Source organism: Oncorhynchus masou, chromosome 15 (assembly GCF_036934945.1).
Source record: "Oncorhynchus masou masou isolate Uvic2021 chromosome 15, UVic_Omas_1.1, whole genome shotgun sequence".
Lineage (NCBI taxonomy): Eukaryota > Metazoa > Chordata > Actinopteri > Salmoniformes > Salmonidae > Oncorhynchus > Oncorhynchus masou.
In genome coordinates, this window is record NC_088226.1 from 12,633,317 (window position 1) to 12,705,405 (window position 72,089).

Genomic DNA, 72,089 nt, shown 5'->3' on the forward strand with positions numbered 1-72,089 from the left:
GAGCTTCAGAGGCATTGGTGATGGACAGTATGTTTGAGATCGTTTGAATACCCACTATTAGTTAACTGTATTTAATATCCTTTCAAATCAACTCAGTGATGCTGAATTTCCTCTGAATATAAAAGTATTTAACCATATTTTCTCTTTTAATAGAAAATAGCATAAGGCAACACAATTAACAATTTGACATTCTGTATGCTAACTTTAAGACAGCATAATTGAGCCATTTCTATTCCCTAAAAAAAGCAACAATGCATTTCCCTTTAAATGCCTGACTACATGATAATGATGATAATGATGGTAATCATGCAATATATCCACAAAACCACAAAGTACATGATGCACTGGTCTATCAGTGAAGTGTGGTGGCAGACAGATAGGGAGAATCTACATTGTGATGTGAGCCCTGGCTGGCTGCTTTCATTACCTGTCACACGACAGACCAGATGTTGAACCCAAGCGTGAAAATAATTCCAGTCCTGACCCTGCGGGCCCCAGGACTCACATGCTTGGTAAGTGTCTCCCCGCTAGAGATGCCATGCAAAATAGGATGGAGGGCTGAGGGTGGAGAGGCTAGAGCTCTGCTACTCGACCCGAGCCAGATGGGCCCCAACATTATACATCGGGTTAGGGCTGGGTAGGGCCTGTTTTTGATTAATAACTAGGGTACGGGTAGGGATTAGGTATCACTAAATTGAGTTTTGTCGTGGTGAAGTTTCTAATGATGAAAAGTTGTTTATAAGCTAACTGTTCTCTGTCTCGTCATGGAGCAGAACAGCAGAGCAGAGGCATTTATATCTATACTCACACAAGCAGAAGCATGCACAGAGCGCATGCAGAGTGAGCAGCGCAGGGAGCCAGGGACAGACAGGCGAGCTGCTAATGAATTTACTAACGGAAGAAGTTATTTCTGATTTCCGACAGGGCCGAGCTTTAAATTTGGCAGAAGCAATCGGGCCTGGTTAGGGTAGGGCCTGAATGTCACGAGCATGGGTAGGGCTTAAAATGTATGCCTGTGTAGGGCTCTTGGAGGGGCTGGTGGCAGGGGTTGTAGGTCAGTGTCACTGGTGGTCTGTGGGTACTGTGACCAAATGGGACACTGCTGCATGAGGAAAGGTCCCTGAGGTGTCTTCAAAGCATCCTTGGAATGGTCCACCGAAGACACCTCATCCTTGGAATGGTCCACCGAAGACACCTCATCCTTGGAATGGTCCACCGAAGACACCTCATCCTTGGGATGGTCCACCGAAGACACCTCATCCTTGGAATGGTCCACCGAAGACACCTCATCCTTGGGATGGTCCACCGAAGACACCTCATCCTTGGAATGGTCCACCGAAGACACCTCATCCTTGGAATGGTCCACCGAAGACACCTCATCCTTGGAATGGTCCACCGAAGACACCTCATCCTTGGAATGGTCCACCGAAGACACCTCATCCTTGGAATGGTCCACCGAAGACACCTCATCCTTGGGATGGTCCACCGAAGACACCTCATCTTTGGAATCTCCATCTTCCCAGACTGCACACCTACTGTATGTAGGTGGTTACTTACAATCCCCACTCACTGAAAGGGAAAACAAGTGGAATACGAAACAGTTGGAAAGACAAGGAACCGTATTCACCACACTGAACTCAATTGTGTGAAGTTACAAAATAATTACTACACTATTATTTAACAGCGTATAAGTATGATCTTGTCTCTATAGTAATTAGTGTTACAGTTATTTGTACAAGGGGAAAGTGCTACCAAACAGGGATATAATGAAGCAAACCCTGGTACAAATAAAATGTGAATATCTATCAGACCTGTTGCAATTCACATCACTTGTCCAATCAGATGAGTGAAGTGAGTGCTAATGGAAGGGTTGGTGTACAGGCAGATTCTGCTTTCAGAGGGTAACAATGCCATTATCTAATCCCAAATGCAATTCCCTCTGATTGTTTTTAGAGGTCTTTCTACTATTCTGTGTCAGACATGCATATTCAATTACCTCAGATGAGCAGTGTTCTTCATTACTTGATTCAGTCCGGAATTTAGAAACAGACCAGGTTTCAGGTATCAATCTTTTCTCAGGTGTAAGTATGTGTTTGTGAGTGTGTGTGTGTGTGAGTGTGAGTGTGTGTGTGTGTGAGCGTGTGTGTGTGTGTGTGTGTGTGTGTGTGTGTGTGTGTGTGTGTGTGTGTGTGTGTGTGTGTGTGTGTGTGTGTGTGTGTGTGTGTGTGTGTGTGTGTGTGTTTGTGAGTGTGTGTGTGTGTGATTGTGAGTGTGTATGTGTATGTGGTGGGGGATGGTAAAATACTAATTCCTCTGATGCCAAGCAGAAGTCATTTATTGTGAGGATGCAAACATTGTAAGCGGGGAAGGTTACTACAGACTTGGATTTCACTTTGACATGTGGAAACCTTTTTAATCAAAGCTTTTGAAAGTTGTCTGTGGTTCAGTTCATCAGTCAGATGTATAGGTATAGGTAAGGACTGGGGATAACACAAGGGGAGATAAAATATCATGTCGGGCAGGTGGCAGAAAATGTATTTGAGAGTCAAGGCCTAAGACTTCTTAAAAGTATCCTGCTTTCCAAGAATGGGTTGAACTCATTCTTTGCCTCCATTCATAATGTTTAGTTATGTTATTATTGATTTAAAGTACTAATGCATTATGGGCAGGTGCTATTATTAAAGAGGTAGTAGTATTAAATGTATTGGTGGTGTAGTGGTTAGAGTGTTGGACTATTAACTGAAAGGTTGCAAGTTCAAATCCCCGAGCTGACAAGGTACAAATCTGCCCCTGACCAGGCAGTTAACCCACTGTTCCTAGGCCATCATTGACAATAAGAATTTGTTTTTAACTGACATGCCTAGTTAAATAAAGATAAAACGTTTATGGAAAATTGATATTTGAATGCACTGAGGCCCAAGAGCAAATTTGGTCAAACATTCAAATTAGATTCACATGAATTCCAACTGCATTTTATCCTGTTCATTGGATTTGAAGTCAAGTTCAGTCAAAAGATAATCAAGATTTCATGAGGGTGTTGTTTATCAGATCATGCGGACAAAATGAACTACAAATGACTCGGCCTTTGACAGCGGCGAGCACCATAATAATCACCTCAATTCAAAAAGTTATCACATCACCTTTCCTCTACGTAATTAAATTAATAATATATTTTTCAGATTCTCAGAACCGCTTATCACTTTTATGGAGGCATTGCTGGAGGCAGTCCAGTGCTTGAATACACATAGGTCTGCCTTTGGAAAATCTATGTATTCAGTAAGGATGCTTAACACATATTTCAGTGTCACGGAGCTCTAACGTTTTAAATACAAAATCAGTTGTTGTTGCATAGACTTTCAATAATTAATTTAGCTACTGGCTTGCAGTGCCTATAGTAATAACATTAGTGTCCATTATCCTCTGCTACTCTGATCTGTAGTAAACTTTATTTGTTATCAGTAGAGCTGTATCCTGAGCTTCATTGCTCAGCAAATATCCTAGTAGGATTTTGTAGCTCGTGATAAATCCTAACACAAATCTCATTAGAGGTTGTAAAGTTAATCGCTCCTATCCAGCATGACATTGATAACACAATCACACACTCCATGGCAGGCACGCTGTGTGGAATGTTCCACAGGAAAGCCTGGAGCAAGAGATGGAGAAAAAAAGAATAGTAAAGTATAAATATTATTTGAAGACAAAAGATCAATTGTCTCCAGTGATCAAAACTAAAGCGCTGGACTGATTCACTTTGAAGCTGAGGACACTTCTGCTGAAGCCTCCTGAATTCAAGCATGGCAGATTCAGTGACACGTTTGACCCTTTAAACTGCAATCCATTTTATACTTAGTAGATGACACATAGAAAACTTTTTGGGGTGTGGCTTGAGACCCCCTTTTTCTACTGCAGAACTTCAAGTACATCGGGACGTCAGTTGATATTGAATGGCTAAACTGCCCATGGCAAATACTGTTTAGTATTCTCACAAATGCGAGTAGACAAATGCACATACTAGAGAGAGAATCTCCATGCCTCCTTGACACATTGTATCTGTGTCTGTGTAGATATGGAATGCTTGGAGCTGGAGGGTTTTAAATTACACTGTTCGTCCCAACTGATGCTGTTTGAGGGTAACCGTTTTTATATTCTGTCTGCTTGCAAACTGAGGAATGACAATGTCAGCATTCCAGTATGTGACACCATGCTAAATAACAGCGCTTTGCTTTCAGGTCCTATTTGAGGCCGTGTTGGCAGGCCGGATCAAGCTTACCAAACAGAGATTACATTACTAATACAACATCTTCTACGAAAGAAGGCAAGACGCTTCACTGAATAAATCCGACCTCTGCATAGCTGGAAAAGGAAGATATATTTCTAAACAGTATTCTAGGAACAATCGTCTAGATGACCAGGTGCCCTTCATTCTTAATGATAAGGTGATGGTGTATTTTAATTAGGAAATGTTGATGTTGATTACGGCTTTTAGACCAATGATGATGTAATACATGCTAACGTGGGACTCCACGTGCACTGTAGCACTTTTGTACTTTGCATGGCGTATTTCATGATCTCAAGGGTGTATATGTGTCCGATGGTGGTTAATGTCTGTTTCTATGTTGCGAAGCCAAAGACACATTTCCATTTCCACATTGCGTGGACAATACAGTTTTTCTAATTCAAATTCTAATTCAGAATGATCTGAAAACCACATTTCGAACCCGTATGTATTAAGCTTCTCTCTCCTCACCACTGTCTCCAGATTCTTGTCAATGCTTCCTTACAGTATGTGTGACCTTTCTATGATGAAATGTTGGGGACATGAGTTCTGACATGTCGCTTTGTCTTGGGAATCTCTGGCAGTGGAGAAGGTTCAGCCCTCCTTGGTGCAAGGATGCATGACAGAAACCTGGGGTATCCCAAAGGCCACAATCTGTCTTTAGCAAATTTGCCAAGCATAGCATCTAAAGGGAAATATATTCATCTTCAGCACTACCCGAACATCAGCATATTGATAATGGCGCATTTCTATGTTTTGTAGAAACAACACACACGTATGTTAGAATTTCAATAACAAACATAATTTGGGTTATAAACAGTTTTAAGAGGACACAAAAAAGTGACTTTTTCAAATCCTCCTACAGAGTCACATGCAGGTAAGACATTTTGATTCATATGTAGTATCAGAAAGAGCAGATTCTGAGGTTTCCAAAACACTTACCATTGGCAAATGTCTCTCAAAAATAGAACTTTTCCCAAGAATAACCACTGTGCCGTGCACTACACATGTCAACACATGTCAACAGATAGCCTACAGTAACATAAACAAATTAAAATGCTATTGTGTACTAATGGAATGCTACTCAAGACCTTCATAAACAGAACCAAAATTTTTAAAAATCCCAACAGTGTTTGGTATATGAAATGGATTTATTAGATTGTTAGACTGTTGGAGTCAAAATTACTCGTTTTGGCTCGAAGGGGGGTCCCTCAAGGCCAGACTTTTCTAGTGTTAAAGGTACATCTCAAATAGAGAACAAAGGGAAGAACTTTTTTACAGAACTGTTTTGTACCATCTAACCCACAGCCTCTGGCATCAGGATCAGTGGTGTTCCCTCCTGGTCTCATATAGTCACAGTGTCTGATGGTGCACTTTGTTATGCACAACATACTGGACGTACTGTTGGTGAGAGAGAGAGAAACACAGCCTGAAACCACTTCAGATCTACCGAGCAGTAAGGGAGACTCATGCTGAGTCGGAAAAACAAAGTAAGACTCACTTCAAAGCCTTACAGGAGAGCTTCGTCTATGTCAAAGCTCTGCTAACAACACACACTTTCTGAGAATAAAAATACCTACAGGGAATAGAAAAAACACACAACTGCCCTTGACATTCTGAATGTCGTAGTGAAAGTGATAGGACTCAGATTGCCACGGTTCGAGCGCTAGAATTTTGTTTTAAAGTCCCACTCCAAACTTTGTGAAGATTCTAAAACTGTCACAGAGATCAGAGGAGAACTTCAAACAGGCTGTGAGAATATCAATCATTAACATCCTATAATATTTAGTGGAGTGCAAATTCTTGTAACTTCCTCATCACCCTTTCATTTTTTAAGTGTCTGGTGTGGGAATGTCTCTGCCGTTGCTGACTGTGGTTTGAAACCCTATACAGTAAAGCTGAAGACATTAACAACGGAGCCTGGGCTTCCCTTGGCACAAAATGTAGCAAATCAATGGGTATACACTATAGTAATCATGCTGTGACACATTCTGATCTACATATGTTGTATTCAAATTGTTGACAGCCCTTTTTAATTACTCACTACACACACCGTGACGTTGAAAGGACAAACACAAATCGCCGGCTGTTCCACTGGAGCCCGAAGTCCCAATTATGTCAACAAATATTCATGTTTAATTTCTTGACAATATCTGCTTCTCTTTGGAACTTGTTTGGTACTACCTGTCACATTCTGGATTGATGTATTTTTGCATTTACAGAGCCTCTTTGTAATTACAAACTATTGTGCTTTGCTCACAGTTGAGCTAAAGCCCCCTCGATGAGGAAATGATACAGCATTGTCCTCCACTGTATATGTGTTCCCGACCTGTGACTGATGAGGTATTACTTACAGGAACTTGTGATGTGGGTCTATAAATAAAGGCCTGGTCCTGACCTTCTGTTGTGCTCAGCGGTGCTGCCTGCACTGCTCAGGCCGTTTTTAGGGCTGGTCGCCATGTCTCTCCAGTTATCGACCATATGCTAGGCTCTTCAGCGCCTGAAAAACAACACAGGCAGGCCGCCTTCCCTCGACAGAAGGTTTGTTTTCAAAAACTATGGACCTGTTATTCAATAAAGTAGTTCCAATGATCTGAATAGCGATTACATTACTATACTACATTTTCTGTTATAAAATGCATTTTTTTAATTCATTCTAACAGCAATTTTGAAAAGCCTGTATTATAATGAATTTTAGAATACAGCTCAATCAATGGTAATTAAATGGACCGGTTCTCTGGTTGTGTTTCTTTCCTTTCAGAGCATGAGGAAACAAACGGATACTCTCAGAGCTCAATCAGAGTGGGATGGACTGCGATTTATCACGAGGTGAGCAGTTTCCCTCTGTCTTTTTACTGAAGTTGATAATTACTTCAAAATTAAATGGTTGTCAATATCAGTGGGGAAAAACTGACACAGAAACGTTGAGTCCTGTCAACAAAGTGAAATGGCTTCTTTGCCTTAAAGGTTATTAATAGCAGACAGAACCACAGAGAAGATTGTTAATAATATATCCTGGGAGGTCTATTAATCCCTAGTTGATAGGAATACATCTGTTTAACACCCATGCTAATCCATGGGCTTTTATGAATGTATGACTTACACTATTAACTGATATGAGCTTCTCAACAGAATGAGAATAATGTATTTTTTGATGCAGGGAATTAAATGTCATAATGGGAAGTGCTTAGATACGGAATACTAAACCACCGGCAGTGTGAGAACAAAATAGCTTGCGAAAGTCTACAATAATTCCACTTCCTGCTGAGTATAATCTACCAGAATGCCTTTGTATTTGGTCTGATTGCAACAAATGCTTTCTCCTGCTTTCTAGAGTAAAACCATTAGACCCACAATTACTGACAGTTATGCCCCAGAATGATCCATGTGTTTTCCCTAACTGTATCCACATTACGGGTCAATGAGACATTACATCAGCAGACCACGTCTCTCCACCCTGTTTATGGAATTGATTAGGCTTTATTCACACCCTCCAAACAGCCAAGACAGGTTTATGCCTCAGTATTATGAGAAATGCCTTTATGAATCTGAGCTTCACACTACTAATTGCAACGAGGTGTCACGTTCTGACCTTTATTTCCTTTGTTTTGTCTTTATTTAGTATGGTTGGGGTGGGCAGTCTATGTTTTGTGTTTCTATGTTTGGTTTCTGCTTCGGCCTGGTATGGTTCGCAATCAGAGGCAGGTGTCGTTAGTTGTCTCTGATTGAGAATCATACATAGGTAGCCTGGGTTTCACTATTGGTTTGTGGGTGTTTGTTTCCTGTGTCAGTGTTTGTGCCACACGGGACTGTTTCGTTTATAATTCACTTTGCTATTTTGTATTGTGTCATGCTCAGTTTATACTATTAAAACATGAACACTTACCATGCTGCGTTTTGGTCCGATCCTTGCTACACCCCTTCAGACGAAGAAGAGGAAATCTGCCGTTACACTGGGCAAGCAGCAAAACAGCAGTACAGTATTTATCTCTTGCGAATAACCAAACAGTTGTCAATAGCATTAGCCTTTATTCTTACCGCTTTCAACAACGTTATTTAAGAACGTTACAACTGGCTTTGTTGGACCAAAGCAATTATAAACTTAGGCATTGCCAAGGCATAGACAGACCCCCCAAATGACCATTGCAACCCGGTGCAGAGCACCTTAAATAACAGGGTGTTCACACTTCGCCCATGATGTTCTTCTCTTCAGGCTGTGGTGCAGAGCCCACACCTTGGATTCTGAATCTAAATCTATAACCTAAAAGTAGACGGAGCTTTCGCTTTGCCAATGAACGTTTTCACAGTTGTCAGAGACATTTACATCATCATTTGGCAGTCGTCTACTTATCGTCTGGGGTGTGAGAGAGACAGATAGGGTGGGCAGGAGGCAGAACACAGGTGGTGTGAAACTATGAAATGTGAGAATCTTTCTGTACAAGACATTGAAGACTGATTTGCAAGCTTGTATTTAAAAGTGAGAAATTGTTTTGGGGGTTGAGAGCACAGATCAGATAAATGGACATTCAAATGAGCACATGTCCTTGGCATTGGTACTACAGTAAATCCCAGGGAATCCCAGGAATAAACAAATGGGCTCCAGGTAGTAATTATGAAATACAACTGAGAATTTCATGATTATACGTGTGCTTGTAAAGTAATACGTGATTCGGATTATAATGATTTGCTTAAATGAAAGGTTGTTATTTAAAGGTCTCCGCAAGAGGAAATCAGAGTAGATAAAACATGCGTCAAATCAATTGTAACCAATATCTGTGAAGCACGTTCGAGAAAGACTAATATAAAATGCTGGAATATCGTCAGAGCATTCAAATATACTGCAATTAAAACGGCTTTGACTATCAGTAATGACGGAAGGATTGGTCCGCATGCAAACAAGATATGTGAATGGGATCAATATCTACCCAATCATTAAATGTATCTGGCACTGAGTACATCCTAATATCATGTACAGTACACGCAGTACACATACTATACAGTACACTGTCCGTTGAGTTGTATAAGATCCCAAGGGGATGCAGAGGGGTATGACTACAAGAGAATGCAAATGCCTACACATGCATGAATCTGGGACAAGCTGGCCGTGACCTCCAGAGGTCTACCCAGGGCTGGTGGTACTGTAGCTATCCAGGGAGCTGGTATCCTCCAACGTTGCAGCTCGTTGCTAATTAGCCACACTTGGGTCCTGAAATCCTATCCAGAGACTGACCTTTCCCCAAGGTAAGGCAGCTTACTGCATGTTCAACAGGCTGCGGAGTAATGAGGCCAGTCAAGGTAGAGCGTTTCCTGTTCGGTTAAAGAGGGGTCACAGTTCAGGAAAAAGTCTATTGAGAGACATATGGCAGAGACGTTCACCAACAAACTTTTAAACTCTGGAATCAACCTGAAAATAGAATCTTATTTATACCGTCAGGTGTGGGGGTCTCTGCAGAATGCAGAGAATCAAAAGATGTTTTACTCTACCATGGAGTGTGTGCATCCATATGTTTTTGTCTTTTCTTCTCACTGCACGTACAGGGCTTGACAGGATCAAAGGCGATGAGACTTTCTGCAGCAGTTTTAATGGCATTGGTCTTCGTTAGTTTGGCATTCAGCCTGCCAGGTGGGGAGCACATCAACTATGAAGCAGCAACATCCACACAGCTTCCCTTCCAGACCTCTCAATAACAAATTTGTTATCCACTATCACTCCTGTCTGGGAAATATCTGCATTTATTTTGTACACCTTTTGATTACAAATATCCCCTTGAGGTAAAGCATAGCAAATATGTGTTCTCATGGAAGGCCTTGGGGAATTATAGGGATTCATGCACTATTGATGCACGTAGAGGTTTGCTCACATGACATCTCCTGCATTAAATGAGAGTTCCTTGGAGAGGGGGCTATTGCTGCTACCATATAAATCATCCATATTGCTTCCTTATTGTACTACGGAGAAAAGAAATCCTCATTATCCTCTATGGCTTGCCTTAGGAGGAGAGAGAAGGTGATGTCTCCAATAGAATAATCTATAAATACCACAAGACTATTAACTTTTATACGGAATAATCCAAGTTGGGGGGGGTTACCATAGCCATATGTTCAGACTTACCTACTTATTAAAAGGGTTACATTTCCCGGCAGTGCATTGGTCACCCGTTTTATTGTGCACCCTACAGTGTTATGGTGATTCATTTAGAGAACTACATACAATTATGCGACCATGTAAATACTGAATCATTCCATCTGGATACAACCCAGGTTAAGGGGGTTGAGATGGACCGAGGAGACAAAGTTAAATAAATTACTACCATAAACGTTACATACAAATCTGAGTAGTATATTTAACTTTGTCTCCTCGGTAAGAAAAGCACCACTTATTTTAAAAATTAGGAATCCAATGTGCCATTTGTTTATTTCTGTGTTTACGTGACTAATGCTACTACTTTTTGGAAAATGTGTTGTATAAGTTGTATCTGTTTTCTTCTAAAGTAAAAGAGAGTGAACATTGAATATCAATTCACATACTTTCAATTTCCTGTCTTGAGAAAAAGTTCTCTGTCTCCAGATTCTGTATAATTGCTGTCAGAACCAAACCAACACTGAACAAGCTGGCTAATCATTGCCTGCCACAAATATCTAAATATACCTGGCCTGTCATATGAACTAAGTTCTTGTGAATGTGCAGAGAGAAAGATGAGTTGCAACTAATTTGGTGTAAGGACTGCAGAAACGGTTAGTTCAGTCCTCAACAGATGCTCCTCTGATCAACTACAGTATATGTAAATTGGAACTGAATAACAATCACCTTTTCAAGCTGAAACATCTGGTTTATAAGTGGGAACCTCCCAAATGCTATAATCATTGGAGATGGTACGCCTCTGGAGTGACCTACTGTGTGGTGAATTCTGAAATGACATAATCTACTGTACAGTATGTTGTATGAATGGCCAACACCACATAAGGCAAATATTGCAGGGCATGGTAAACAGACAATCAGCAGAATAAACTGCAAGTCTGCCTAAAAAAAGAATTCCTAGCTCAGTTGAAGCTTAAACTTCAGATCGAGAATAGGTTAGAGTTCAGGTAATTTTTGTCACACCCTGACCAGTTTCACCTGTACAAGTGACCCCCTCCAGGTGTTGCTTGTTATCCCTGGTGTATATATCCCTGTGTGTCCTGTCTCTCTGTGCCAGTTCATCTTGTATGTTCCAAGTCAACCAGTGTGTTTTTCCCGTGCTCATGCCTTTCCTATTCTCTTTTGCTAGTCCTTCCAGTTTTGACCCTTGCCTGTTTTCTGGACTCTGTACCCGCCTGCCTGACCATTCTGCCTGCCCTGACCTCGAGCCTGCCTGCCACACTGTACCTCCTGGACTCTGAACTGGTTTTGACCCTATGCCTGTCCACGACCATTCTCTTGCCTACCCCTTTTAGATATAGTAAATATCAAAGACTCAAACTGTCACGAACCCCGCTTACTGAGTCTGTGTTTGCCTGTGTTTCTGTCCTGGAGTGTGTTTCCGGTGTCCTGGAACGCACCCTGTCTGGTTGCCGGGCGAATTAGCTTGTTGGGAGATCGATGTTCACCCGCACCTGTATCCCATCAGTAATCTGCACACCTGTCCTGATCATCACCTCTCCCCTTCAAAAGCTCTGACCTGACATCCATTCCCTGCCGGATCGTTAGCCATGAACAGTATGTTGTGCCCACGAAACAGCCTCCAGTTTATAGAGTTTGTTTTGTTTTATTGTTTTGTACGTCTTGCTTGCCTTTAACTTACCGCCGTTTGTTTTGTCTACAGCCATTCACCCGGAACCCATCCCTGTCTGCTCCTCGCCAGTGTGTTGTTATCCATTGGATCTGCCTATCCACTCCCATCAACCCACCTCCGCTGCCCGCTCATCCACCCGGAACTATCTACCTCCAAGTTCTCATTGATTAATAAATACTCACCATCTTTATACTCACCTTGTCCTGGTCTGCTTCTGGGTCCAATTCTGGTAAACCCTGACACAAACCATCTGCCTCCAGTGTCTGCATTTGGGTCTCGCCTTGTGCCCTTGTAAATTTCCCCATACATTTCCTCCCAGCCGTCAGCTAATGGACCAATAAATATGTCAAAGATGTATGTATAAGCCTGACTTTTAAGATTATTTGAACAGGCTTTTTCTCCTCTTAGAAATTTTAGTGCCCGCCACCATTTTTCCATTATTGATGTCTCATAACCAATATAATTTCAGAGATGAGTATACAGCACACCCTGGGACTGTACAACCCTCTTAATAGCTCTCTTTTAACAGTTGTTTATTTAACACTGCCGAGAGCAGGCATCAATTCTGTAAAGTTCATGAAGCTTCAGGTCCCCCTTGAAATCACAATGAGATTTCCTGTCTGGTAAGGTAAAAGTAGTTTCAGTAAACCGGTATCAACTCTGAAAATAATGACTCCTTAAATGCTGTCCTGCATGTATATTGGTTTTTGATTCAAAAGCTGTCCTGGCAGTGCAAGGTTTTGACGAAATGAAACAATGAATCCATTGGAATTGATCGCGTCATGTACTGCTTGACATTGCCTGGTAAATGCTGTGGCAAAACTTGCCTCAGTCTTTTCAAAGTTCATGACATTTACAACAGCAGCCTGTTTGCTCCTTGGTATTTCTTTTGAAGGTTAGGCTGGCCATTGGAGGTAATTGGACTGTTACTTCTCCCATGATCGTGTCCATTCAATACCTGATGTGGAGAGCACAGTAGAGTAGGCCTGGGAAAGATTACATTTTGCCTATGACCATACCAGTTCACTATGCTGACTGTAGTGGCTAAAGGACAGTTCTGAGGTTCGCTGTCAATACAGTCCACTTGAATGACAGGGAAGAAAAAGAACACACACACAAGGAATAATATATGAGCCTTAGATTTCAGGCTGTAGACAGATTTCTGTACATTACCATGGTGATGCATTCTCACACACTCCTCTTTACTGACAACCATCTGGGATTAGTTACCCATAAACATTATGTGAGGTGTGTTTCTTGTATGGCTGCTACAAGTCAGCTAGAAATCCCATAAGTCTGTTTTCTTTGTACAGGATGGATCATTATTTCTATCTGCAATACAATCGCACCGAACCAGGAAACAACTTGCTGTCAGTGCTCTGTAGTCAAGCCACATGCATTCTGGGAGGAAAAAAAAGTAGTAATCAACTGTGTTTAGATAAAGTTGAGCTCATTGCTAAACTGCTCAGCGTATCAGTGTGTACGGTGGTGGCTCACAAAGTGAGGCAAGGATAGACAAGCATTGGCAGGTTAATCAAGAATTAATGGAGAGTAACACAAATGACAATTTAAATTAGGGATGGGCAACTTGATGGGGGTGGGGGCTGCAGTGGCTCACAGGTCTGCATACCCACATCCATACCCACACATGCAGTCAGAGCCGGCCCCAGACTTTTGAGGGCCATAAGCAACATTTTAAATAGTGCTATGGCCCAAGTGTAACGTCTGCTTCCAACTCACACCCTCAAACACGTAGGTCCCCTGAACGCAGCTCACTTTCCACCCCACTATCCAGCCCACACTCTCAAACACCTAGATCCCCTGAACGCAGCTCACTCTCCAGATCCCAGTCACCTGAATTCTAATCACCTGTTCACACACCTGTAGGTCATTAATACACACTATTTAGTTCAGGTCTTTGCACCCCGTCACTGTGAGTTATTGCTTGTTTTGTGACACACGTCTTCAGAACTCTGCTTTTCCCGTGACTTACACCTCCCGTGTATGATAGTTTTTGCCTGCCTCACTAACGACACCTTTTGCCTATTCCCAGCCTGTACTTTAGCCTTTCGGATTTCCTGTTACCTACCTATTGCCTGATCTCCCGGACTACGTTACTAGCCTTTTCCCTGCCTGTACTGTTGCCCTTTTGGACCCCCTGTGTATGACCTTCTGCCTGCCCCTGGACCCAGCTACCTGCCTCCTCCAGTGGTCCTTTTCAATTATCACCTGCTGCGCCCTGTGCTTCAGACCAGCTCTCTGTCTCCCCTTGTGTTCATTACACCAAGGACATGCCGTGGAAGGAACAGCACAGTTTTTATGCTGCTGCTATGAATATGTAATAAATGTGTAAAATATGCATTGGTTCTATGTGTCTATGTTACATGGAGGTGTTTATTTTACAACGCTAATGATTGCAATTAAACTAGGAATACTGGGCATTTATTACATCCCCAAATTTGCAAATGGTTTGTAGTGGTTAAATTAGACATAAAGCTCTGTAATTTGTGTACTTCTATGTACTGTTTGGGCAATGATTAATGCACAAGTTCTGCCTTAAAACATTTAACCAAGACTGCAGTACTCAACTTACATTATTCAATCTGAATCTGCTTGTTTGGGAGCTTCTTATTTTAGCTTCTTTAATCAAGCCATTCCTAATTTCTCAAAAGGCTGAGTAAAATCCTCTGCTGTTTTTTTACATGCTACATTCTACATGCCTTAGATGAAGAGCTCACTTTGCTCTGTAGTTCAACTCCACGTCTTCCTCTATGTCTTTCCATTACACGCCACCTCTTCTGAAAAGACAAATGCTTACAAGTATCATCATAATGCCCACGATTTGATACAATAATATGCACGAGGGCATCCATTAACCGTTTTTACATTCATTATTGCCAGAATGCCTTTATGATACACATTTTATGCCGAGTTTACATACTATAGCTTTGTCATGTCTGTGATCATACTGGAGCATAGGACAGACATGTTACAACAAATCTCAGCTGTCTCTATACTCTTTATTGTTGTCCATTGAGTTGGAATGATTGACATGGTACAGTGTTGGAAAAGTAACAGGCCTTTGTGAAGAAACACAATTTAGTGTTTGACAAATGCTAATTGTGAGAATATATGGCATGGCAGAATATGTTTCTATCTTATTTGGTTAACACAACCAGCATGATGTTAAAGTAGGAAGTTATATCAAAGGTTTTAAAGTTAAAGGCAGATTACGTACACCTTGTTAAACTCGCACTGTATATTCAAACATGAAGAGAAATTGGATTCACTTTAAGGTGTCCTCATTCGAATGACTCCAATGACGTATTCACTTCAATAAACACATATCACCTGCTTTAAAAAAAATCAGATTCTCAATCCCACCTAAAGTCTTGCCCCACCATCTCATAGAATTTGATATTAAAAGGCCTATAAAAGTCCCGTAGCTGCTCAATGACCTCCCGGTCGATCTGCACGTGAGTTCTGCCCTTGGACTTGCCCAGGCAGCGGGGCTGGCTGCTGCTCTCTGGCTTCTTCAGGCAAGGGAAGCCTTTGGTTCGGTTAAAGTAGAAGTGCTTGTCTGTGATGATGCGTTTGAGACCCAAGAAGTCCTGGACGCGGCCCAGCTCCCCCGCCGGGTCCGTGATCAGCCGCTCGCCGCTCACAAAGTGGATCTGGGAGAGGCGAAAGTACTGCAGCCAGTTCTCTAGGTGGAGGATGTACATCCCTATGCGGATAGCGTTCCATGAGGTGTCTACCAGACCCTGGCTCCGGTTCTGGAAGGCCAGCTCCTCGAAGGTGGGGATGTCCGGCTTCTTGGACAGGGTCTGTGTGTAGTCTGAGATGGCCCTGGTGACTGGGTTACGCACCACCACAATCAGCTTAGTGTTTGGGGACATACTGGCGATGCGTCTGGGAGCCTCTCGTGTCACAAAGTAGCTGGGGGTTTTCTCCAAGGTGATTTGGCTGTCTAGCGTCCGTGGCATTAGTCCTCTAAATAGGGAAAGACAGAAAGAGAAAAATGTTGACTTAAAATGCATTTTTTTATGCCTGGAATCCATTGTATTAGTACTCTAGAAGGGGATAGAATAGTAAAGCAATTGAATTGTCTTGCAGAAATTGTTATCCACTTCGACGGCTGAAAAGGTTTCATGAAAACAACTCCTGTTCCCTATCTCCAGGGTGACAGTGATGCTGAGGGCTGGAGGGAAATCATCCAATCACATGTTAGACTGGTGTTCATAAATCACCATCACCTGAATTAAGGACATCCAACAGAAAAAGATGCTTGGGAGAATCTGGGTCACACTAAATAGGTCATCATCTTAAAATGTTTGTAAAGTTTTTCTCATATCCACGGAATCTATGTATAGCAAAGTAAAGACTAGTGTTCTGATATTTTCCAAGAAAATGTAGAGACTGGTATTGCTCTGGGAATTTCCTCATATCATTCGAGCAAATGGGAGTTAAGAAATGCATCAATCCTGTTTATAACCTGGGTTATGCAACGGTTGGATTTAAACATGGAGCCACTAGAGCGCGATGAGCCAAGTAAAGCCTCACCGGCCAAACCCTCCCCTAACGACGCCAATCGTGCATCGTCCTATGGGACTCCCGGCCACGGCTGGTTGTGGCACAGCCCGGGAATGAACCTGGGTTAGAACAGAAGTGTGTCTTCTGGCTTTCCCAACATGCTTCTGGTCCACCTCTCTAACCTCTATGCTACTGGGCTTTCCCATAGTGTATCCATAATACAAGCTCTAGATCCAGTAAAATGCTTCTTCCCTCCAGGTCAGGACCTTATTTCCTAGAAACATTTGAACATTAACATGGATAGATGGATTAACATGGATAGATAGATTCTTACACTAAAACAGATACAGTAAATAAAATAGTAACTTTATGTCTATGACTGATGATTCTGTGCTTCCTTTGTGGCAACAGTTTGGGGAAGGCCCTTTCCTGTTTCAGGGTGACAATATAGAAATGGTTTGTTGAGATCTTTGTGGAAGAACTTGACTGTCCTGCTCAGAGCCTATTCTCAACCCCATTGAACACCTTTGGGATGAACTGGAACACCGACTGCGAGCCAGGCCTAATCGCCCCAACATCACTGCCCGACCTCACTAATGCTCTTGTGGCTGAATGGAAGCAAGTCCCTGCAGCAATGTTCCAACATCTATTGGAAAGCCTTCCCAGAAGAGTGGAGGCTGTCATAGCAGCAAAGGGGGCTACCAACTCCATATTATTGCCTATGATTTTGGAATGAGATGTTTGACTTGAAGGTGTCAACATACTTTTGGTCATGTAGTGTACCTTTACAGTCTGAGAAATATTGATCAGTTTAGCTTGATTTATGAATCCTGTGCTGGTCTGCTGGGTGTCTCAGTTAGCCTCACCAGTTTAGGGCCACAGGCAATCATTAATCTCCCATGGGATGGAAGGACCAGAACAGCAGTAGCACCATCTCTAGAAAACAGCTTTACCGTACGCTAAAAACATGCTACTATATCCCAGGTGCTATGTGATGGAGTCCCAACTTAGTTACATCATCAACCTTAACCTATAGTATAGCATATTCTTCCTCTTTCTTCACTCTTCCATCATCATACATGTATTATTGAGTTGATGGAATTTTAGGAAACTATATCATCTCATGGAGAAAGCTACAGACATTCCAACACTGTTGGGTTATATCATTTCAAACGCTACCCCTTTCTGTTTGACAATTCTTAGCAACACTGTTAAAATTAACAGCTGCAATTAGGCATATTACATAAACCTTTTTTTTAAATCCACACAACCAACACCCAGGATGGTGTTGCTGACAGTCCAACACTTCCCCTGTTGCCTGGTGCAGCAGCTGAACGCACTGTGAACAATATCTGAAATTCTCACTCTTTTGCTGTTGAGGAGTGTTGGTGCTGTACTAGCTTGAGCAGCAGTACTTCGTAGCATTTCCCAAAGTGCCACCAAGAGGTGCATTTCTTGTCAATTAGGAATGAAAGAAAAACCATCACCTCCTGTAACTTTATTTAATCCCCCAAATGTTTCAGACGAGACCAGGACACAAAGAGGTTTTGTGGAGCTTTCCATAGAGAAAGCCATAATGGAACATATAATTCATGGGATGCTCTTACTTCACACAAACAATTACATTCTCCAATTTCCAAGTACAGTACAAGACAACAATGATCCACTGCCTAAAGATGAACATGTGCATTTTGGGGAGCACAAGAACAACATGACATGCTCACATTATCTACTGGGTTTGCTGAGTCCTGGGTTTGGTTGAACAGAAACCTAGCTTGAATCAAACTTTATTTCTTCATGATTGGAGTGATGATATACACATGTACATTTGCTCTTTCGATTATTCGCCCCTTCGTTTTGTCATTAAACATTAACAACTTGTCAGGGACAGCTTTATCACTGTTTTATTAATCTAATTGGAATTAAATTGGTGGAATTTGCGTTACCATGATGTGAACTTCCATAGTGCAGGCCTACATGTTGTGCACACATTCTCATTTCAGCAGGGACTTAATCCATGTCATGTATTTGAAAAATGAATTTACCCTCTCAGGTGTAATCAGAAAGAAATATGCAATAATTACAATATATTACATTGATCAAATAAATTGTCCACCTGCTGTTCTCTGTAGTTTTTTTTTATTGAACTAACATTTGTTTTACAGATATTGAATATTATAAATTAAAGCCCATTCACATGATCACAAAACATTCAATTGACCAGAATATAAACCCGCTTCTCATCAAGAAATATTTCATTCATATTTAACTAAAGTGCCATCTTCCATTTTCATCTTATGTAAATACCCAAACCGAGGAGAAGAACAGTTATTCATGTGAGCATACTGACTGCGTTACTGAGAACACAACCACCACAGTGGGAAATTAGGAATGGCTCCATGCAAAGGTCTGATATCACACCTGAAACTTCCACAAACATGAATTGCCAGTTGCTATTTGCGTTGGCCTTCCTGTATGTAGGTGCCTGCCTTTTTCAATGGAGGTGCTTGTAGCATAAGATAGGACAGGAGGCTCTCGCTGTAATTGTAATGTGCCAAGGTTACTGTGACATGTTGTAAGCCATTTAGCAGCAGTGTATTCTGTCCTGACACCCTATGGTGCTTGAAGAGAACAGCGAGCACCTTCAGTAGTGTAGTTTTCTAAAAGCCTTCATTGTCGCTCGATAGGCCTACTCTCAAAAGGATAGGGTCACCATGATCACTCCAGCTCTCAATACCCACGAGCTTTGTGGAGCTCTGGGACTAAGTTACAGTGGAGAATGCTGTTAGATGATATATTGTAAATCATATCAGATAACTCTGTAGAATTAACCATTAGTAAAATATTAATAATGAGATAGAGTATGGTTGGATGGTATACACACAATGTGGAACTGTACTGCCATTGCACACATTTTGACACATGCAGTGCACACACACACACACACACACACACACACACACACACACACACACACACACACACACACACACACACACACACACACACACACACACACACACACACACACACACACACACACACACACACACACACACACACACACACACATATCTATAAAGCTGGCAGTAACTGGCATTTTGTGTCATGAATCAAAGTTGTAGAGAGATGGATGGGCTCCCTGCTCTGATCATCATCCGGATCCTGTAAGCTGGAACTAAATTGACTGGAGTAATTTACAGCCGTCTCATGTTCAGGTTATTGGTGAAACTCTGAGAGGAGTCAGGATGTGTTACAGGCTTGGCTGTGACATTTTAATCACTGTTAAAATGAACCGAGGTGTGGAGCGTCTATCCCAACATTGTAAATGTGCCCAGAGCTCACAAGATTGCAAAGGGATAGGAATTCCCCCATCACCGGTAAAAACACACGTGTGTATTTAATACCCCTCTGACAGATGTGTTGAGACCAACAAACCAAAATCATGTCTGGCATACTGTAACATTAAAAGTGCTAAAGGATGTGCCAAGTTCTCTGGCTGCTAACGTGGCTCCACTGAGCAAGTCAACATTGTACAGACACCCAGGCACCAGCTATATCAGGCATGTAAGACCCTAGCAGCAGGTAAAGGTCAGCTTTGGATCATCTCCTTCAGCACAATCAATTAACCCAGACCTCGCCAGTGTAACTTCATTGACGTTTCAAATCAAGAGGGAATTGAGTGTATTGTAAGAGTCCTCAGTAAATATTTGCTCGTGAACCACAGTAGGGCGTATACATTACATTGGTATGGTCATTAGCAAGTCGTTTGATGTGGACGAAATGGAATGTGTGTGACGGCAGATGCACAGAACACCTGTAGCATCTCTAAGGTTGAGCTAAAATGTAGCATAGCATCTTTCAATAGATGTACAGAACATGTGTGGCCTCTCTAAGGTTGAGCTAAAATGTAGCATAGCATCTTTCAATAGATGTACAGAACATGTGTGGCCTCTCTAAGGTTGAGCTAAAATGTAGCATAGCATCTTTCAGTAGATGTAGAGAATATGTGCAGCCTCTCTAAGGTTGAGTTAAAACGTAGGATAGCATCTTTCAATAGATGTACAGAGTCAGGTGTTGATGTGGCTAACTCAAAAACTCAATCATCGAGTATTCTGTTTAATCTCAAACCTTTGTGGCACAGGAGGTTTGTGGCACCTTAATTGGGGAGGACAGGCTCGTGGTAATGGCTGGAGCAGAATCAGTGGTCATCAAACATGGTTTGATGTCATTGCATTTGCTCCGTTTCAGACATTATTATGAGCCATCCTCCCCTCAGCAGCCTCCACTGCTTTGTGGATATTGTTTGGTTTCTTCAGTGTTGTATTCACGTCCTCCACGTTCAAGCTATCATCCACTGTCAGTAGAAAGGTTGTGGCGATGACACACTGTTTTCAACCAAATTAATCCAGGCCTCATGGTACTAATTACCCAGCTTTATGATGAGTCGGAGGATTGGACAGTAATGTGAGGGCCAGGCCTGATCTGATTGGGATTTAAATTGGAAACCATCAATCATGACAAGCAGGCAGCGTCCCTGCAACAGACAGACAGACGGAGAGATTTAGAGAGTGGCCCCTATCTCTGGCAGAGCAGAACGTGTCTGTCATCACACAGACTAATAATGAACCCGGTCTATTATACAAAATACACAGCTTGTGAGTTACTGCCCACTAACCAGGGACAGGGAGCATGGTGACTTCAACGTATCCATTATCTGTGGTGTTGGGATGGCCTCGGCTCGAGCGGGGGTTATTTGGAAAAGCCCCTGATTAAATTATGACAAAGGTCTCATGGCTCATCATGGTCACTTCCAAATGATCTGTAGAACGTAAGATGAAGTGAGATCAGTGCAGGGAAATGCCTGGCATTTAGAGCATGTCTATACTGCTTTCTTGGTGGATGCTAAGAGCACGTTGTTGAAGTGTGGTGTTATACAGTATTGTATGTGGATTTCAAAGCTTTCTCACATACTGCACCTCTATTACCGGGGCCAGAATTATATTCACATTCACATAGACAGTCATACTCTTATCCATTGCTTTCATTCTGAAGCCTTTCATCTTCTAAGTTGTATTACATTTCACAACAATACAGTGAATACTATCTAAGTTTATAGGATTCAGGGAAAGGTAATACCAGTATGTGAGAATGCTTTTAAATCATTATAGAGTATTGCTACAAACTACTTTATGTGTCTATATTTAAGGTATGGCTACGGCATATCTTCAATGACACAAGGAGGGTTCATTTGTACAGACCATGTTATGTTACGGTTGCGAACAACCCAGATTGCAATTACACGGCTTCATGTGTTCGAACGCACAATGCTGTAATAAAACCAGAGTCGCTGTTCAACCACATCACATCAACCACATCACATCACATCAACTGCAGTCTACTCCCCTCGCCTGGTACGAAGGAAATAGCTTCATTCTGTCTCCACTGGAAAATATTATCTTATTAATATTTCACTCACTCCCATTTCTGCTGGGATGACGTCCAAGCATTAATCACCAGTCAGCAGCGACAGAAGCTGGTCTCAATGGAAGTCAATTAAGGGTTACCGAGCAATGTCCCAGACAGCAATACTGAAGTCAGGTCAGCTGGTTAACTAGACCAAGAAATCAGTTAGAGTCAACTGCCAAGACAACCAGCAGCAGGTCTTATTCAATTTGAAACAAAGCTCTGATCTGTTGTGTACACACCTTGTCAATCTTTTCCAGAGTAAACTATGTTTTTACATAAGGACTGTCCTGTTTGTCTGTATGGGAAACAAATATTTCAGAATCAGTCTGACCTCAATGATGTCTGATTTAGTCGTGTTGTCTGTGCACTATGTTTCACAGAAATGACAGCACATTGGAATATTCAAATCCACTGAGGATGTTGAGAGACAATTGCTCTCCTGAAGCGATAAAGCGTTGAATTAAGGCGAACCAAATGCTGTTACTGTGTCTGAGTTTTATGTGGGAAAGTGTCCAACTATCCCAAAATGAAGACACGCTCAGGAAGACCCCGAAATCCATAGCTGGCAAGCTGCACATTCTCAGATGAGCATTTCAGTTAATTGTGTAAATGTTTCAGATTAATTAACTGCGGCTCAGCTGCCAATGTCAATGAAACACAGTGTAAACAAAACTATTTCATTGCATGTCAGCCTGTCCTCACATCCTGTTCAGTTTAAACTTGTTTCCTCCTGTCACATTTCCCCCTGTCTGTCTTTGCAAAAGGCTTTCTGCTGAACTGCAGGGAATAATGGAAAACATTACCAACGCATAATGAGACACTGCAAATATTCATTCAGTCTGTAGTTGAAATGCAAATAGTTCTAAAGACACCTGGCATATGCTAGAGATAGGAAATATTGGAATGTTGCTTGCAAGGAATCAAATCAAATCAAATGACATTTTATTTGTCACATGCGCCGAATACAACTGGTGAGTGAAATGCTTATTTACTACACGCCCTTAACCAACAATGCTTCAAGAAGTTAATACAAAATAAAAATAAACAAGTGTTAAGTAAAAAATAGATAAGTCAAAAATGTCCATTTCTGAATAAAAATAACAAAAATATATATACAGGGGTACCGGTACAGAGTCAATGTGCGGGGGCAGCGGTTAGTCAAGGTAATTGAGCTGAAATGTACATGTAGGTATAGTGACTATGCATAGATTATAAACAGATTGTAGCAGCAGCGCAAAAGAGGGGTCTGGGTAGCCCTTTGGTTAGCTGTTCAGGAGTCTTGGTAATCCGTCTGGCCCTGCGGTCTTGTGAATGTTAACCTGTTTAAAGGTCTTACTCACATCGGCTATGGAGAGCGTGATCACACAGTCTTCCAGAACAGCTGGTGCTCTCATGCATGTTTCAGTGTTACTTGCCTCGAAACGAGTATATAAGTAATTTAGCTCGTCTAGTAGGTTTGTGTCACTTGTCTGGTAGGTTTGTGTCTGTAATAGTTTGTAAGCCCTGCCACTTCCGAGGAGTGGTGGAGCCGGTGTAGTACGATTCAATCTTTGTCCTTTATTGTAACGCTTTGCCTATTTGATGGTTTGTTGTGGGGCATAGCAGAATTTCTTACAAGCTTCCGGGTTAGAGCCCCGCTCCTTGAAAGCGGCAGTTCTACCCTTTAGCTCAGTGCAGATGTTGCCTGTAATCCATGGCTTCTGGTTGGGGTATGTACATTACATACGGTCACTGTGGGGATGACGTCTTTGATGCACTTATTGATGAAGCCAGTGACTGATGTGGTGTAGTTCTCAATGCCATCGGAAGAATCCTGGAATATATTAGAGTCTGTGCTTGCAAAACAGTCCTGTAGCTTAGCATCTGCTTCTTCTGACTACTTTCTTGTTGACCGAGTCACTGGTGCTTCCTGCTTTAGTTTTTGCTTGTAAGCAGAAATCAGGAGGATAGAATTATGGTCAGATTTGCCAAATGGAGGGCAAGGGAGAGCTTTATACCTGTCTCTGTGTGTGGAGTACAGGTGGTCTGGAGTTGTTTTCCTCCTGGTTGCACATTTAACATGCTGATAGAAATGAGTTAAAACTGATTTGAGTTTCCCTGCATTAAAGTCCCCGCTTCTGGATGAGCGTTTTCCTGTTTGCTTATGGCTGCATACAGCTCATTGAGTGCTGTCTTAGTGCCAGCATCAGTCTGCAGCGGTATATAGACAGCTATGAAAAATATAGATGTAAACTCTCTTGGTAAATAGTGTGGTCGACAGCTTATCATGAGATACTCTATCTCAGGCGAGCGAAACCTCGAGACTTCCTAAGAATTTGTGCACCAGCTGTTGTTTACAAATACACATAGGCCGCCGCCCCTTGTCTTACCAGAGGCCGCTGTTCTATTCTGACGAAAAAGCTTGAAACCCGCCAGCTGTCATGTCGTCGTTCAGCCACGACTCGGTGAAACATAAGATATCACAATTTGTAATGTCCTGTTGGTAGGATATACATGCTCGTAGTTTGTCTATTTTATAATCGATTGATTGTACGTTGGCTAATAGGACCTATGGTAAAGGTAGATTATCCTCTCAGATCCTTACAAGGCACCTGGACCGTCGTCCACGATATCTCCGTCTTTTCCTCCTGCGAATGACAGGGATGAGGGCCTTGTAGGGTGTCTGGAGTAAATTCTTCCCGTCCAACTCGTTGGAAGAAGAAGAATTCCTCCAGTACGGGGTGAGTCATCGCTGCCCTGATATCAATAAGCTCTTTTCGATCATAAGACACGGTGGGAGAAACATTATGTACAAAATAAGTTACAAATAATGCAAAAAAAACATACACAATAGCACAATTGGTTATGGGATCGTAAAACGGCGGCCATCTCCTTCGGCGCCATTATCATTCCGGAAATTGTTTGAGGCGTGTATACTATGTATTGTACTAACTAGACTAGACTCCAGGAAAAACAGTTTGAACAGAGTTGTGCATATCCCCATTTAATTAATCAAACTCAATTTACTACAGTCAAAACTGCACATTTATTTAATCAAATTATACATTGCTAGGCATTGTGTCGGCCATGTTAGATTCCATCTCTCAGAATAACGTCATTGTGTGTGTGGCCTTGCCTCCAGGGTGGTCTACCATTCTCAAAAGCTCTTAATGATATGTACAGCTGGGTTACCTAAGGTTGGTAAAGGCTCTATCCCTGTCTTTTTGAGTAGGAAACTCACAACACCACTACCTCTGTCTCTTGCTGCCGGCAACTCCAGCTAATGACAAAATCCTAATACCAAAACCTCACTGTGCCATGGTGTCTTTGGAGGATATTCCCGAGAGGAGTTGTTTTTGTAATTAATGTTAACTGCTACATGTTTCTGAGCTATATCGGGATTAAGACTCCTCATTACTAGTGGAAAGAGATGCCTGGGCCAGTGGAATGTGCAGTTCCCTCCGTTAAATGAGCAGCAGACAACTTTCTGTCCTCGTCAACCTTTCTGACGTTAGAGTTCCGGGGCTCAGTATCCTCCCTGAGCCAATTAACGGTGGACCTGGAGAATAATCTTGGCTGAAGCCGATTCTACGAGGCCTCTTGCACAATTTGAACACTTCTCAGGGAATCTATTTGATGTGCATCTGACTCCTGTAAAATCAGTAGAGTTGAGATGCCCTTTTAAGTTCTGATGGTGATGGTGTGTAGTGATGCAGATTTGTTAGATTTTTTTCATTGTGTGCGAAAATTGAAAAACGCGTCCACGAAGTGTTGCGTAATTGGTTGCAGTATAATGTATGATTCAGCTACCCCTTATATAGTCACAGGGATGGAGAGACACTCACGTGCAATCTAAATTTTTATTTTTAACTTTATTTAACTAGGCAAGTCAATAAGAACAAATTCTAATTTTCAATGACGGCCTAAGAACAGTGGGTTAACTGTCTTGTTCAGGGCAGAAGGACAGATTTTTACCTTGTCATCTCGGGGATTTTGAATCTTTCTAACCACTAGACTACCTGCCGCCACAAATGAGGCCAAATGGGTCTTATTCTATTCTGGAGATTGAGTAATGAACATTGCACCATTTCACTGTCGCCGCACAGGTCTGTCACTTACAGTGGGGTGAAAATAGTTGGATTATGCAAGTAATTCACAATGAAAAAGAATAAAAATAGAGGACAGTCTATCACAGTGCCTCATTAGACGATGGTGACAATCCTATTATTTAATGCTGAGACCAGGTCGTATTAGTTCTAGTCTGCTTTAAGTTTCAGCCACCATGACTGAGGTGAACTAATCTAGCAAACACTCATTACATTTAAATGGATGGTGTCTCATGTCTTAGACTGAAATCAAATGAAAAATAAGACTCTCTACAGCACATTAAAGGTGATTTGTATAGAACTTCTGACGTTAATCAGCCAATTTATCTTTCTCATTACTGGCGGCATTTATGTGGCTCTTATTGTAAGATGTCAATGGCTAAACTAAAATTGCTTTCAGAGGGGATTAGAGACACTGTCGCTAGGTCCTGGCCTCTGTGGCATTTTAATTAATCAGTCCCCAAATAGTACTGATGAATTTAGAGCCTGTGTGTGTGTGTGTGTGTGTGTGTGTGTGTGTGTGTGTGTGTGTGTGTGTGTGTGTGTGTGTGTGTGTGTGTGTGTGTGTGTGTGTGTGTGTGTGTGTGTGTGTGTGTGTGTGTGTGTGTGTGTGTGTGTGTGTGTAATTGATAATTAACGTGAAACTAATTACATGAATACAGTATAGTATCTGCTAATATTGGCACTATATTGGCACAACCCTACTGCACACAAACTTCCCACTGTTCTTTTAGTCTAATATTAGCATTATTGCAGTTATATTATGGGCCTATTCTTAACCTCCAGAGCTAAGTGCGTGAAAAAGCACTGCTATGTCGAGTCCTCAGCCCTGAACTGAATGCCTCCAGGTCCCTTTTATTGATTTAATCAGCTCCCCATGGGTGAGTCTGACTCAAATGACTTAAACACAGCAGGTATAAATGGCTTTACACAGTGAGCACAAACAGGCACCATGTTCTGTCAGAGAGGAGAATGCAACACCTGTGTAATGCCTGCTTTTAGGCATGCAGGTACCATCTTCAGCAATGGTCTTACGGCTGCCAAGGGATGAGAGCAGGTAGAGTCACACAACTGAGCCAAGCTGAGCTGAGATTTACTGGATCTGGCCATGCTGGAAAGGATCATGTGAAAGGAAAATATAAAAGCCAGTGCGGTACTGTCTGGGTAGGCACAATAATGAGAAAAGGCTTTTACTCTCCTATGAACTTCTTTATCCAAGGTCTGCCTCGTGGGTAAGAGACAGTGCCAGTGTCCCGTCTCATCGATGTACAGTACACTGGAGGGGCATCCCGTCAGAGGGAAGGCAGGAGGAGTCCTACCTTATCCGAGGTCACTAATCAATATTAGCCATGTTTCTGCTGGAGAGGGTTTCTTAAAAGTCTGCCCCTGAAAATATCTATTACCGTTGATCTGCATGTTTACTTACTGAAATTTGACACTGCAGCTATACTGTGCCATTTCAACCTGGGTATCAAGTCAAAGTAACTTCATCCTGGATTTGGGGCTTGATTTACTTGTAATGCTTACGATTACAATTACTTCCGGTCTGAGTGTTTCTTTTAATCTGGTATTCCGAAATATTTGTACACCTTGAGAAATCAAAGCTTTAGATCAATTATCTCACAAACTACACTATATAGTATGTGCCCCCACCTTCAAATGAGTGGATTTGACTATTTCAGTCACACCGTTGCTGACAGGTATATAAAATTGAGCACACTGCCATGCAATCTCCATAGACAAACATTGGCAGTAGAATGTCCATACTGAAGAGCTCATTGACTTTCACGTCAGTTAGTTAAATTTCTGCATTGCTACAGCTGCCCCTGTCAATCGCTGTTATTGTGAAGTGGAAATGTCTAGGAGCAACAACGGCTCAGCTGCAAGGTGGTAGGCTACACAAGCTCACAGAACAGGACCACCGAGTGCTGAAGCGCGAGGCGAGTAGCGAGTAAAAATCATCTGTGTTCGGTTGCAGCCCTCACTACCGTGTTCCAAACTGCCTCTGGAAGCAACGTCAACACAAGAACTGTTCGTCAGAAGCTTCATGAAATGGGTTTCCATGGATGAGCAGCCACACACAAGCCTAAGATCACCATGCGCAATGCCAAGCATCGGCTGGAGTGGTGTGAAGCTCGCCACCGTGGAGCAGTGGAAACAGGTTCTCTGGAGTGATGAATCACGCTTCACCAACTGGTAGTCCGTTGGACAAATCTGGGTTTGAGGGATGCCAGGAGAACGCTACCTTCCCCAATGCACAGTGCCAACTATAAAGTTTGGTGGAGGAGGAATGATGGTCTGGGGCTGTTTTTCATGGTTCAGGCTAGGCCGCTTAGTTCCAGTGAAGGGAAAACTTAACACTACAGCATACAATGACATTCTAGACGATTCTGTGCTTCCAACTTTGTAGCAAAGGTTGGAGGAAAAACCTTTCCTGTTTCAGTATGACAATGCCCCCATGCACAAAGTGAGGTCCATACAGAAAAGGTTTTTTTGGGATCAGTGTGGAAGAACTTGACTGGCCTGCACAGAGCCCTGACCTCAACCCCATCGAACACCTTAGGGATGAATTGGAACAGCGACTGCGACCCAACCTCACTAATGCTCTTGTGGCTGAATGGAAGCAAGTCCCCGCAACAATGTTCCAACATCTTAGTGGAAAGCCTTACCAGAAGAGTGGATGTTGTTATAGCAGCAATGGGGGGACCAACTCCATATTAATGCCCATCATTTTGGAATTAGATGTTCGACGAGCAGGTGTTCACATAATTTTCGGTCATCTAGTGTATCTACACTGAGAATACAAAACATTAATAACACCTGCACTTTCCATGAAATAAACTGACCAGGTGAATCCAGGTGAAAGCAGTAATCCCTTATTGACGTCACTTTTTAAATCCACTTCAATTACTGAAGATGAAGGGGAGGAGAACAGTTAAAGAACGACATTTAAGCCTTGAGACAATTGAGACATGGATTGTGTGTGTACCATTCAGAGGGTGAATGGGCAAGACAAAATATTTAAGTGCCTTTGAACGGGGTACGGTAGTAGGTGCCAGGTGCACCGGTTTGTGTCAAGAACAGCAACGCTGCTGGGTTTTTCACACTCAACAGTTTCCTGTGTGTATCAAAAATGGTCCACCACCCAAAGGACATCCAGCCAAATTGACACAACGGTGGGAAGCATTGGAGTCAACATGGGCCAACATCTCTGTGGACCGCTTTCGACACCTTGTAGAGTCCATGCCCCGATGAACTGAGTCTGTAACTCAATATCCGGAAGGTGTCCCTAATATTTGTTATACTCAGTGTATCTATGAGTGTTCTCTGCTGTATTGTGTTACAAGAAAGGATCTCTAAGTGATCATTATCAACAATTATCAACAACAAAAAAACAAGAGTGGTAGGTAGAGAGGAGGGAATATACTGCACACTTATTCCATTCCACAAGGTACATGATTAGCCTAATGATCATGAAAAACGTTATGGACTTTCATGAACACAATCGTGGGACATTCAAGTATACACCCTGGTACACACTTTTAAAGCTGACTGATAATGTCAGAGATACACATTAGAATAGAATGGATACAGATGCAATACACCCAAGAATATTTATATTATCTCATAGGCAGGCCTACATACATTAGGTTGTAAGAAGTTATAAACCTACTTAGCCTAAGCCTACTGTGTTATTGTGACAAATGCCTTTGGCGGGGCCGTGCACTTGTTCAACAAATAAAATATTGAAAATGAAATATATCATAAACAGACAAATTAGTTTCTTATATATTAAAATCAACGTGACATTTCGTACCTGTACCAGTCCAATCCTCTGTCATAGTTTCTATCGAAAAAGTGGGGCTCTGTTCCAAGCGCGCGCACATCTGGATGAATTCGAATGAACTCCAGCACCGCCCTGGTGCCGCCCTTCTTCACCCCGACGATTAGTGCGTTAGGTAACTTTTTGTTTCCATATTTCTGTGCAACAGTAATATTATATTCGGATGGGGCAATACTCCGTTTGTGAGTGATGGGCAAGGCGGAATTTCTACTTTGGTTGCGAGCATGACTTGATCCTTGGTGAGTGAGTGCCACGTTTAAAGTCTCATCCAGAGCAGTCCTCCTGTCCGCGGTGCAATCTTTTTGCAGAAGTTTTTTGCTTCCTACGTTCTTGTGATGGAGGCACCTTTTTTCCTCATAATTCTGGGTTGGCATGATTGTACCACAACAAAACAGTATGCTGTAGCATAAATATGTGAAGGACAATGAAATGGTGAATATAAAAATAAATCGTTTGCTCAACCTATTTGAAGATGGCACGATTCGGTTTGAGATCAACTTATATGCCATATCTCCATGGGTCAAGGGACTGCATGTTTTTCTTCTGTGCTGCGCCTGGACTGCGGTGTCTCCCCGTGGAAACGGACTCTGCCTCTGTCAACAACCCAATACGACAGAAAACCAGGTAAATGTTCCTCCAATAAATTACCTGTGCACAATTCGCATCGTTTCCAATTGAACAATTGTTGGGTAACTTTGGAATAAATTGATTTCAGCCATTTTCTTGGAAAAAGTGGAATGATCCCGCCTAAATGAGTTCATATAGTTTGAGTGGTAGGATGATTGCATCTGTAATATTAACTAATTGCATAATATTTTGTCGAAACACTTAAACCCCCACGGAGTCGTTATCCTCAATCCCATTCTTCGTGTTCCTCAATCCGTTGGTCTGGGTAATATATGCCGTTCGTTGGATAATGATGAGTGACTTTGGAAACCTGCCGAAATCCATAAATCTGCATCTCTTCCAAAAGGCACGGTGTAATCTGCCATTGACTCTAATCCGTGCGAAGCCTCAGCCTCGCCTTCACGGGATCTGCGATGTTCAGCTCATGTTTGGCTGCTTTCTCAAAGTTCTCAAGAATTCCGTTGCGGCAGTCAGGGACAGATGATGAATATATAAAGATGCCGCCTGACGTCACTCTTCATATGATCATATTCTCCATGCATGTAACTTTTTAAAGGAATACTCCTGATAGCCTATTTTATAGAGACATACAACATATATAGTTGGCAGGTGAAGCTTAGTCTATGTGGATACCTGTGTGGGAACATTTCCACATAACTCACATGAATTTGTGTTCTCGTAGCCAATTGAAATTCATAGGACATCAAGCAGATTTTTTTAGAAAATAACTTTGAATTGCACAATGGCAAGGCCATTAATTGCTCCCTGTCAATCATGAAAGTGCACAACAAAGATGATCTCTAATCTTGAATCTCCAAGCTGTTGCACAGATCTCTGCTTTCACGGACATTCTAAACTGAGAGACATGACTGAATATTCCTTTCTGAGTCATGAAAGGCTTAGATTTGAACAGGGGAAATCTCCATGATTCTGTGCTCTCGCTCACAGATGGGTGTTCTGGGGCCCTGCACTGAAGCCAAGGAGATAAACATGTTGCTTTGTGTCATGCCTAAGCACAACCATTGAGCAGATGTTATCCGGTAAAGCCACACAGTCTACCCACCAGACAACATCGAATCAAATCACATTTTATTTGTCACACTCGCCGAATACAACAGTGAAATGCTTACTTACAAGCCCTTAACCAACAATGCAGTTTTACGAAAAAGAAGTGTTCTTAAAACTGCATTGTTGGTCAGTAAGGGTAAGGGCTTGTAAGTAAGTATAAGAATCTAAATATTTATCCACACACACAAATACAAACACACACATATTTGTTATTCCACAATTCCATCACAGCTTTTTATTGCAGTCATTTTAGCATCATTACTTGAAAACCAAATAGCAAACGTAATGGCTCACAATACATCATTACATGATTTGAGCATATTTTAATCAGTTTACAAAGCTAATGTGGAGGCTCTCCCAGTCTCACAGAGCAGAGAGGGAACGTTGGAGTAGTGAAACACTAGATTTTCCAAATTAGCGAGGCACCAGCGAGTCTGTTTCCCTGTTTCACTCTGTGGCTCTGCCATGGGGCTGAACCTGCTATTAGTGAAATGTGATTAGGGACCACCGATCAATTGGGGCCACAGTCCCCAGTAGTATGACATTGATACAGCAAGGCGTAGTGGGGTTCATTAACCTTTCCAGCCCAGCTAGAGAGAACCCTGGGGCTTCAAAGTGCAAATGCTTTACAGTCATGTCTAAGGGAGCTCTACAGTATTACCCAACTGTGTACTGCTCAGTTTGTACTGGTCATGTAAGTTCATCGCTCTTAGAATGGCAGAGGGCTGTTGTATTGTGTCCTCATAGCTCAACCTCCACCTAGCAGAATTGTTAATATTGAAAGAATCCACAGGACAGTGCAAAGGGAATTTTAAAAGCCTGTCCTCTCTGGCTGTATTCCTTGCCTCACAGTAAGTTTTCTTACCGCAGTATTACTTGGGATGCTGTCCATGGTGCTGAAAATTGTTCACAGTTATAATAATGTACATGGTGCTGAAAATAGTGCAAAGTGATAATAATGTGCATGATGCTGTCCACGATGCTGAAAATGGTTCTAATACTGCCCATTGTGCTGTCCATGGTGCTGAAAATGGTTCACAGTTATAATAATGTGCATGATGCTGTCCATGAGGCTGAAAATGGTTCACAGTTCTAATACTGTCCATTTTGCTGTCCATGGTGCTGAAAATGGTTCATAGTTCTAATAATGTCCATGATGCAGTCCATGGTGCTGAAAATGGTTCACAGTTCTACTAATGTGCATTGTGCTATCCATAGTGCTGAAAATGGTTCACAGTTCTAATAATGTGCATTGTGCTGTCCATGGTGCTGAAACTGGCAACTGTTCTCCACTGTATGCTGCTCTGAGCTCTAACTCCTGTACCCCAATGATGTAAAAAGGACAGATGTCTCAATGTCGTGCATGTAAGGAACTTACTGTTATCCAGTATAGATTATGTATGACATTTTACATGTTATTGTATTAATTTTTTACCTGTTGAATACTGTTAATGAGAGATTGTCACACAGTTACAATGAACGATAAGATACACACATGTTCTCGTGCTTTTCTGCATTGGGAGATAACGTTGATTGTGTTACTTTATACCCTATGGGAGAAACTGCAGTTGCACTGACAACTGTAATGCAATGACACAATATCCCTCACCCGTATATACAGTAAATAAATATTTGTGCCATCCAAGTTGAAGAAAAAATGATTAGCCAGCTTGTGTTTTATTGAAGTCTGAGATAGTTTGCTGTTGTTGAACAGGGATAAACTACTGTATTCCATCGCCATGAGACTGTACAGTATGCAGCACAGCAGGAGGATTTTATAAATTTAAGCAAACCACTCCACCAAACTGCTGGCTTCCCTTTCTGTTTCCTTTTGCATCGAGCTGAGCTGTCCTCACTCTTTACCTTACTGTCCATAGCACATCTGTTCATTTCTTTTAATGTGTTTCCATGCTATCATTCAGCCATAATGAGATCACAGACTTGACTACATGCATCACTTGGAGTCTGAAAGAGAAAATGGCTCCACCCACACTAAGGGTGCTACCTAGAGTGTAAAACGTGACATTATGTACTGGAGAATGTATGACATATGCCGCACAATTGTAGATACATTTGAGTAAGAGCCCTTTGTGAAGCTGATGCTGAAGAATGTGTTGTCATATGAACCTATTTGATTTCTTCACCGCTCGGCAGTGCTACGTATACAGTTACATGGACATTTTCATGGAATTATGAACAATCCACAAATTCAGCCAACAACAGTAAAACATTAAACTATGACTTTGTGCAGACCTCCGTGTACTGTATGCACAACATTTGGGTGTTAGGTAGCCTAGCGGTTAGAGCATTGGGCCAGTAACAGAAAAGTTTCTGGTTTGATTCCAGAGCCGACAAGGTGAAAATTCTGTCTGTGCCCTTGAGCAAGGCACTTAACCTAATTTACTCCAGGGGTGCTGTACTACAATGGCGGACCCTATGAAACAACACATTTCACTGCAACCTGTCTGAGGGTTTTATTTATTAGTTTTTAAAAATAAATATCTTGGTTTCGGCTTTCTGATCTATAGAAACAGAATAATAGACAAGCCATAACCCAGCAAAAGGCCATTGAACAGCAGGCCATTTCCCTGCCTTCCAGCCACTGACTCAGCTAATTGTTGCTGACATTTTGCCCGTGTTGTTCAAATCAAAACAATTTTCATCTATCGATTTCCTAAGTCTCTCACAAAAGGAAGAACATGGGCTTAGAAATGTCATCCTTTTGATGATCTGCCGAGCGTCTCAGTGGGAGTGCTTCCTGAAAACGAGTAATTGTCTCATAGACAGTTTATATTGGCAGTGTTCAGCAGGATCCTCAGTACAGAGACCAGGTCTGATCCTCTCCAATTTGTTCACACTGAGGATCAGGGTCCAAAGTCTGAGCTCAGCGTTTTTGCAAGCACGGGGGAACCAGCCAGCCAAGACTCAGCTCCAACGTCACATTATTCATACCCTGTGCACATAGAGCTGAGACACAGGAGCATAGAAAGGGGCAGTGAACTCTCTGAGAGGTAGCAGAGACTATATAGCTAACTTCTACAGAAGGCTAGACATGCTACTGTGGCAAGATGTAGTATGTGTTCATTAATGCAATCTCAAGCTGGTCTGTTTCGACCTCCTCAGAAAAACTTCCTAACATGGATTTTACTCTGAAGGGATTTGTTGGTCTGATATTAGGTATTTTGTTGATTTGAATAGGTTGAATTATTTATCTGTGTTGGATGTCCAAAGGCTGTAACTTTATGAGGAAAGAAAATGACATATACTGCTATGAATAACTCTGACTGTTATGTGGTCTGACAGTGTTAAGATGTACATTTTCCATTTTCTTATCTGTATTATTAGTAATGGTAATTAATAAGCTTTCCTAGTGGCATTTATTGCTCAGTTCTTGATGGTTTGTGGACAATGATGGAGGTATTGTCAAACACTATCTTTGAAGAATGCAGAATGATACTAAGAACGGCACATGGCATAATTCATTGGAAAGTGTCATCTTTCAAATTGTGGGTAGTTTTTCTAGGGCAGGTTGTGTCTGCCAGACAGCTGAGGAGGATTTGACTATAAAAATGTTATTAGATGTCATAAAGAGCCCCTCCATAGATATTTTCAGTCCCACCCACACATTTGATATTAAACTCTAGTTTTAATGGCAGCACCTACCATAAGTGGTTTTCTGCTGAGGCGCCAGCATCATTGGTCTTTAAAAGGTAGGAGACGATCATGGACTTTTGGAAGTTTATGATACTTATAGGTAACACATTTATTTGCATTCATTTTTTTCAATAGCGATCAGGTATGGGATGCCATATGTTTAACTATCAGCACAGACCTTCTCCTGGTGGATGTACTGTGGTTTACAGTGGAAGACACAGAACCAATAACATATTGTAGACCCTGCATAAATACTGTACCATCGTCTCTGAGTTGACTGTTTTACTAATTTACATTCCATTCCCACCCAGTGTCATGTTTTCCTGTTTTAGATGCACCAGCATTTTAGGGACAGAGCTGTTCATTGGTGGGGGAAAACATAATGTTGAGACATAGGTGACTGTCTGTCAAATGGTACAGGGCATGGGAAACAACATACTGTAGATGAAAATGGGGGCATTTTAGGGTGAGAGATATTGCATATTTAATTTTTATGGAATTAAATGAAGGAAAAATATATGCTGACAAACCTTTTCACAACAACAGAGTTCAGTTCCACCAGTTACTGAATGCAATATTTAACATTAAAACATTTTGTTTAAGTATAATTTTGTTTAAGTATAATATATATATATATTTTGGTATTTCTTGCCAGACAACATTTTGGAAGTTGACTGTATGGGTCAGGATTTCAACAGCAGGAACTAGACATTTGTCTTTGAAAACTATACTGTCGAACATAACCCAGCCATTTTTCTGCAAACCTCAAATGCAATGAGAGTAGATCGATGGGTGTGATGAGGTTTTCAACGCCTTTTCATTTCCTGCCCCCTCTTTTAGATTGCATTTCCACATATTCTTTTCAGCATCTGGTTCGCAGACACCCTGTGAAATGCATGCAAACAGCGAGCACCTAACCAGAGCGTTATCTATTTTGAGCACCCAACCAAATTGAATCCAAACAAAATGGCTGAGGAATGAGAGCTGGCCCTCAATGAGGCCATCTATCACAGATTCTCCTCAGGCGTCCAGACCAGAAATTATTCTGATAATGACACTAAATGTGCTGAATCTCTCCCTGTCCCAATAAACCAAACTTTGGCCTCTCATTAGTAAGGCCAGTGACGACTATTAGTCACTGTCTACGGATTCCTTAGTAATTAGCTGAACGCAATTCAAAGGGCAGTCTCTGTTTCTTTTCTGCATCCTTTAGCGATGACAGTATCTGCTTCTTTTCAGTTGGACAGTGGCTTTAGATTAGTCTAATATGAGTTTCAGCTCAACCATTGAAAGGTGTGACATACTGTAAGTGTAACACACTGTTCTGTACGCACTGATTAAGTCTTGTATTGATCATTTATCAATAGGAGATGAAGGAAGCATTATTGAACAAAATCCAACAAGTGCCTAGACTATGGCAGACTTGTCTCTGATAAAAGCTTTTAAATGGATAGGATACTAGGTGAGTGACCCATAGTGATCCTTCAAGCTCACCCTATTGTCTATGTAAATCACAGCTGTTTGTGTCACTGACTCCTCCCCCAGACAGTAGCACTTGTCTGTGAAAAGGGTTGACACAGACCCTTGATCCCAGTACTAACAGGTGATTTACTGGAGGCCATGATCAAAACACCCCTGCAACGAGGAGGTGAGGAGGGCCTCATTGTCTTCATATGGTGCTTATTTCAACTGCTGGGACACATACAGACATTGACTTATTTCTGTGTCCTTCTATCATAGAGTTGAGGGAAATGTTTGCAGAGCTACACTCATAGAAAAAAGGGTTCCCAAGGGGTTCTGTGGCTGTCCCATAGGAGAACTGTTTTTTTGGTTCCAGGTAGAACTCTTTAAGGTTCTATGTAGAACCCTCTGTGGAAAGGGTTCTACATGGAACCCAAAAGGGTTCTACTTGGAACCAAAAGGGGTTCATCAAAGGAATGTCCTATGGGGATAGCCGAAGAACCCTTTTTGGTTCTAGGTAGCACCTTTTTTTCTAAGAGTGTTACCAATGCAACGTTCAAACAACGTGAAAAGCAAGTTACACTATTTTTAACCAAGTACAAACAAGCAACTCATGACTATACTTTGATGTTAAGTTGCTTAGACGCAGCAGAGAACATTTCATTCTTCACCATCAATAGGGAAATGTAATATTGAATTTTTACTAAACAAACAGAATACAGACGTTAAGCTTTTCACTGTCACAAACACCAGTACGTACATAAAATCTCAAATGGATCAGCCAAGCACAAAACCATATGCATAATTCATGTGTGAGGGCTACATTTTACAGCACTCTGAGATTCAACTGTGTTCATTATTTATGTGTGAATCCTACTTAGTCCCCTCTTCATATTCAGAACTCATTTAGTCTCATCCATGCAGTCGTGGCACCTTTATCCTCCTGAAATCTAGTCTCAATGAACGTTCTTACTGGGATTTGGGAAGGGATTTAAAATGGAAAGGCACGGGGCGCCGACTGTGGAGAAACACTGAGCTGAAACTGTCTGGGGGTTCTTGTACATCCGCTTGTTCTTGTTCTTCTTTAGAATAACTTGTGGCGATAATACTGCCAGATTCTTTGTTGCCTATGTTCGCATCACGCTTTGTGTCACAAAGTTCTGAAACAGCCAGAGAGGAGATGTGCTGCACACTACAGTATGTTAATTTAAACCGGGCACCGCAGAGACCATCTATCGAGGTCTTTATCACGAGGCAGCTTTAGGACGGATACATAAATATTTAATAAGAACAAGTTGATTGTGGCAAATACTGATGCTGCTGTTACATTTTCTGCCCAGTTGGTCCTGTCTGGAAGGAGCCCAGTCAGATAGGCAGTCAGTGTCTGCTGGAGGAGATAGCACCGGTATTGTAGCTCGGTACCTTGTGGTGGAAAGAAAACAGGAGGACAGGAGAAGTAAAAAAAAAAAAAATGCAATCATTGATCATCTCTCCCTGCGCCTATGTCAAGTTGAGGAGGAGAATAAGCATAAACAGTACAAGGTCCAAAAAAATAGGAGACAACCTTTTTTTGGTCATTTGTCATATGCTGAATGTAGCGACAGAGACTGTATTGCATTACCATTTGGTCGTTGGCAGGATTTCCTGGAACACAATGTCCAAAGTGTCAGCTGGAGATTGTTGTTGTGTGTTTTGTTTGTGTGTTTGGTAACACTTTACTTGACACCAAGCGTCATAAGACATTATGACACGGTCATAACCCTGTCATAATATGTTATAACAGCTGACGTAACGTGTCATAACCTGTTATAATATGGTCATAACACTGTCATGACACATATTTTGACCTGTGGTGACATATATTGCGTACAAAACCTACCACACAAGGTAAAACATTCCACTACACCATTGCCTACGTGTCAACAGTATGTTTATGTTATATGACATGACAGGCCTCTCTGGCCAATGATTATGATGGGCATAATGCTTCATGACAGTGTCAAAGTGTATTTTCTAAAAGTTTTTTAAAATATGATGTAAAAAGCATGATTGTAAAGAATTCATTACAACAACAATAGCAAACGATTTAAGAATAAAACTTCTTGGCAGGGAAAAACGGATTTGAATAAATGTGGGTTTGACACTCTTATGTAGGTGTCATAACCAGCCATTAAATAACACAATATGTCACCTCAGGTGTCAATATATGGGTTATAACAGTGTTATGTCATATTATGACATGGTCATGACTGTGTTCAAGCCTTGAGACATGGATTGTGTATGTGTGCCATTCAGAGGGCGAATGGGTAAGACAACATTTTATAAGTGCCTTTGAATGGGGTATGGTTGTAGGTGCCAGGAGCACCGGTTTGAGTATGTCAAGAACTGAAAAGCTGCTGGGTTTTTCACGCTCACGAGTTTCCCGGGTGTATCAAGAATGGTCCACCACCCAAAGGACATCCAGCCACATAACATGTTATGACACTGGGTGTTACCGTTTTGATAATACCTGCGCGTTTAAACACACCTTGAGCTGTGCAAACATCAAATGTAGCCTGATCATACTTGATTTAATTAAGAATAGAAAAATAACTTTTCTGTAGTTGATAGGGATGGTAGCCAGCCAGGAATTCCATCCTCATTCAGACCACATTCTCCTACGAGCCTCCCCCTATACAGTCCAGCCATACTAAACACAAGAGTCTGAACAGTAAAACTCCGACCTGATCCCTAGTCAGGTATACTGCTCTTTTGAATTTGTCTAATCTGGTCCACTGGGTCCTGTTACAGATGTTTTGAAGGGCGTAGTGTCCTTCTGTTTATCAGTGCATTGGATTACCTCCCATACTAACACTTATCCAGTCATCTCGAGAGACTTCTTTGTTGTGGTTGAAGTCTCATCCATTGCTAGTGCATGACACAAATGCACAAATATACTGCAGACACACATATTGCAACACATACAACAATATATTTGATCAGATGCAGGTATCAGCACTCAAAGCACTGGGAATCTATGTCTGAATAGGAATCATTTAATAACTAAGATAAAGTCTGTCTGTCTGTCTGTCTGTCTGTCTGTCTGTCTGTTAGTGCCCAAAGACCAATACAAGAATGAACAACTCGTTGTACCTTGACATGAATGGGGTATGGCAGCCAACAATCTTACAGAGTTCCACTTCTTTCAGCAAGAAACAAGAAACTGCGGTTGCAGTGGGCAAAGGAACAGAAACACTGGACACTGGAGAATTGGAAAAACATTGCCTGGTCTGATGAATCCCGGTTCCGGCTGTTTCATGCTGATGGAAGGACGAGGGTACGGAGAAAACCACATGAGTACATGCATCCATCATGTCATGTGTCAACATTGCAGCCTGGTGGTGGTGGTGTGATGGTGTGGGGGTTGTTTTCATGACTCATATTGGGTCCCTTGATAAAGTGGAGCAACATTTGAATCCCACAGAATATCTGGACATCATTACCAACCAGGTGCATCCCTTCATGGCAGCAGTGTATCTATCTGTGTATCTATCAGTGTATCTACCTCCATGCCACAAGGCTAGGATTGTCCAGGAATGGTTCCATGAACATGATGTGAATTCAGCTTACTGCAGTGTCCTGCCCAGTCACCAGATCTCGATCCAATTGATAATCTGTGGTATGAGATGGAACGAGCTATTCGGAGTAGAGATCCACTACCAGACAACTTGACACAACTGGAGTTAACATGGGCCAGCATCCCTGTGCATTGGAGTTAACATGGACCAGCATCCCTGTTAAACACTTTCAACACCTCGTAGAGTCCATGGCCCGACGAACTGAGGCTGTTCTAAGGGCAAAAGGGGGTAGAAAACGCCTTCATGTAGATCTGAGTGAGAAGCTGATCCTTTCTATTTACTTTTAGTCCTTCTCCCAAAGGTGAAATGTTATGTATTTTTATTCAACATAAACAACTTTTCTCGGTAATGATCTGAACGTCTAAAATGTAATGAAAACTATTGATTCTTATAGATTGCTTGCAGAGTTGCATTATACCCTACTGATCTCGTCTTAACTCCCAGAGATAAGAGAATATTACAGATAAGAACTATTAAGGAAAACAAAGATGAAAGTCGAGGTTCTTATTCCAGGAAAAGTATCTGCCAGCAGCAATTACTTTCAACCAATCTTCATCAAGGGCTACAAACACAGCTTCAGATGAAACAATCTCCTAAAATACTCCAGAAGGGAGTGTAGCAACTCAATGCAGCGTCAATGGTTTAAAATGGAAAGACAGAATAACACTACTGGCCAAGTGAATCTGAGAGCACTCCCATTATAAGGAAATGACAACCCTGAAAGCTTTGTTGAAAGCATGTTATAATGTCCTACCACTGAGGCTTGTCAAGCTGCCACACTATCAATTGTACCACTCTGCTATTAAGAGGGGCTGGAGGAACATATTCCACCCAATGAAAATTTGGTGCAAAAGGTTGTTCAGCTGTCACCACCAGGCAGACAGCATGTATACAGACCAACCTGAAGACAATGTTGATATCCCCCAATAAATGAAGGCTGAATACTGTCTCACTCTGAAAGATGAACTCATTAGTTTGGGATGATAGGAAGGATTTTACATTATATTCCAACGCAGGTATAGACACCACAAAAGCTATACTGTTACAGTCCATAGTCCACAAGACTGTATTGAATATCAGTACAGTACAGATACAACTCTTACAACTAAATATGGAAATACTATCACGGCCATCATTGGAAGTAGACCAAAGTGCAGCCTTTGTATTAGAACGGAGATGGCACAGGTTGGTACTGGAACTAATGACGTCATTTTAAGTTTATAACCTGTGGTAAAATGTGTAAGGGGCAGTACTCTCGTGAATAAAATCTGCTGTTTGACTTTAAGACTGGGCTCTGTCCATTACTATAAAATAAGGGTCTTACAAATCCTTATGAATTGACAGAGTGTTTAATTTTAATTGGGTGTTAAAACATAGAGCATTTTAATTCCTGTAACAGTTTGCAACTGCACATGAGAACAAAGATCGTACTTTTTGGAGAAATGTCCTCTGGTCTGATGAAACAAAAATAGAGCTGTTTGAACATAATGACCATCGTTATGTTTGGAGGAAAAAGGGCGAGGCTTGCAATGCCGAAGAACACTACCCCAACCGTGAAGCACGGGGGTGGCAGCATCATGTTGTGGGGGTTCTTTGCTGCAGGAGGGACTGGTGCAATTCACAAATAGATGGCTTCATGAGGAATGAACATTATGTGGATATATCGAAGCAACATCTCAAGACATCAGTCAGGAAGTTAAAGTTTGGTCACAAATGGGTCTTCCAAATGGACAATGACCCCAAGCATACTTCCAAAGTTGTGACAAAATGGCTTAAGGACAACAAAGTCAAGGTATTGGAGTGGCCATCACAAAGCCCTGACCTCAATCGTATAGAAAATGTGTGGGCAGAACTGAAAAAGCGTGTGCGAGCAAGGAGGCCTACAAACCCAACTCATTTACACCAGCTCTGTCAGGAGGAATGGGCCAAAATTCACCCAACTTATTGTGGGAAGCTTCTGGAAGGCTACCCGAAACGTTTGACCCCAAGTTAAACAATTTAAAGGCAATGCTACCAAATACTAATTGAGTGTATGTAAACTTCTGACCCACTGGGAATGTGATGGAAGAAATAATATCTGAAAAATATCATTCTCTCTACTATTATTCTGACATTTCACATTCTTAAAATAAAGTGGTGATCCTAACTGACCTAAGACAGGGATTTTTTACTAAGATTAAATGTCAGGAATTGTGAAAAACTCAGTTTAAATGTATTTGGCTGAGGTGTATGTAAACTTCCGACTTCAACTGTATATAGTGCCTTCAGAAAGTACTCATACCCCTTGACTTATTCCACATTTTTTTGTGTTACAGCCTGAATTAACGATGGATGAAATGTACCTCACCCATCTCACCCATCTACACAAAATACCCCATAATGAAATGTATTGAAAATAAAATACAGAAATATCTAACTTACATACAGTACCAATCAAAAGTTTGGACACAGCTACTCATTCCAGGGTTTTTCTTTATTTTTACTTTTTTTCTACATTGTAGAATAATAGTGAAGACATCAACACTAGGAAATAACACACACTGAATAATGTAGTAACCAAAAAAGTGTTAAACAAATCAAAATATATTTTATATTTGAGATTATTCAAAGTAGCCACCCTTTGCCTTGACAGCTTTGCACACTCATGGCATTCTCTCAACCAGCTTCATTAGGTAGTCACCTGGAATGCATTTCAATTAACAGATGTTTCTTGTTAAAGGTTCATTTGTGGAATTTCTTTCCTTCTTAATGCATTTGAGCCAATCAATTGTGTTGTGACAAGGTAGGAGAGGTATACCGAAGGTAGCCCTATTTGGTAAAAGACCTAGTCCATATTATGGCAAGAACAGCTCAAATAAGCAAATAGAAAAAACAGTCCATCATTACTTTAAGACATGAAGGTCTTTCAATCCGGAAAATGTCATAAACTTTGAAAGTTTCTTCAAGTGCAGTCGCAAAAACCATCAACCGCTATGATGAAACTGGCTCTCATGAGGACCACCACAGGAAAGAAAGACTCAGAGTTACCTCTGCTGCAGAGGATAAGTTCTTTAGAGTTAACTGCACCTCAGATTGCATCCCAAATAAATGCTTCACAGAGATCTCTGCATATGTGGTTCCCACCGTGAAGCATGGAGGAGGATGTGTGATGGTGTGGGGGTGCTTTGCTGGTGACACTGTCAGTGATTTATTTAGAATTCATGGCACACTTAACCAGCATGGCTATCACAGCATTCTGCAGCAATACCACATCCCATCTGGTTTGCGCTTAGTGGGACAATCATTTGTTTTTCAATGACCCAACACACTTATTTTCCACCATAATTTGCAAATAAATTCATAAAAAATTCTGGAATTTTTTTTCTCATTTTGTCTGTCATAGTTGAAGTGTACCTATGAGGAACATTACAGGCCTCTCTCATCTTTTTAAGTGGGAGAACATGCACAATTGGTGGCTGACTAAATACTTTTTTTGCCCCACTGTATGTGTTATTTCATAGTTTTTGATTTTTCTATAATGTAGAAAATAGTAAAAATAAAGAAAAACCCTTGAATGAGTAGGTGTGTCCAAACTTTTGACTCTTACTGTAAGTATTCATACCTCTGAGTCAATACATTTTAGAATCACCTTTGGTAGCAATTATAGTCTGTGGGATGAGATGGAACGAGCTATTCGGAGTAGAGATCCACTACCAGCCAACTTGACACAACTGGTGTTAACATCCCTGTGCATTGGAGTTAACATGGACCAGCATCCCTGTTGAGCACTTGAGTCTTTCTGTAAGAGCTTTGCACTACTGGATTTGACAATATTTGCATTATTCCTTAAAAACTTCAAACTCTATCAAGTTGGTTGTATATAAGTCATTTTCAAATATTGCCATACATTTTCAAGCCTATTTAAGTCAAAACTGTAACTTGCTACACAGGAACGTTCAATGTCCAGAGTATATTTGGCCTTGTGTTTTAGGTTATTGTCCTGCTGAAAGGTGAATTTGGCTCACAATGTCTGTTGGAAAGTAGACTTACCCATGTTTTCCTCAAGGACTGTGCTTAGCTTTATTCCATTTATTTTCATCCTAAAAATCTCCTTAGTCTTTGCCAAAGACAAGCATACCCATAACATGATACAGTCATCATCATGCTTGAAAATATGAGTACTGAGTGGTACTCAGTGATGTGTTGGATTTGCCCCAAACATAACCCTTTGTATTCAGGACATAAAGTTAATTTCTTTGCCACATTTATTTGCATTTACTTTAGTGCCTTTTTGCAAACAGGATGCATGTTTCGGAATATTTTTATTCTGTAAAAGCCTCATTTGTTGAACCATCCTCATTTATTTTATGTAATTTTAGCAGACGTTCTTATCCAGAATGACTTACAGGAGCTATTAGGTTTAAGTGCCTTGCTCAAGGGCACATCAACAGATTTTTCACTTAGTCAGCTCAGGGACTCAAAGCAGCAACCTTTCATTTACTGGCCCAACACACTTAACCTAGGCTACCTCCCGCCCCAGGTAGCTCAATCATTAAAAAATAATGTTTAACACAATTATTGCACACAGAGTGAGTCCATGCAACTTATTATGTGACTTGTTAAGCAACAAAAAAAGAATAGAAAAAAGGGTTCCAAAAGGGTTCTACGGTTGTTCCCATAGGAGAACACTTTTTGGTTCCATGGAGAACCTTTTTTGGTTCTATATGGAACCCAAAAAGGTTCTACCTGGAAACAAAAAAGGGTTATTCAAAGGATTCTCCTATGGGAACAGCCGAAGAAGCCTTTAAGGTTCTGGATAGCACATTTTTCTCTAAGAGTTTATATACTGTACATAGGGCATTAGTCTCAAGGTGCAGGGCAGAGTACCGGGCAGGTAGCTGGCTAGTGATGGCTATTCAATGTCTGATGTCCTGGAGATGGCCTGTCTCCAGACTATCGATCTTTCTCCACTGTGTAAAAAACAATTTCCTTAGAACTCAAAAGGTAAGTGTTGATTGTGCCGAGAGATGGAGAATAGAGAGAGTGTTGAGAGACACACATATACAGAGAGAGAGCTGAGTGCAGGAGGAGCAGTACCACAGACAGTGGTTCTACTGTGTGGTCTGTGTCTACCCTGGCACTCTGTGTGCTCTGATTAAACAATGATTCATGGGTCTGCTGGGGAGCCTTTTCAGCAATCCGTCTCCTCAATTAGATTTTTTCCCCTTTCAAGGGGTTTGGTAAATCAAGCATTCCTGGAAAGGATCCTGGCTGGACAATGTCTATGTATTGCTGAGGGTGAGTTATTAAACAGTATAATCACGGAAGCACAGGGGGCTGATCCCACACACAGACACATATTCATCTTGCCACTGTCAGTGGAATAACATCACCATGTGGAGACGGTTAGGTAATCACTCCCAAGACTGACCAGAGTAGCTTCCCATCTCCCGCCCTCCCTCTACAGTGCTCATCTGCAGAATGTGAGTGAGCATGCTGGTGCTGTTTGATGGTGGACGTGTAATAGCGCTCTATGGGCGTTGCCAATTCGACACATTCTATTCGTCTGTAATCCTACAATATTCAGAAAATATAACAAATGAATAAGATGCCTGCCGCAATGTGTAACGTACAGTGCACAAAACAAGTTGTATGCAGGTATACTGTAGATGTGATTGATTAACCCTACTGTAAAGCGGTAGATTATACAGGTACAAAAGAGATTCAGGATACATATTGTGAGAACTGGTAGCTTCCATAGACATGGCAGCCCATTGCTAGTAAGTGTTTTGATGCTCTCATCAATCATTATCGAATCACCTTGGGGCTGGGGTGCATCAGACACTATTATGATGCCATTAGTCCATTCCATAACTGTTCGATGTCAGCATGTTCTGTACCTCTATTAAGAGCAATTACTGCATTGATAAATGATATACCTTTACATTCACTCATTGTCTTCAAAGTCTAGACCGAGAGCACAGAAGCCTGCACATGAAAGACAACACATTCCTGTCCTTGTTGTGATCACTGTATTCAGGTCGGCTATCCAAGGTACCGAAATAATGCAGAGGGGGTGTTAGAGCTGTCGGAAGACCTGAAGGATCACAGGCAACATCAGAGCAGTGCTTTGTGACAGCAACGGATATAAAACGAGCCCTCGCATGAGAGAGTGTGGACAGGAAAAGCTAGGCACAAACATTGCTTGCAGCATCCACAGCCATCCACAATCAATGACAAATGGGCATTTATATTGGATGGGAGTGCTACTGCGTTCGAGTCAGATTAGGCATAGAGTTGATTTGTTGGTCAACTGTGAAGGTTGCATGAGGAAGAGAGTAAGGAAACCATTTTGCCACGGATTATTAAAAATACTCGGATGTCTCTGGATCATAGTGACTAAATCAAAATGAAGGACTTTCTACCCTAGAAGGACTTGTTATGACATTGGCGACTATAACTGTCCTGTAAAAGTTTCTATTTGCAAAACTAATCTCATAAAGACTTTTATTGCTTACATTGCATATCATTGTAATTGACCTCTTCTCAAAAGATGCATTTACGATAGCTGGTTTATTTGAAGAAAATAATGACATACTTTATTACAGAAGCCAGTAATTTTTAAGTGTAGCTTGTGTTCTTAGTAAATCCCTCAGTTGTTAGTTATTTTCATATTACTTTGATCAATCCTGAGCACTGTGTCCCTGTAATCTGTTCAAATAGTTCTCCTTGGGCCACCTTGAAAACCTGTAGTATTATTTTTTAATTGCCAACAATAATTCCTGAACCATGATTGACATGAGGGACATTATTGAGCTTTTGACGTTTCAATAAAACACAGTTATTATATGAAGATATTTTTACATCAGCAGTTGGCACACTGTGCTATACAGATACACAGCCTAAACCCCCAAAGAGAAAGCAATACAGATGTATGAGTGGAGTGGCAAGGAAAAACTCACATTTCTATTATTATTATTGTTTTAACAGTTCCTGTAACCAGTGATTTACATGTATTTATCCCTGTGTTGTCCATACAGTACAACCCTCAGTGTTGTCTAAAATGTACAACCCTCCATGTGTCGTCCATACAGTACAACCCTCCATGTGTTGTCTATACAGTACAACCCTCCATGTGTCGTCCATACAGTACAACCCTCCATGTGTTGTCTATACAGTACAACCCTCCATATGTTGTCTATACAGTACAACCCCCCATGTGTTGTCTCTTCAGAACAGCCCTCCATGTTTTGTCCATACACTACAACCCTCCATGTGTTGTCGATACAGTACAACCCTCCATGTGTTTCTATACATTACAACCCTCCATGTGTTGTCCATACAGTACAACCCTCCATGTGTTGTCTATACAGTACAGCCCTCCATGTGTTGTCCATACAGTACACCTCTCCATGTATTGTCTAAACAGTACAACCCTCCATGTGTTGTCCATAAAGTACAACCCTCCATGTGTCGTCCATACAGTACAACCCTCCATGTGTTGTCTATACAGTACAACCCTCCATGTGTCGTCCACACAGTACAACACTCCATGTGTCGTCTATACAGTACAACCCTCCATGTGTCGTCTATACAGTACAACCCTCCATGTGTCGTCCATACAGTACAACCCTCCATGTGTTGTCTATACAGTACAACCCTCCATGTGTCGTCCATACAGTACAACACTCCATGTGTCGTCTATACAGTACAACCCTCCATGTGTCGTCTATACAGTACAACCCTCCATGTGTCGTCCATACAGTACAACCCTCCATGTGTTGTCTATACAGTACAACCCTTCATGTGTCGTCTATACAGTACAACCCTCCATGTGTCGTCTATACAGTGCAACCCTCCATGTTTAGTCTATACAGTACAGCCCTCCATGGGTTGTCTATACAGTACAACCACACATGTGTTGTCCATACAGTACAACCCTCCATGTTTTGTCTATACAGTACAACCCTCCATGTGTTGTCTATACAGTACACCCTCCATGTGTTTTCCATACATTACAACCCTCCATGTGGTGTCCATACCTTACAACCTTCCATGTGTTTTCTATACAGTACAACCCTCCATGTGTTGTCTATACAGTACACCCTCCATGTGTTTTCCATACAGTACAACCCTCCATGTGGTGTCCATACCTTACAACCTTCCATGTGTTTTCTATACAGTACAACCCTCCATGTGTTGTCCATACAGTACAACCCTCCATGTGTCGTCTAAACAGTACAACCATACATGTGTTGCCCATACAGTACAACTCTCCATGGGTTGTCTATACAGTACAGCCCTCCATGTGTTGTCCATACAGTACAGCCCTCCATGTGTTGTCTATACAGTACAGCCCTCCATGTGTTGTCTATACAGTACAACCCTCCATGTTTAGTCTACACAGTACAACTCTCCATGTGTTGTCCATACAGTACAGCCCTCCATGTGTTGTCCATACAGTACAGCCCTCCATGTGTTGTCTATACAGTACAACCCTCCATGTTTAGTCTATACAGTACAACTCTCCATGTGTTGTCCACACAGTACAGCCCTCCATGTGTTGTCTATAAAGTACAGCCCTCCATGTTTAGTTTATACACTACAACCCTCCATGTGTTGTCTATAAAGTACAGCCCTCCATGTGTTGTCTATAAAGTACATCCCTCCATGTGTTGTCCATACAGTACAGCCCTCCATGTGTTGTCTATACAGTACAACCATACATGTGTAGTCCATACAGTACAACCCTCCATGGGTTGTCTATAAAGTACAGCCCTCCATGTGTTGTCTATAAAGTACAGCCCTCCATGTGTTGTCCATACAGTACAGCCCTCCATGTGTTGTCTATACAGTACAACCATACATGTTTAGTCCACAGTACAACCTCCATGTGTTGTCTATACAGTACAGCCCTCCATGTTTAGTTGTCCATGTTTAGTCTACACAGTACAACCCCCCATGTGTTGTCCATACAGTACAACCCTCCATGTGTTGTCCATACAGTACAACCCTCCATGTGTTGTCTATACAGTACAACCCTCCATGTGTTGTCCATACAGTACAACCCTCCATGTTTAGTCTATACAGTACAACCCTCCATGTGTTGTCCATACAGTACAACCCTCCATATGTTTAGTCTATACAGTACAGCCCTCCATGTGTTGTCCATACAGTACAGCCCTCCATGTGTTGTCCATACAGTACAACCATACATGTGTTGTCCATACAGTACAACCCTCCATGTTTAGTCTATACAGTACAGCCCTCCATGTTTGTCCATACAGTACAGCCCTCCATGTGTTGTCCATACAGTACAGCCCTCCATGTGTTGTCCATACAGTACAACCATACATGTGTTGTCCATACAGTACAACCCTCCATGTTTAGTCTATACAGTACAACCCTCCATGTTAAGTCTATACAGTACAACCCTCCATGTGTTGTCCATACAGTACAACCCTCCATGTTTAGTCTATACAGTACAGCCCTCCATGTGTTGTCCATACAGTACAACCATACATGTGTTGTCCATACAGTACAACCCTCCATGTGTTGTCTATACAGTACAACTCTCCATGGGTTGTATATACATTACAACCTCCATGTGTTGTCCATACAGTACAACCCTCCATGTGTCGTCCATACACTACAACCCTCCATGTGTTGTCCATACAGTGCAACCCTCCATGTGTTGTCCATACAGTACAACCCTCCATGTGTTGTCCATACAGTACAACCCTCCATGTGTTGTCTATACAGTACAGCCCTCCATGTGTTGTCCATACAGTACAACTCTCCATGTACTGTCCATACAGTACAACCCTCCATGTTTAGTCTATACAGTACAACTCTCTATGTGTTGTCTAAACAGCACAACCCTCCATGTGTTGTCCATACAATACAACCCTCCATGTGTTGTCCATACAGTACAACCCTCCATGTTTAGTCTATACAGTACAACTCTCCATGTACTGTCCATACAGTACAACCCTCCATGTGTTGTCCATACAATACAACCCTCCATGTTTAGTCTATACAGTACAACTCTCTATGTGTTGTCTAAACAGCACAACCCTCCATGTACTGTCCATACAGTACAACCCTCCATGTGTTGTCCATACAGTACAACCCTTCATACAATGTCCATACAGCGCGTTCTGAAAAGTGTACTTAGCATACTGAGACGCACTGTTTAACACAAGCACATTACCATTCCGAGATTATTAGCTTAACCTTTTTTAACTGTCTCAGCACACCCTTCCACATCATATGATGATGTTTTCCAATCATGTCTTCCCATTCATCCATTTACATGAATTAGAATGTATATTCATGCCCCACAACAAATAATCCAATGAACTAAACCAATTATTCATCTTCTGTGAAGGTAATCACCACCTACTGTTTCCATTAACATGATATAATATTATTTATGTTTTATAAGTGTTGCTGTGAAGCTGTGCTAGCTGGTGTGAAAAGCAAGCCACCTTGAAATATGAGAGATTTGCTTCATGGTCTGTCTTTGTTTGGATGACAATGTAAAAATCTAATTATTAGATTTGACAAAAATATAAACAAATGAAGCAAACACATTTTCTGCATTTTAATATGAGATGAAGGAGGTAAAGCTCACAGATGTTGACCACTTGTAATGTGGTCTGTGACCTAGCTGTGAACGATCACCATGGCCTGAGGGCTGTACAAACATTCTGGGAGTATGCATCAGTAAATAGCAACCATTGCTGTTATTGTAGTGTAATCTCAAGAGTCTCTGCTGTGATATTTACCATTTCTCTGTTAAGTCTTGTCCAATAGTGTGTGGATGCCCATTGACCAGAGTACGCTTAAATGCTTATATGTAACTCTGAAAATATCATGTTACTTTAATTTAAACCAAAATCTGCATGGCCCCCCAGCTAGAGTCCTTTTTTTTTACTTGGTCCTAAAGCGATTCTATAGTTTCCAGTATACAGTATACCATTGGGTTAGTTGTCTGACTTTTAAAATGCACATCTTTCTTTAATCCATTGAGAATTGGGAGATGGTACTGAGATTTTCACACAGATGTAGGAGGTGAGTGAAAGCTCTACAGCTGTGAGGTAGCTATGCAGCCTAGTCTCATAGACTACACGTAACATTGTAAATGTAAATCCGAGAACACTGAAAATTGTATATTTTACGTTTGGTATGGTTACATAAGACAGAAGGTTATTTAAGGTGTATAATGCAAATGTTTAGCAACCCAAAGGTTGTATGTTCAAATCTCATCATGGACAACTTTAAATAATTAGCAACCTTTCAACTAGGGAAAGGGGGACAGGTAGTCAGTTGTACAACTGAATGCCTTCAACTGAAATGTGTTTTCTGCATTTAACCCAACCCCTCTGAATCAGAGCAGTGCAGGTGGTTGACAAAATTGACAACCACAGCGCCTAGGGAACAGTGGGTTAACTGCCCTGCTCAGGGGCAGAATGACAGATTTTTTACCTTGTCAGCTCGGGGATTCAATCCAGCAAACTTTCGGTTACTGGCCCAACACTCTAACCACTAGGCTACCTGCCGCTACTTACTACTTTTTAGTTACTTTGCAAGTACTTAGCATTACAAGTACAACACTGCCCCCTAACCATAATCGTAACCCCTTAACCTAACTCCTAACCCTAACCTTAACCTCAGACCTAGCCACTAAGCTGACGTCAGACTCAACAAATTGGAATTCGTAACATATCACACGTATGGCAAATTTGTAACATATTGTACTAATTGCAATTGGTAACCTATCATACTAAATGGAGAGAGACAGATTTACATTTACTATGCTGCGAGTCCAGGTTGCAGCTACCCCACGTTGTCCTCCACATCCTATGCCTTGTTGGAACAATGACTCCCCATGATTTACCAGGTAACACAGCACACGTGGATATGACAAAGGCCCGCTGTCATTATGCGCTGAATAAATTATGGATTTTTTTGAAAGCAAGCAGTTAGCTCCCTGCAACAGAAACATCTCCATGGAAAAAAGTGCCAATTATACTATTAAAGCTGTCTGTACCAGTGACCTTTTTGCATTTGCTCTGTATGCTATTAAACTCAATCAAGAAAGGTCAGCAGCGGACGTGGGTCCCATGCAAACCATCTGTTTTCTCTATTGTGTCGGCTGTTTGTTCATTCTGACCTGAGCACACTGAATTATGCACTTGGATATTTGCTCATGGCCAAAAGTGAATTTGCATTTGATTTACTATTTGTTTTGTCTGATAGAAATCCTATGCTGTTCGTTGTTCGATACCAGGTTTATTAGTTGGGGCAATTACTGACGAGGGAAGCTGGGAGAGGATGTATTGGTCAGTTAATTCCTGAACTGTATACCTTTAAGTTCAGAAAGGATACAGTTGCACACCAGTTGCAGTTCCAGGTACAGAATAATTATGAAACAGAACTCGAACACACTGGCATTCTGGTTTCCTTTCATTTGAGTTTTTTAGCAGACAATATTTTCCAGAGCGACTTACAGTTAGTGGATTCATCTTAAGATACAGTGCAGTCGAAAAGTATTCAGATTCCTTGACCTTTTCCACATTTTGTTACTTTATAGCCTTATTCTAAAATGGATTAAATCACTTTTTCCCTCATCAATCTACATACAATACCCCATAATGACAAAGCAACAAAAAAAACAGGTTTCAACAAATGTTTGCAAATGTATAAAAAAAATATTTAAAAAATACCTTATTTACATAACTATTCAGACCCTTTGTTACGAGACCTGAAAATTGAGCTCAGGTGCATCCTGTTTCCATTGATCCTCCTTGAGATGTTTCTCCAATTTGATTGGAGTGATTTGAAAAGGCACACACCTGTCTACAGTGCATTCGGAAAGTATTCAGACCCCTTGGCTTTTTCCACATTTGTTGCATTACATCCTTATTCTAAAATTGATTCAATTGTTTTTTTCTCCCCTCATCAACCTACACACAATACCCACTAATGACAAAGCAAAAACTGTTTTCTAGAAATGTAGCAAAATTATACAAATAAAAAACTTTTATATCACATTTACATAAGTATTCAGACCCTTTACTCAGTACTTTGTTGAAGCACATTTGGCAGTGATTACATCCTTGAGTCTTCTTGGAAATGACGAGACAAGCTTGGCACACCTGTATTTGGGGAGTTTCTCCCATTCTTCTACACAGATCCTCTCAAGCTCTGTCAGTTTGGATGGGGAGCGTCGCTCCACAGCTATTTTCAGGTCTCTCTAGTGATGTTTGATAAGTTTCAAGTCTGGACTCTGGCCACTCAAGGACATTCAGAGACTTGTCCCGAAGCCACTCCTGCATTGAACTCTGGAGCTCTGTCAGAGTGACCATCATGTTCTTGGTCACCTCCCTGACCAAGGCCATTCTCCCCTGATTGCTCAGTTTGGCCGGGCGGCCAGCTCTAGAAAGAGTCTTCGTGGTTCCGAACTTCTTCCATTTAAGAATAATGGAGGCCACTGTCTTTTTGGGGACCTTCAATGCTGCAGAAATGTTTTGGTACACTTCCCCAGATCTGTGCCTCTACACAATTCTGTCTCGGAGCTCTACGGATAATTCCTTCGACTTCATGGCTTTGTTTTTGCTCTGACATACACTGTCAACTGTGGGACCGTATATAGACAGATGTGTGCCTCTCTAAATCATGTCCAATCAATTAAAATGACCACAGGTGGAATCCAATCAAGTTGGAGAAACATCTGAAGGATGACAAAACAAAACAAGGATATGATCGAGGACTTCAGGTGGAAAGCTTCAAGCTCCTTGGCACACACATCACTGACTATCAAGGCACAAGGCGAGACCCAGATGCAGAAACAGGAGGCAGATGGTTGGAGTCTTACAATGCTTATTAATCCAAAGGTGTATGCAAGAGAAAGGTTGTGGACAGGCAAAAAGGTCAAAACCAGATCAGAGTCCAATAGGTACCGAAGGTGCAAGCAGAATCAAGGTCAGGGCAGGCAGGATGATCAGGCAGGCAGGAAGGTAGTCCAGAGTCAGGCACAGATCAGAACCGGGAGGACTAGAAAAAGAGACTAGAAAAGGCGTATGGGGAAAAACACACTGGTTGACTTGAAAACATACAAGAAAAACTGGCACAGAGAGACAGGAAACACAGGGATAAATACACTGGGGAAAATAAGCGACACCTGGAGGGGGTGGAGACAATCACAGGAACAGGTGAAACAGATCAGGGCGTGACACTGACAAACTGAAATGGACCAACCACACAGACAGTGTGTGACAAAGGCGCAACAGAGTCTCTTCAACCTGAGGAGGCTAATGAAATTTGGCTTGTCACCTAAAACCCTCACAAATTTGTACAGATGCACGATTGAAAGCATCATGTTGGGCTGTATCACCACCTGGTACGGCAACTGCACCGCCCGCAAATGCAAGGCTCTCCAGAGGGTGGTGTGGTCTGCCCAACACATTAACTGGGGCAAACTACCCGCAATGCAAATTAATTACTTAAAAATCATACAATGTTTTAGATTCCGTTTCTCGCAGTTGAAGTGTACCTATGATAAAAATTACAGACCTCTACATGCTTTGTAAGTAGGAAAACCTGCAAAATCGGCAGTGTATCAAATACTTGTTCTCCCCACTGTATATACTGTATTCTATACTACTCTACGGTTTCTTAGTCACTTAATGTTTACATGTCTTGCATTACTCATCTCATATGTATATACTGTATTCTATACTATTCTATGGTATCTTAGTCACTTAATGTTTACATGTCTGGCATTACTCATCTCGTGTATATACTGTTTTCTATACTATTCTACTGTATCTTAGTCTATACCCCTCTGACATTGCTTGTCCATGTGTATATAGTCTTAATTCATTCCTACTTAGATTTGTGTGTATTGGGTATACAGTAGGGAGATCAAGTATTTGATACACTGCCGATTTTGCAGGTTTTCCTACTTACAAAGCATGTAGAGGTCTATAATTTTTATCATAGGTACTCTTCAAAAATCCAGAAAATCACATTGTATGATTTTTAAGTAATTACATTGCATTTTATTGCATGACATAAGTATTTGATACATCAGAAAACCAGAACTTAATATTTGGTACAGAAACCTTTGTTTGCAATTACAGAGATCATACGTTTCCTGTAGTTCTTGACCAGGTTTGCACACATTGCAGCAGGGATTTTGGCCCACTCCTCCATACAGACCTCCAGATCCTTCAGGTTTCGTGGCTGTCACTGGGCAATATGGACTTTCAGCTCCCTCCAAAGATTTTCAATTGTGTTCAGGTCTGGAGACTGGCTAGGCCACTCCAGGACCTTGAGATGCTTCTTACGGAGCCACTCCTTAGTTGCCCTGGCTGTGTGTTTCGGGTCATTGTCATGCTGGAAGACCCAGCCATGACCCATCTTCAATGCTCTTACTGAGGGAAGGAGGTTGTTGGCCAAGATCTCGCGATACATGGCAACATCCATCCTCCCCTCAATACGGTGCAGTCGTCCTGTCCCCTTTGCAGAAAAGCAACCCCAACAAATTATGTTTCCACCTTCATGCTTCACGGTTGGGATGGTGTTCTTGGGGTTGTACTCATCCTTCTTCTTCCTTCAAACATGGCGAGTGGAGTTTAGACCAAAAAGCTCTAGTTTTGTCTCATCAGACCACATGACCTTCTCCCATTCCTCCTCTGGATCATCCAGATGGTCATTGGCAAACTTTAAATGGGCCTGGACATGCGCTGGATTGAGCAGGGGGACCTTGCGTGCGCTGCAGGATTTTAATCCATGACGGTGTAGTGTGTTACTAATGGTTTTCTTTGAGACTGTGGTCCAGCTCTCTTCAGGTCATTGACCAGGTCCTGTCATGTAGTTCTGGGCTGATCCGTCACCTTCCTCATGATCATTTATGCCCCACGAGGTGAGATCTTGCATGGAGCCCCAGACCGAGGGTGATTGACCGTCATCTTGAACTTCTTCCATTTTCTAATAATTGTGCCAACAGTTGTTGCCTTCTCACCAAGCTGCTTGCCTATAGCCCATCCCAGCCTTGTGCAGGTCTACAATTTTATCCCCGATGTCCTTATACATCTCTCTGGTCTTGGCCATTGTGGAGAGGTTGGAGTCTGTTTGATTGAGTGTGTGGACAGGTGTCTTTTATACAGGTAACGAGTTCAAACAGGTGCAGTTAATACAGGTAATGAGTGGAGAACAGGAGGGCTTCTTAAAGAAAAACTAACAGGTCTGTGAGAGCCGGAATTCTTACTGGTTGGTAGGTGATCAAATACTCATGTCATGCAATAAAATGCTAATTAATTACTTAAAACCATACAATGTGATTTTCTGGATTTTTGTTTTAGATTCTGTCTCTCACAGTTGAAGTGTACCTATGATAAAAATTACAGACCTCTACATGCTTTGTAAGTAGGAAAACCTGCAAAATCGGCAGTGTATCAAATATTTGTTCTCTCCAATGTATGTTGTATAATTTGTTAGATATTACTTGTTAGATATTACTGCACTGTCGGAGCTAGAAGCACAAGCATTTCGCTACGCCCGCAATAACATCTGCTAATCACGTGTATGTGACCAATACAATTTGATTTGATTTGATTTGGGAACAGGATGCACCTGAGCTCAATTTCGATTCTCATAGCAAAGGGTCTGAATACTTATGTAAATATTTTTTATACTTTTGCAAACATTTCTAAAAACCTGTTTTCGCTTTGTCATTAAGAGGTATTGTGCGTAGATGTATGAGGGAAAAATATAATTTAATCTATTTTAGAATAAGGCTGTAAGGTAACAAAATGTGGAAAAAGTCAAGGGGTCTGAATACTTTCCGAATGCACTGTAGATAGGTGGGACAACCACATATCACAGTCATACTAAGTCAATTTTTCCTCAATAAAGTGGCTATCCGCAAAGTCAGATCTAGCCAGGGGGTAAAAAACTAAAGTGCAAGTTTTTGTTCACCATTCATTTATTTGTAGTAATGTTTTCTCTGCTGATGCTCCCCTGTAAGCCTCTTTTAACCAACATTTTGTTTAGAGGAAAGTCAGGGTATTCAATTAGTCTATTAAAAAGCATTCAAGACAACTTTGTTTCTCAAATCAGTGTCCTGTCACTGTCATTACAGTATGGCAGGTAGTTGCATTCATATCTAGTGTTTCTTGGATATCACAGCTGTTTTTCAGACAGCATTTAGAAGGGTTGAGAAGGGAGACACTCAGTGGATAAAGACTGAACACTAATCTTGCTGGATCAGAGGAAGAAGCAAAGAAAACAACCATTAAAGGCCCTAAGCAGACATTTTTATATCATTATCAAATAATGTATTGGTAATTAAGTCCCTTACTGTAACAGTTTCCCATTAACTGTAACGGTTTTTCATTTTAGCAAAACTATTCCACAATCCAGATTTTCTCTAGGATGGTCTGGAAATGGTCTGAGTGGTGAGGAAACTGAAAACTATCTGTTATTGGTAGAGAAGTTTAGAACTCTCTTTCTTATTGGTCTATTAGCAAATTTACTGCCGGGTAATGTCACCAGGTAAAATGAAACTCCACTCATGCAAAACCTCCAGATTAGATGGTTTTGTGTAGATTATGGTGAACTGTCATTACAATTGCTTCACAGGTCAAATTAAGTTTGTAGTGTGGCTAACCACTGGATGGATCTGAATGCACTGTGCATGCAGTCAAAGCTACAAACCACTTTTAGAGCTCACAACTGCTCTCAAATCATTTGCTGATGTCGACAGCAGATGAGAGTTATATTCCTAATATAGCCAACGTAGATACATTTGGAGAAAACAAGTTATATTTACTAACTGGCTAGCTAGCTATCTAGTGTTAGCAATGTTTTAAATGAATGCGAGCAAACCAGCTAGCTAGCAAACAATGCAACAGTGTAATTTTGATTCAACACACTCTCCAACAGGCTCTGTATGTCAGGTATCATAGATGCAACTACCCCTCGTGCACTGTTCAAATTATTTAGCCATTTAAACAATACGTTTTTTGATAAAAACATTGTTTTTGCCATTGCCTCATTGGGTTACATTGGTTTGAGGTGTCAGACTCGTCGACAGTTGCTTTTCACCAAAGTTTTACGATGAGTTGCTTGAAACTCTGGGGCGGGGCTTAGCAAAGGGTCGATTGTTAGGTCTGATTCTTGCATAGAATCGTGGAAATGTGTCGTGCTATGCAGACATTGCCACCCTTCCGAGGCATGTGTTGCTAGGCATCCCCCTGTACATGCCCAGACAGGCCTGCGCCTCCCCGGGCTAAAGCCAGTGTGAGAAACTTGCTAGCAAACATTTGTCCTATAAATCTAAACAAATACCGCACTCTGAACCACAATACGCATTTGCTAGTTTCATTGTAATGTTGTTAGACAAAGCAAGGAAATTAAACTTCAACACATTATGCAGTTTTATTGGGATTTGCAGCTATTGTTGGTAAGTAATGCATCCTGCAATCTTCTAAAACAACTTACTCAACCATTACCAGTGTTGTCAACAAATGTTCAGTGAAAATTACTATTTCCTCCTTGATTTATTTCTAGAAGTGGCTAGATGATGTTGTGCACTGTTGCTGTGACTTCTGTTGCACAGACAGCTTCTCTCACTCTTGTTTATGGCAGAATTGAGTGGAACCACCCCATATAAATCCTACCCCGACCAAACCCTAACCTGGACAACGCTGGGCCAATTGTGCACCACCCTATGGGACTCCCAATCACAGCCAGTTGTGAGACAGCTTGGAATCAAACCAGGGTCTGTAATGACACCTCGAGCACTGAGATGCAGTGCCTTAGACCGCTGCGCCACTCTTTTACCAGTTAAAGTCACTGGAGTAGTCTGAATACTCACTTAGCGACAAAGTTGCTAAATTGGCAACACTGACCTTTACAGTCACTATGGGAACACTTTGTAGAGAAATATATGTGATTTTTTTTTAAATCTGTGCATTTGCTTCATTTACTATCATCCTAAATGAAAATATTAAATTATTTTTGCCATATTAAGTTAATGTATACTATGCTACTTTCCTTGATGTGGACAGTATGTGTTACTCGTTCAGTGGAAATAACTAATCTTTCAGATCAAAATCAAATCAAAAATACCGAATACAACAAGTGTAGACTTTACCGTGAAATGCTTACTTACAAGCCCTTAACCAACAGTGCAGTTCAAGAAGAAGAACATATTTACCAAGTAGGCTAAAATAAAAAGTAATAATAAAAAGTAGCACAATAAGAATAAGAATAATGAGACTATATACAGGGGCACCGGTACTGAGTCAGTGTGCGGAGGTACAGGCTAGTTGAGGTAATCTGTACATGTAGGTGGGGGCGAAGTGACTATGCATAGATAACAAACAAACAGCGAGTAGCCGCAGTGTACAAAAGGGAGGGGGGGGGGGGGTCAATGTAAAATGTCCAGTGGCGAATTTTATGAATTGTTCAGCAGTCTAATGGCTTGGGGGTAGAAGCTGTTGAGGAGCCTTTTGGTCCTAGACTTGGCGCTCCGGTATTGCTTGCCGTGCGGTAGCAGAGAAAACAGTATAGAACTTGGCTGACTGGAGTCTCTGACAATTTTATGGGCTTTCCTCTGACACCGCCTATTATATAGGTCCTGGATGGCAGGAAGCTTGTCTCCAGTGATGTACTGGACGGTTCGCACTACCCTCTGTAGCGCCTTACGGTCAGATGCCGAGCAGTTGCCATACCAGGCGGTGATGCAAACGGTCAGGATGACTCATTTGGTTCATTTGAGTCAGTAATGCCCAGAGCATGCCCTGCCGGTGAACGAGGAACTGAAAACTCAAAATAGTAATTCTACAAGTCTCTCATTCAACATAGGCGGCAGGCAAGACTCCCTAACGGCGAACGATGAACTTAAAAATCTAAATAGCCATTCTACAAGCCTCTAGCTCACATGTTGTTCACCATAGGGGGTTTATTGAAGCTGTCATTTGTGACAGAGACTTGTAAAAGTGTGATTTAAACAATGGACATTTGTTGATTGCTAGGCATCCAAATATGATCATTTTTATATACATTTGAAACAAGGTCTAGTTGGGGCTGCAACTGGACTAGATTGTGAACGACTCTTGATGGAATGCATTGCTCGACTGAGCATGATAAGCACAATATAGTTAGTGAATTTCACCCCCCTAAACAATTCGTTCTTGAGTTTGACTTGGTTGAGCAGAGGCTGTAAATGTTTTGGTTCTACAATGTATTTTCTTCTCTACTGTATGCTGCCTGCAACATGATCTATTTTCCTGTTTCATATGACAGACAGTTGTTGGTCGGAGCACGTCTTTGGACCAAAAATGGATGTAGCAACTAAGGATTCTAGCTTTTGGCAACCAAAGCGGAATAGAGCATAGGAACTTGTAGCTCTAGTTATATCCCTGTGTGTATATCTTCCAAACAGGGTTATGGCGTGATGTGCCCAGAAGAGTGTATCGCCATCTACATCGAGTCACTCACTATAAGTCAATACTTGTATAAATGCCCATTATTTAATGCTTTCCTTGTGCCTATGTTGGTCCTGTGTAACTGCAAGCTTTTCTTTGGGTGCTGAAATCTGTAATATTTCATAAAACATTTATAAAACACATTCTATGTGACGTCTGTCAAATTGCGTGATCACTTTCGACAGGATAACGTGGATGGAAATAAAACTACTTTCTGGTGAGTAATAAATGATGTGTCCTGGTGTTAAGGTGTGTGTGTTTGTGTGTGTGTGTGAAGAGTACAAGGGGTGTGTTATTGATGATGATCTGATTGGTTGGGAGCACTACACCTACTCTAGGTGTGAGGTAACTTTCCAATTTAATTCATTGCATCCATTCCAATTAGAATATAGTGAGAAACAAAACAGTAGAATATAGTGTTTCTGGATAGAAGTAACAAAATGTGGAATGAATATTGACAATGCGCTGTCCTTGAGCACATCAATGGACTCAATCAAGATATTTGGTCTTTGCATGGGCACTAGTGAAGCACTAAGGATACTGTGACATTCCCCCTTACCTGTCTCTATATACACTAAAGGTCATACAGAGGGACAGTGAGCTAAATGCAGGATGACATTTCATGTTAATTATCCAGCTACCTGTCTCAGCTTGCACATTTAAATATGTGGGCTCATGTAGATACAGTTCCCCCTACAGACCAGCAAGGATATCACATCTTGAATCAGTGAAACGCTGACTAATGTTATCAAACACTTCACATTTTGGTATGGTTGACAGGATTACTGTAGGGAAGTAAAATTGTAGTTGTATATGTCAATGTCCACTATTTGAGTTTAAAATGATGTTATTCCGCTGAAGGTATGTTTAGAGCCCTAAACACCGCTAGAGGGGAAACCTCCTTGGATGAATGGTTATAGCCATCAGCATGTCTAGCATGCACTGCAAGTCCCTTAGTCTCCCACTGAGTTCCACGGCATTGGTTTCTCTTGATGGAAGATGCCATGAAATCCCACACAACAGCACACTTTTGGTTGATGGATGGCAAATTGAATTTCTCCTCAATTTGCTGAATGCCCTTGGAAATGGATGCTTATTGACATCTGTACCGGAGAGCCCCAAACATCCAAACCTCAAGTCAAATCAATATTGTCTATCAGCACGCCTATGCAACCAGTCTAGGTGAATTAATAATATAACTCAAACTAATATCTGTGCAAAAATATAGATTTATTGTTGGTTCTCCATCATATCACTTGACTCCATTCATCTTTGTCATTTCGACAACATTGTCTATCAATCAATAACTGTGGGCCAAAGTAGTCAAGATGAATAATGCTCTGAATTAGGATTCCTAACCATTATCGATTATGAATTTGTCCCTGTCCTTGAACTCATTCACTGGGCCTAAATGATTTTATGTGAAGGGAGTGCTTCAATCTCTTTATTTGCCAACTTTTTTTAACAAAGAATATTTATCCCATGCCCATCTTGTATACTAAGATGCAGGTTGTTAACATTACTGTATGTGTGGCGTGAGATTCCTTGACATTGCCCTTTAGAACAGAGCGAGCCAGTATTGCTGATGAATCATGGCTGCAGTGGTTATCTGCATCTAATAACCTGGTGAGGGACATAATGTGCTGAGTGCCAGAGAGAAAGGCCTGACAGCTGTGAAAATCAGCCCAGAATATTTCCCGGGAAACAGGCTTTGTTGCGTCATGGCATGAGGCCTTGGCAAAGTACAAGCCAGAAACATGGAGTCTGAAATTATGTCTCTGTCTCTCTGGGTAAACAAGCCAGCACACATTCATTACACAGCCCCTGACTGGGCTTCAAATGTGTATTGAACAGCTGGGGGCAAATGGGAACTATTTCCTTCTATGAATTGAACCCATTTGTTATATTTTAGGATGGATTCTTTGTCATGTGAACCATCAATACCAGTATGTGGATGTGAAATACAGAATTATGTTATCTCAACAAAATGGATTCCCACAAAAATGTCATCTTTCTGACAGATTGAAAATCTTTATCAAGATGCCACCCAGATGTGACCATAAACATCAAAAGAATGTGGCTGTATTTTTTAAACATAACATTTGCATTTTCATGCATTTAACAGTGTAATCATGAGCCTTGGCCTGTCCAGCAGCAACAGTCTTTGCCCCCCCCCCAAATACCCTGTAGAGAACTGTCCAACAAAGCAACTCTGACATGGCATCAGTGTTCCATTTAACTGATGTTTGAGAAGCCATTACCTTGGCACATAGTAGACAGCTTTATTTAATCTACAAGCTGCCAGGCCTGTCGCCTTCCCAGTCTGGCACAGCAGGTGCTTGTTCCTCCAATCTGCAGGGGTTGGCACGAGCCAGGTCATTTTATTAAATCTGGGGGGGGCTGGAAAATCTGGCAAGGAACAAAGTTCAATGCTGACACCTCCAGGTAAATGTATAATTACTGGTACCGACTATACACTTTCAATCTTCCAGTATACACCAGACAGAGGACTGCAATGGAGTCAAATTAAGAGGTCAAAATGACTGCGTTGCTCTGGTGGAATTTTGGCCAAATGCAGCATTTGATATACCTGATTATCTATTTCAACCTTTTTTTAATGTATTTTTTCCACATCTAAGCAAAGGAGGTCTGACCAAGTAATAATAGATGCCTAAATATTGGAGATGGTGAAATACCTCCCATATTGAATAGATATTCCCCATCTCTTTTTCATAGAATCTAGATTTAGGATCAGGGGAGCAGTGCCCAAGAAGACTGTCATTCAGAGTGGACAATTACCTCGTCTCATACAGGGATCATATTTTTTAATTAGGGAGAGTAGGGCCAGGTGCTAGAATGTAATGTTATGCTGTCAGAGCCACAGTGTGTCTGGGAACAAAGGTCGGTGGGATCCTCTGTCTTCAGTCTGGAGTCTGGGATTACATGTGGAAGAAGAGCTTCTCCCCAGGATCTACCAGGCCAGAGGGGTTAAAGGCACAGCTACAGGACTTGTCAGAGGTGCCATGTTGGTGTCCCGATGTCAGGATTAGACCATGATCATGAAATACATGTATGGTAGCTATGTACACTCAGGGAACTACTACCTTAGATACTTAAAGCAAAGGGGAGCTGTGGTCATAGTGGAAATTCGGGCTGAGCATTTGAGTCATATTTCATTAAGTGAATTGTACATAAATGCCCTTTGTAGACACTTCAACTGAATATGACTCATATTTTCATGTAGCTCATAAAAGTGGTTGTATGCCCACAATCATTTTGGACAAAAGCATCAACATCAGAGACATCAGAAACAGACCTTTTGTTGCACCCCAATGGAAACATTACCATTGGACAATCTACTAACAATGGTTGAGATGTTATGTTTTATTATATTTTATTTGACAAGGCCGTCACAGTATCATTGTTTTGTTAACCTCCCCCATAACACCCCCCCCCCCCCACACACACACACACACTTTTTAACAAAGCACCTTTTTATGTTATTTTTAAAGCATTGTCTTTCATTTTCAAAAACATTTTGTTCTATAAAAAAATTAAATTCAGTTATTCTGACTCATGTCTCCCTTTAGTGGTGCTCCACCTCTCCATTTCAATTTTTCTGATAGACAGAATATAAATTGAACATTTATATTGTCTTACATTTCTCATGACTCTTGAAGAAGAGAGGACGCACTACTGTCATCTGCTATCTGAGCTTGTTAGTTTCCCCCAGATGAAATGTGATTTGTCCGCACCAAATCCCCGCCATTTAATGTGGGATGTGATCAAGTGTGCAGGCCGTATCTATAATGCATCACCGTGTTGCTCTGCACAAGGAAAGGCCTATAATAAGTCCTCTTTCACAACACCATTAGAGAGCATGTCTCTTCATTTCAGTGTACACTGATAATTTACATGGGGCCTGACACAGTAAATGAGAATAACCGGGGTTATTTGTTGTTTTTACTCTCCTTTTCCAGTCTCATCAACATACTGAGGGATAACGCTTTTCTTCTTCATATGCATTGTCTGAAAACTAGTTATTTTATTCTGTAATTGTTGAGCGGTAAACACAATGCTTGTTGACATTTGCAGAAAATAGGTGTTGATCACTGAGCCAGAGCAGATTCGCAAAGCCAGTAATTGAATAGTGAGGAGTGCAGTGAGGGAGGGAAATATGTGGCAAAGCTTGCAGTGAACAGCAGATGGCACTGGCGGAGCAGGAATGAGTGTGAGACCTGAGCTTGGCCTATCTGTGCTCTCTTTCCTTGAGGCTGGCTGGTCCATCCACTCCATCCAAGGTGAATAATGACGGTGTATAACCCACCTGAACACTAGAGTAGCACTTTTTAATCTAGTTCAAATTTATGATGTTAACAGCATGAAAATGCCCCCTGCTTCTTGTTCGGGATGAAATAGAATGTATGTGTGGGCATTTAATAAGCGGAGGGTGTTTTGAAAGGTGATAGAAAAAGGCCTTTGCCTCGGCTCTCACTGAAGTGAGTGGAGTTGTGAGTCATCTCTCAACCTTTTAGATGTGCGAGTGAGGAGGAAAAGCATGAGGTGAACTGATAACCAAGGACTACATCAGACAGGAATGAATTGAAAGACAAAGTGTAAATTGCAGCAACTCCAAGAGAGATGAAAGGGCAGAAGCGAAGAATGTTGAAATTGGAACTCAAAACAGGGCCATAAAAAAAAAGATGATGAATAGCAAATATAGATTGACTGTATCTAGTGCCTCATTCACCATGTGCACCCCTGTGGCAGAGTTCCTCATTTCCATAAAAGTCTACTTCCTCCGTCTGACAAGAGAGAAAACACTAGCTGCTGCTTTACAAGAACACTGGGCGTACCATTAAGAATTCTCCATTACATGGCTGTAAATGTACTGTGCATCTAGGTATGCGTGTACTTCACTGATTTATTCATGAATGTATTAATTCACTCGTTCATTTCCGAACGATACCGATGGCAGCAGTTCAATATGAAATCCAACATGGGAATATATGGAAATACAATGTAATGTCGCAATTGGGAGTATAATTGTAAGATACAGAGTAACTCTGCAATTGTCAACAATGAACAACAAAGAACGGATGAATTGTATCGCAAAGGATGTATGAACTGAAGACCTGATACTCCAACTCCAGCCTCGAGCAACAAATGAGGGGTCAACCAACAAATAGACAGACTGTGAAAACATTTGACAGCTAGAGTGCGAGAGATTAATGTGATAGATCAATCTAAAGACTTATTCCTTCCCAGCCAAAGGTCTCCATTTCTGTCAAATGCCTCCTTGCTAGATCACTCACCATGGACACAGCGCCATATCATTATCTCCCTGAAAGAATTGTTTTGTTGGCTGGCAAACAGATACCAGCGGATGACCTTAATTATCATGTGCCAGCAATGCTGGGTTTTAGATTACTGAGTTACTTGAGCAGCCTGCTTCAGTAAAGTATGCTGCATGTTATATTGTGATTGTGTGGGCAGGAGCCGATAGCCCCTCTCCTTTCCCCTGTATGGAACCTGATGCCAGCACAGGACACTCTGGGGAAGGTTTCAGCAGGACAAGGCATTCAGCCAAATAGCACTGCTGCTCCCACACAGGTCTACAATTTGTCTCGCTGCTCCCCTGGATACACCTCATGAAAACAAATGAACTCTCACCTTTGTTGCTACGGCAAGGAAGTACACCACATTGTTAGTGACAACGATTCATTACAGGATTCTCAGGGTTATTATGGGATTGTTGAATGCCACCCCCTCAGGGTCCAGAAGCCCTACTGTACGGCTGCATCTGAGATTTGATTGTGGTGAAAATTGGATGGGGGAGAAAAAGAAGTGAAGGATAGTTAGTGACCTCAGTTGTTCAGTGATGTTTTGTCCTAAAGGGTTGTCAGGACTACATCAAAGACAAGAGCAGGGAGCAAGTGTAGAAAATGCAGTCCAGGGTCAGAGGTCATGGGCTGTATAAGCACTCCTGGTGAGGGAAGATCATAAACCATGGGGTGTTAAATCGATTTTCAGTGTTCCTGTGTGGCCCGTGGCTGAAACAGTGGGGGAGAGACATGTCCGTCATCTTTATGCGTACGTTTATAGTGCCTATGAGAAACTGTGACCATCTAAACCTCGTATATCAATATATTTTAGACCAAGTAAAAGTAGTACAGTAGTTGACTTTCAGTACACTGAGGCTAATAAGAACATTAGTCTTTGTCATACGCCGATGAGAAAAATAAAGACAGCGATTGTAATGCACTGTAATCATGAAATGGATTTATGAAATGAATGAATATCTCAAATGAATCTTGTCTTACCGTCATAACAGAAAAATTATCAAGTAGATTATTAATCGTTATGACATTGTCATAATGTTGGCTTAGTTTAATCACAGTGAAATCCCATGCCATAGTCGTACCTCAAATGACCTTTTCACATATGCTGAAACGTTCATTGGGATGTGCTTAACATGAAGGTACAGAAAGGTCAGAGTGGGATTGAGGGTTAAACACGGTAATCCCTGATTTGAAGGGTTTTCAATGAAAATGAGCTTTGTCTTTCATCCCCTAATCAAAATTATAGTGGATTTTTTTAATCAGCGATTGAATGGCTTCTGTGGCGCATCCCACCAACCATGCATGTCTCATTGTTGAGTAACACGGAATGAGTTCAAGAATTCAAGCTCAGATTCAGGCTAATTGAGTTTGTGTCTTCAAATAAATGCAGGTAGTGGTCTTTGTAGCACAAGCCTATTGCCACTACTGCCCACGATTGACTTCAATTATAGGCTTTGGGGATTGGGTTGACCCAGGGTGGAAGTAAATCGTCTGGCTCTGCATACATAAATGAGTGATTATCAATTCTTGATCTAAGGGTAGCATCCCAACGCAATTCGCTGAGTGCGTCAATAGAAATGCTGTCACTTTTATAGAGCTATTAAATGTTAGGACGTATTTTCCTGCCTTAGAGCCGAACCATCAGACTGGGTTTCAGACAACGCCATTACTATGTCGTCATCGTTTTCCATCCGTCACCCCACAAGCGTCCTCCCTTAATGCCCTTTCATAGCAAGACATCAGATGTTATATCATTAGAATAGTGTTCAGAAGTCATTAGGGTTGGTTGCCTGTGTATGGCGCTAAGTATAGGTATGAACCACATTGCCTCAGTGATCACACAGCTTGGACAGATTCCAGGACTCACTTGCTGCCTAGTGAGCAGTCATGGATGGGTGCAGTGAACAAGGATTGGGTTTTACCCAGGACATGTGCAACCTCTGACTACAGGACCCCTTTTACACTGCTGCTATTATGGACTTCTGAAACAGGACTCAGTTCATTTGATATTTCACGTTTGATGCATAGCTTGAAGAGGAAACAATTAGCAGGCTTCAACCGATATAGATCTCTATGTATAGCGTTGATCCTAGACATAGAAGTGAACATAATCTACGGTATGCAGATTCAACACAAAGATATGTTATCTGCCCTTTATGAGTCATTTGGAATGATTTGGAGGTTCTCACTGGTACCTCATGTTAGAAGTCACCATTGGTTGGATCTCAGGTATCTCTACTAGAAGTGCACTTGTATACCATCTTAACCGGCAGGGAGGATAGACATGGTTGCAGGATCTCTACACTAATTACACAAAGCCTGCATGTTGCATGCAGATATCCAGATGTCTTTATCTCCTCTCCATCGGAGCCTGAATGGAGTTGTAGAATGCAGAGGAGCCAGTGCGGGGTCAGTGACGGTGAGTGCAGCTGCGCATGTGTCAGGAAGTTAATGGAGGCTCCACTGTAACAGATTACAGCAGCTCTGTCAGAGGAAGAGGGGAGGCAAGGCCTGCAGCACATCCATCACTGGGCCCTGTCTATGTGCAGCCTCAGTCTCCCTAAGCCGTGTGATAAAGGTGCATGTCAGCTCCCCTCCGCTGCTCAACTGCGTCCAATCCCTGCAGAATCCACACAGAGGCTCAACACTGGATAGGCTGGTACTGTACTGTACCTGCAGCCTGCTATCTGCACAGCAGGACATAAACATATAGGCTTGAGCTCTCACCAGTGTTATTTCCTTCTTCTTTCTTTGGTCCTTTGGATACCTCAGACTCAGACCCTCTGTCCAGATTCATTCCTGCATATTACATGGCTCTCTCTGTTACCAAAGGCAATTATAAAGGGTCGAGCTTATTGTGTGGCAAATCCCCAATCGGCTTGTCTGCACAGGGGACTCTCGAATTAATCCTGTCTGAGAGAAGGAGAGAGGGAGAGAGAGAGTAAAGAGAGAAGAGAGAGAATAGCAATAGTAGAAAGAGTAGAGAGAGAGAGAGAGAGAGAGAGAGAGAGAAGGCACACTGTGTTGTCATGTCATTATTGTCATGCTAGCAATGTGTTGAGAATACTTTGTTCAGGTTGTGTCTCTGCTCAAGATTACAACATCAGACATTCTTTAGTCCATTAGCGGCACAAGCTTATGTTGCTTTTAGACATGCTTGTGTAGACCGCTGAGAAGTTCATTTATTTCTCAATCATATCATTTCATTTTTATCGAGGAGGATAGTATGGCGTTGAAAAGCACCAACAATTAATTTTTGCTAATATTCCTTATGACATTACACTGTCTGGACCCTAATGACAGTCATTACCAGCACAGATGTATGTTTATAGCACAAATATCAATAATGTTAGGGAATTCCACTTGTAATATGTCATACCTACTGTAGAGGCTAACAATGATACTCTGTGTTATGTAGATTGGTACAGTGGGCAAGCTTATAGACTCATCTGCACTGAACTCAGATGCCTCTGTAACACGCTGATGTGACATATCACCATTCATATTAAATGCACCAATGCAATAAGCATTTTGTACAGCTGACAACTCCTAATATTGTAGCAGCGTTTACAGTTCAACACATGATTATAAATACATTCACAATGCATTAGAGGTGGTTTCTCTATGCCGTTACTTACCGATGCATTGAAAACATTCTCAAAAACGGATTACTTATTTCTCTCAAAACTCTGCTTGACAGATATCACTAGTCTTCCTTGACTCCGGGAATAATCCATTTATTTTAGTTTGCCTGGCATGGGTTTTTCTGAGAGAGAAGCATATGTTATTTTCTGGAATTCTCAAAGCAAATTGTTAATTTCAGTGTGCAAGGGGCGTAAATTCCATGCACTCTGTTTAATGTAGTTAAGATCAATCATATTAAAAATCTTGCTTTCAAAAGTGTGTGTTCCTTCCACAATTAACAAAAAAATGATATTTCCTTTTTACATGAAAAGGGAGGGACAGCTGGAGCTCTACCAAAGCTGTGTGCTGGGAATGGACAGCATACTTGATCAGTTCAATTAGACCTAGTTGCCACCAATATCTATTGATAATGTGATGTGAACATGTATCACAAGGCATACCTTTGATCATCAGAAATGAAGGAGATAGCACATCTGCCAGTTACCATCCAACACAGCGTGTCTTTAAAGAATTTTTTTAAAGAACTTTAAAGAAGTTCCAACTGGGTTAGAGAGAAGCCTTTAGTATTCAGTAAGCCAACTACTCAGATGTTCGATGTGGACAGAACAAAGATGACAACTGGGTTAGTATTCAGTAGAGCCAACTACTCAGATGTTCAGTGGACAGAACAAAGATGACAACTGGGTTAGAGAGAAGCTTTAGTATTCAGTAAGCCAACTACAGATGTTCGATGTGGACAGAACAAAGATGACAACTGGGTTAGAGAGAAGCCTTTAGTATTCAGTAAGCCAACTACTCAGATGTTCGATGTGGACAGAACAAAGATGACAACTGGGTTAGAGAGAAGCCTTTAGTATTCAGTAAGCCAACTACTCAGATGTTCGATGTGGACAGAACAAAGATGACAACTGGGTGAGAGAGAAGCCTTTAGTATTCAGTAAGCCAACTACTCAGATGTTCGATGTGGACAGAACAAAGATGACAACTGGGTGAGAGAGAAGCCTTTAGTATTCAGTAAGCCTACTACTCAGATGTTCGATGTGGACAGAGCAAAGATGACAACTGGGTTAAAGTATTCAGTAAGCAACTACTCAGATGTTCGATGTGGACAGAACAAAGATGACAACTGGGTGAGAGAGAAGCCTTTAGTATTCAGTAAGCCTACTACTCAGATGTTCGATGTGGACAGAGCAAAGATGACAACTGGGTTAGAGAGAAGCCTTTAGTATTCAGTAAGCCAACTACTCAGATGTTCGATGTGGACAGAACAAAGATGACAACTGGGTGAGAGAGAAGTAAGCCTTTTCGATGTGGACAGTATTCAGTAAGCCAACTACTCAGATGTTCGATGTGGACAGAACAAAGATGACAACTGGGTTAGAGAGAAGCCTTAGTATTCAGTATTCAGTAAGCCAACTACTCAGATGTTCGATGTGGACAGAACAAAGATGACAACTGGGTTAGAGAGAAGCTTTTAGTATTCAGTAAGCCAACTACTCAGATGTTCGATGTGGACAGAACAAAGATGACAACTGGGCTGAAGGTCAGCTACAAACATAAGGGCAGTCATAGATTTTTAGCTTTTGTTGAATTAACTGCACCGACTTTACTGGGAAGCCTGATGGGAATCTCATAATTGGAATAAACTGTGTTGCACATTCAAAATGGTGGCATTTGTACAGGAGGTTATATTATTGATATCGATCCATGTTTTATGATGGTGAAATAGAAGAGGTTGTTTTGATTGACACTCTACTGTGGACATGTGTCCAGCTGAGGTCTATCTTTTCAGAGGGAATGTCGTCCTAGACATATATATTTCAAAACATCTCATTATCAGTTGGTCTGAATTTACATTCCGTGGACGTGTTTAATAAACAGCTTTATTGTGTTAGGAAATGTGTTGTTATAGGCAACAGATATATGGTCATAAACAACAATGGCGTCTGTATACTTTTTGGTGACTATGGATTTTATGTGGCCTCAACATTATGGTTTTATCTCTCTCAATAGTCCCCAAATGATACATCTGAAGACTACAGCATTGCCACGAGGATATCAACATCCATCCATCCATTATCACGTATCTCCCCATGTATATTTACCTTCCTGACTGACTTAAAAGCCTCATAATTCAAGAATATGAGATATACTGCAATTAGCAATGTCCCCTGACAATTTGAATCCTATTCTGTTTTGATTAAATGCGTAGA

General features: G+C 41.4%; 1 protein-coding gene across 1 annotated transcript; it reads right to left on the reverse strand.

Moving 5' to 3' along the window:
- Window positions 1-15,058: 15,058 nt before the first annotated feature.
- LOC135555659 (heparan sulfate glucosamine 3-O-sulfotransferase 2-like) lies at window positions 15,059-31,046 on the reverse strand. Its single transcript, XM_064988287.1, has 2 exons — window positions 29,953-31,046; window positions 15,059-16,041 (listed from the first exon to the last, which is right to left on the reverse strand). The coding sequence occupies exons 1-2, from the start codon at window positions 30,486-30,488 to the stop codon at window positions 15,423-15,425; spliced, it is 1,155 nt and encodes a 384-aa protein (XP_064844359.1). The 5' UTR covers window positions 30,489-31,046; the 3' UTR covers window positions 15,059-15,422.
- Window positions 31,047-72,089: the final 41,043 nt, after the last annotated feature.

Coding starts and splice junctions, on each gene's coding strand:
- LOC135555659 (XM_064988287.1), bottom strand. CDS start 30,488: ATGGCATATAAGTTGATCTCAAACCGAATCGTGCCATCTTCAAATAGG. Junction 16,042..29,952: donor AGAGGATTGGACTGGTACAG/GTACGAAATGTC, acceptor TTCCCTATTTAG/AGGACTAATGCCACGGACGC.